A 52,858-nucleotide genomic window follows, 5' to 3' on the forward strand; every position below is an offset into this window, starting at 1 on the left:
CTCCTAGGAATATTGTAGCCAAATTCCAGAGTTCCCAGGTCAAGGAGAAAATATTACAAGCAGCCAGAAAGAAACAATTCAAGTACTGTGGAAACACAATCAGGATAACACAAGATTTAGCTGCTTCTACATTAAGGGACCACAGGACATGGATAATATTCCGGAGGGCAAAGGAGATAGGATTACAACCTAGAATCACCTACCCAGCAAAACTGAGTATAATTCTTCAGGGGAAAAAATGGTCATTCAGTGAAATAGAGGACTTTAAAGCATTCTTGAAGAAAAGACCAGAGTGGAATAGAAAATTTTATTTTCAAATACAAGACTCAAGTGGAACATGAAGAGGTAAACAGGAAAGAGAAATCATAAGAGACTTGTTAAAGTTGAACTGTTTACATTCCTGCATGGAAAGATGATATTTGTAATTCATGAGACCTTTGTCAGTATTAGGGTAGTTGGAGGGAAAAAATTATATGTATGTATGTATATATAGATATAGATATAGATATATATAGATAGATATAGATATAGATATAGATAGATAGATAGAGGGCACAGGGTGAGTTGAAGATGAAGGAGTCATATCTGGAAAATAAAATTAAGGGGTGAGAAAGAATTATACTAGGAGAAAGAGGAAGGGAGAGGTAGAATGGGGTAAATTATCTCACAAAAAAAACAGAAAAGAAAAGGCTCTTACAGTGGAGGGGAAACAGGGGAAGGTGAGAGGCAATGAGTGAATCTTATTCTCATAGGATTTGAAGGAGGGAATAACATACATACTCAATTGGGTACGGAAATCCGTCTTACCCTACAGGAAAATGGGGGAAGGGGAGGGGACAAGGGAGTAAGGGGTTGATAGAGAGGAGGGCAGATTGGGAAAGGGGGTAATCAGAAGCAAATACTTCTGAGGAGGGACAGGGTCAAAAGAAAGAATATAATAAATGGGGGGGGCGGGATAGGAATTAAAGGAAATAGAGTTAGTTTTTCACAGCATGTCTACTATGGAAGTGTTTTGCATAACTGCACATGTATAGCCTATATTGAGTTGTTTGCCTTTTCAATGAAGGGGAGGAAGGGAGAAAATTTGGAACCCAAAGTTTTAAAAACACATGTTTAAAAAAATGTTTTCACATGCAACTGGGAAATAAGAAATACAGGAAATGGGGTACAGAAATCTATCTTGCCCTACAGGAAAATAGAAGGGGAAGGTGATAAGAGAAGTGGAGGAGAGATAGAAGGGAAAGCAGATGAGGGGAAGGAGTATTCAGAATGCATGCCATCTTGGGGTGGGGGGAGGGGTGAGATGGGGTGAAAATTTGGAATTCAAAATCTTGTGGAAGTAAATGTTGAAAACTAAAAATAAATTTATTAATTAAAAAAAAGAAAAGAAATAGTCAATAAATAAAACTACAATGGAAAATAGATAATGTTAAAAAAAAAAAGAAAGAAATCTAATGAAAAACTACAGCAAGTGATTTCTTTCACCGTGCAACTAGACAAAAAGCTACCAGAAGCCCATGGGCTATAGTGAAATGGGCTACTAGCAAAGTCAGAGTTAGCACAGGCAACCAAGCTGGCAGCATCCCAATCTGACCAGTGGCAGGCCAAATATAGCCTTCAACATTCTGTGTCTACCAGCAATAGCACTTCTAGGGCTGTATCCCAAAGAGATCATAAAAATGAGAAAAGGACCCACACATACAAAATATTTATAGCAGCTCTTTCTGTGGTGGCAAAGAATTGGAAATTGAGGGGATGCCCATCAATTAGGGAATGGCTGAACAAGTTGTGGTATATGAACGTAATGGAATAGTATTGTGTTATAAGAAATAAGAAATGATGAACAGGTAGACCAGAAAAACCTGGAAAAACTTGTATGGTCTGATGCTGAATGAAGTGAGCAGAACCAAGAGAACAGAACGTTGTATACAGTAACCGCCACGTTGTGCGATGACTAATATTGATAGACTTAACCCTTCCCAGCAATACAAGGATCTAAGATATCTTCAAAGGTGTCATGATGGAAAATGCTATCCATATCCAAAGAAAGAACTGTGGAGTTTGAATGCAGATCGAAGCATGCTATTTTTTTTCTCTTCTGTTGTGTTATGTTTCCTCTTTCTAGTGGTTCCTCCTATTGGTTCTAATTCTTCCTTGTAACATTACTAATGTGAAAATATATTTAATAGGAATGTACATGCATAGCCTATATCAGATTGTGTGCCATCTTGGGGAGGGAGAGGAAGAAAAATTTAAAATTCAAAAGCTGGAAGTGATTGTTGATAAATCAAAATAAATTAATAAAAAAAGGATTAAAAAAAAGAGAGAGACTCTGTGTCTAGAAGCAGCAAGAGCAGAGGATCCCCTGAGAAAGCCTCATGGAATTTTGAAAGGCCTTGGCTGGGAATCTTGGAAGCTTCAAGAACAGCAGCTGACAATGATCAGGGTGCTACAGCAGCAAAACACTTAGTCTGGGACAGCCTAGGTCCAGGGAATCTAAGGTCCCTAATAATATTCTGTCAGAACCTCAAAGATCAGGGTAGGAGGGGGGTAGCCTTTGGGGGTGGAAGTCAGGGCAAGATCCCATTTTTTAAAGTGCACAGCAGAAATCAGAAGGAAGCACGGACGACAAAGCATCTTTGAAAGTAACTTGTGGAAATGATATGATGCTATATTATATCATAACTTACATTAAAGCCAGTATGAAATAGAGATTTATGGTTTCTTATACTATTTTTTGTAATGCGGTACATATAGGGTTTTGGGAGTGTTTAAGTTTGAAATTCTTCAAAATTATTTTGGAAAGACAATGCATAAGGGGAGGAAACATCATGAGTACCCCCGTAAAGAGAAAGAAAGAACTTCCAGCAATCAGGAGCTATGAATTAACTCTTTGCAACATGTGCTGTCTCTCAACTTGAGCTCACTTTCCTCTGGACTCAGTATGTAGCTGTGGGAGTGGGTGTGACAGACTTTTGGAGGTATGTTTTTTATCAGTTTTTCTTACTATACATCTTAAATTTAGCTGACCAATTGATATCAACAATAATCAAAGGAACAATCACCCCCGTGGGGATACATGAATTATCACATTAGAAAACTACCCCTACTGTCCTTAGGGTTAATTCTAGAATCCTGAAAGGCTGTACATAATAGCTACCCTCTGGGGACCCAGCATGCCAGACGGGACAATTAGAGGTTGAGAGAATAGTGCCATATGCTACACAATTATCTTCTGATAATCTGTTTCATGAAAGGAGGCTCTAACTAATACCTGAAGAGCAGTTGTTGAAACCTAGACCTGAGGCTCAGGTCCCCAGTGCCGCCATTGTTGCAGTCACTCCCCACTACTTTCTTTTTTTTCTTTTTTTCTTTTTTTTGCTTTTTGGTGAGGCAATCAGGGTTAAGTGACTTGCCCAGGATCATACAGCTAGTAAGTATTATGTGTGTGAGGCCGAATTTGAACTCAGGTCCTCCTGACTTCAGAGCCAGTGCTCTACCCACTGTGCCACCCCACTACTTTCTTACAGAATGCTAGGAAAATCAAAAAATTTCTTTCAACAACTCTGCTTTGTCCTGTTGCCGAGATGTTGGATGCCCAGTTTCCCTGATCAAATTTCCATAGCCATGAAAAACCAAATGGATGAAGAATGACTTTTGTTCAGCTTATAACATGTAACTATATAGGTAGTTCATTAAGTTAGTCCATAATTTTATAAAGAGGCATGTTGTTTAGTCGTTTTTCAGTCATGTCCAACCCTTCATTACCCTACTTGGGGTTTTCTTGGCAATGATACTGTAGTGGTTTACCATTTCCTTCTCCTGCTCATTTTACAGATGAGGAAACTGAGGCAAATAGGGGTTAAATGACTTGCCCAGGGTCACACAGCTGGTAAGTGTCTGAGGCCAGATTTGAACTCAGGAAGAGGAGTCAGGAGTCAGGTCCAGCGTTCTATCCACTGCACCCATAGATAGGGATACATTTGGAAAATTGTACCATACTTTCAAAGATTCCAAAGTATTCCATGATGCAAAAGCTCATTTTAAAAAATACCAGTATTCTCAGAATTTTGCTATGTGACTATGAATCACAGAATACTATGATCAAAATTACTAGTGACCCAAAGACCAATCAAACGATGTATGAAACTTGTAAATAGGAAATGGCATATCATCATTAATGATTTGTGCTCAAAACACTTAACAAATGGGAAATAACTAAAGAAATTATGGCATAAAGGTATTACAAATCCCTCAAAGAATTATAAATGTGAAGAACTCAAAGAAATATAAGAAGACTTGTATGACATGAGAAAGCAGAGCAGAAATGATACACACAATGACAACAACTGATGTAAATAAAGTTACCATTGACATTACTAAACTGTGCCTGCCGTTTTCACCAGTGATGCCATTAGTAGGCCTATACTCAAAGATATCAAAGAAAGAGGAAAAGAATCCATACATAGAAAGAATATTTGTAGGAGCTCTTCTTGTAGTAACACAGAACTGGAAGCTAAAGGAGTGTCTGCTAGTCGGGACACGGCTGAACAAATTAAGGTATAGGAATATTATTGTGCTCCAATAAATGAAGAAAGATAGTTTGAGAAAAACCTGGGAAGGCTTGTATGAATTAATACAGAATTCATGCAGTGAGAAGAACCACAACAATTTGTACTGTAACATCAATATTGTAAAAACAAACAATTTTGAAAAACTAAACAACTTTGATCAATGCAATGCTCAACCATGATTCCAGAGGACTGATGGTGAAGAATGCTGCCCACCTCCTGACTGAGAGATTCTGCACTCAAGATGCAGAATTTGACACACATTATTGGACAAGGTCAATTTGGGGTTAACAGTTGAAGTATCAACAAACCAGTCAGGATCACAGAAGAACAACCTCTATGATAAATGAGAAAAGTAAAATATTCCAAAAGCTTACAGCCAAGCATAACTTACGCTTCCTAAAAGGAAGAAAAAATGATCTTTAATGGCCTGGGGTAGCTAGGTGGCAAAATAGATAGAGCCCCAGGTCTGGGTTTGGAAGACTTCTCTTCCTGAATTCAAATCCACCCTCAGACACTTACTAGCTGTGTGACCCTGGGCCAGTCACTTAACCCTGTTTGCCTCAGTTTTCTCATCTGTAAAATGAGAAGGAAATGGCTATGGGGTGGGGAACTTTTGGTCTCGAGGTGCGGCTTTTTAACTGAGTCCAAGTTTTACAGAATAAATCCTTTTATTAAGGGGATTCCTTCTGTGAAGTTTGGATTCTGTCAAAGGGCCACACTTGAGGACCTAGAGGGCCACAGGTTCCCCACCCTTGGAACCATTCCAGTATCCTTGCCAAATGGGGTCAGGAAAAATCAGACAGGACTGAACAAAGAACTTCTTTTAAGCATTTCTGATGAAAAGATCAGAGCTGAGTAGAAACTTTTAAATACAAACACCAGTCCAAAGAAATCTAAAAAGGTAAATTTATTCAAACTATGGGAAGAAGCTGTATGATGTTGTGCTAACATTCTAATTCGGGGGAGGAGATACTAGTGTCCTGGGAGAATCTTATCATCTTTGAAAGGCACTAAAGAGTTAAAAACAAAGGAAAATTCATTCTCTAGGGAGAAGAAGACCTAGAGAGGGAGAGAAAGATAAAAGGAAGAATGCACTAATGTAGAAAGGGAAGAAAGGGGTGGAACTTGCTATTTCTCCTAATTGGGATGCATGAGAAGAAAAAAATACAATGTTGAGCAAGGAGTGATAGGTGGTTGAGGCATCAGATAAACCTCTTCACTCTTATCTTAACGGGGCAAAGGAGTATTGAAGATTTTGAAACACCCTATTAACAATAATTAGCTCACCCCTAGCCGCCCAGAGGCGGAAGGCGTGGCTTCCTAGCAACGGTCTCCATAGGAACCACAGGCTCAGGTCTCTCACCATCCGACTGCGCTCTAGCCTCCAACCCATGTTGTCATAGCAACGGGAGTCCCTAGACTCATCTCGGGGCGCTGGACGTTTCGAGTGCTGATTCTAGAGACAACGGGTCGGGCAGAGTGAGAAGAGAAAAGAGGGGTTGAGACGGGGCCACGATTCCCAAGAGGAACGAGCTGGTGAAGAAGGCGAGGAAGCTGACCAAAGTGCTGAATTAATGGCCCGATGCAATTACTGTACTTTAAGCCAAGAAATACTGAGGCCAGTAGTAGCTTTGTGAACTTGGGAGATTCTGTAACAAATATTCAGTCATTGAGTTTTTATTGGACAAATCCAAGGACAAAGCGCATGGGCAGGCAGCATCTCACATTAAGAGCATCAAGAGTGACAGAGCTAAAGTTCTCAGATAATCCAGCCTGGAGTGGTGATAAAGGAAATACAAAAGGTAATGAATATGATGACCTCCAGCGTGCCCGATTTATGTGCCCTGTTGTACACCTGGAGATGAATGGTCGGTACAGGATTCAGGTTTTGTTTCTTGGGCCGCTATGGTTGTGTATTTTCTGAAGGAGCCATGAAAAAAAATTGAAGCTGAAGTTTGTCATAGGTGCGGTGTCCTTTTCCAAGATGATGTCATTGTGCTTAATGGTAATAAAGAAGATGTGAGGGGCAGTTAGGTGGCACAGTAGATAAAGCTCTGGCCTTGGAGTCAGAAGGACCTGAGTTCAAATCCCACCTCAGATACTTGAAGCTTAGTAGCTGTGTGACCCTGGGCAAGTCACGTTGGTGATTTGGTGATTGCCTCACCAAAACAATAAATAAATAAAGAGGATGTGGATGTATTAAGGCAGCTAGGTGGCACCATGGATAGAATAATGGGCCTGGAGTGTGAAAGACCTGCATTCATATTCTATCTCAGACACTAGCTGTGTGACCCTGGGCAAGTCATTTAACCCTGTTTGCTTCAGTTTCTTCATCTGTAAAAAGAGCTGGAGAAGGAAATGGCAAAGAACTCCATTATGTTTGGCAAGAAAACTCCAAATAGAGTTAGGAAGAGTCAGATGGGGCTGAATAACAACAACAGGATGTTTTAAGGAAGAGAATGGAAGACAGATGACTCAAAATGAAACTGGAAAAGAAATCCAAAGCAGTAGAATCACCTTCCAAGCCAGATGTCACTGAAGAATTCCCAGGGCCTTCAAAGGTTAAGGGTGGAAAATGGGAAGGAACAAGCCTTAATTCTAGAAGGAAGAAACAACCCTACTTAGAAAAGTACAGGAACAGGGGCAGCTAGGTGGCACAGTGGATAGAGCACTGGCCCTGAAGTCAGGAGGACCTGAGTTCAAATGTGGCCTCAGACCAAACACTTGACACTTACTAGCTGTGTGACCCCGGGCAAGTCACTTAACCCCAATTGCCATAAAAAAAAAAGTACAGGAACAAACGGAAGTTCTTCAGGAAAAATCAGTAAAGCTTCTTCTGGAACCACCAAGAAATCCATAGCACACAATGAAGAATCAGAGCTCTACCAATATATTTTTTACAACACAGATCAGCCAAACGCTCTGAGGAGTCCCCCAGCTGGGTTACTCACATATCATATTGTTGCTAAAGTACTATTCTGCATGATTGCAGCTTCTCTTCCCCAAGAAAAAATAATTTTCATGTAGGCTAGTCATTGCAATCTAATATTGATGCTCAGATAATTGAGAAATTCAGTATTTCTAAGAACCTATCTTTGGAGAATATTAAATTGTTAAAATATAACATGCTTAAAGCAAATTTGCATTTCATCTTGACTTTAGAAATTTTTACTATTTTAACCATAAAACCATTAAAATATACCTTTTTCATCTCAAATTTCAGATAGTGTAAGTATAATAAACATAAATTTTAAAAATAAAATAAAAAAGTAAAGTATATTCTAATAATCCCCCCATAAATAGTTCATTTTAAACCTAAGAGATAAGCAGTATAATGCCCCCTTAGATTCCATCAGTTTCCTTTCCTTCAACATTTGGAAGTTTATTTTAGATGAAAAGTGTCAAATCAGACATATTTTCTAATAATTCCCCAAATTCCTAACACCTAGGCAAAGGTTGAGCTCTTTGCCAGACTTTATATTTTTATCTATCTATAGTTAAACATTGGGCTCTGCAGTTCAAACAAAATTCATTTTACTGGAAACATTTGGGTAACAAAACAGCAGATTATATTATAGTGTCAGTGTATAACCAAGCATCAGGAGGATTGGGAAATAATAACTTTTTCTTGGGACTCATCCTACTTGCTCCTCTCCTCCATGCTCATAGACCCAAGGACTTTCCTCCATATTTCCCTTCTCTATCAGAGTTCAGAGTAGACCCTTTGCACCATGCTTGCTCTGATGTGGTTTAGAAGTTTAGGGGTGCTGGGACCCCCAAAACACAACACATGGGTCCTGCCTGAAAGAATTTGATCCAAGCCTTCTTTCAGCCAAAGACAAGGTTTATTAGAACATCCATCGTATCGGGCAGACTCTTAAGGAGTATGAACATTAGTAAACTATTGGCTAGATTATAAGAATCTAAGCAGTGGCTAGATTATAAGAATCCCAGCATCTTAAGGAGACAAGGTGGACCTTATATACAGAAAGACTGTGGGAGGGATCTAGGAGCGGCCAGTAAGCTGGGGTGAACAGAATTCCTGGAACCTAGACCTCATGGCCAAGGGGGAGATTGAGTGTAGCCAGTGTAGCCATAATGAAAGGCCAGTTGATGGGATTATAGCCTCAGGAGTATGCCAGAGATTTGGCCAAGTGGGAAAGTCCAGGGTTTTTCCTTTCTGGGGTCTAGATCTCAACCCCATCAGCTCCAGTCTCTCAAATTCAGAAGGTTAGAATCTCTTCTCCCAATTCTGAAGTAGCTTCTTCCTTTTATATAAAATAGTAGACTGTGACCCCCCCTCCACATATAAACAATTTGTTGTAGAAAGACTTCAAACTCAACATGGATACAAGCAGGGGTAGGCAGGATAAAAGGAAGGATAATACTGGGGAGAGGACAGTCACAAGCAAAACAAATGTCCTCAACCTAAAAGGAGAATTGAAAGGGGAGAAGAAAAGAAAGAACCATGATAAATTTAAGAATTAATTGAGATTGCCTCTTAGGAAATTGAGGAGTGGTTGAAAAAATTGTGGCATATTAACATAATGGAATATTATTATGCTATTAGAAATGACAAAAGCAATAGTGATATCAGGAGGGAAAAGGGCTATTGAAATTTTTTTTTCTTTTTTTAAATTAATTTATTTTGATTTATCAACAATCACTTCCATAAGCTTTTGAATTTTAAATTTTTCTCCCCCTTCCTCCCCACCTCCCTTCCCAAGATGGCTTGCAATCTGATATAGGCTATACATATACATTCCTATTAAACATGTTTTCATATTAGTGATGTTGTAAGTAAGAATTAGAACCAATAGGAGGAACCACCAGAAAGAGGAAACAAAACTCAACAGAAGAAGAAAAATTAGCAAATAGTATGTTTTGATCTGCATTCAAACTCCAAAATTCTTTCTTTGAATATGGATAGCATTTTGCATCAGGAGGCCTTTGGAGGTGTCTTAGATCCTTGTATTGCTGGGAAGGGTTAAGTTTATCAATATTAGTCATCTCACAACATGGCTGTTATTGTGTACAATGTTCTTGGTTCTGCTCATTTCACTCAGCATCAGACCATACAAGTCTTTCCAGGTTTTTCTGAAGTCAGCCTGTTCATCATTTCTTATAGCATAATAGTATTCCATTACATTCATACACCACAACTTGCTCAGCCATTCCCCAATTGATGGGCATCTTCTCAATCTCCTGAAATGTTTTTAAAATGCACGAAAGAGAATAGAAAGAAGTCAGAAAAAGCACAGACAAGTTGGACAATCTTTAATATGTAGAATTTTTTTTTAAGTAAGCAATGTGAAATGGAGATTCACAGTTTGATATGGAATCTTTTTTTGTATGTATTTTGCTGTGTACATAGAAATGCTCCTTTTTTGGGGTGTTTAAGTTCAAAATAAATAAAATTTGTAAATTTAAATAGAATAGGTGTTATCAGGTTGGCTAACATGACAAAACAGGAAAATGATAAATATTGGAGAAGATATGGGAAAATTGGAACATTAATACATTGTTGGTGAAGTTGTGAATTGATACAAACATTTTGGAGAGCAATTTGGAACTATGCCCAAAGGGCTATAAAAATGTGCATACTCTTTAACCCAGCAATAGCACTTCTAGGGTTATATCTCAAAGAGACCATACAAATGGGGAAAGGACCTACATGTACAAAAATATTTATAGCAGTTCTTTCTGTGGTGGCAAAGAATTGGAAATTGAGGGGATGCCCATCAATTGAGGGATGGCTGAACAAGTTGTGGTATAAGAATGTAATGGAATACTATTGTGCTATTAGAAATGATGAACAACACTTGACACTTACTAGCAGTGTGACTCTGGGCAAGTCACTTAACCCCAATTACCTGAAAAACAAAAATGATGAGCAAGAGAACTTTAGAAAAACTTAGAAAGATTTATATGAACTGATGCTGAGTGAAATGAGCAGAACCAGGAGAACACTGTGTACAGTAACAGCTATATTGTGTGATGATTAACTTTGACAGACTTAGCTCTTCTCAGCAATGCAAGGATCTAAGACAACTCCCAAAGGCTCATGACGGAAATGCAATCCACATTCAGAGAAAGAACTATGGAGTCTGAATGCAGATGGAAGCATACTATTTGCTCTCCTTTTCTTTTATTGTTTTGTTTTGTCCCTTCTTTCTTGTGGTTTCTCCCATTAATTCTAATTCTTCTTTACATCATGACTAATGTGAAAATATTCTTAATATGAACATATAAGTAGAGCCTATATCAAATTGGGCACCATCTTGGGGAGGAAGTGAGGAAAAGAAAATTTAAAACTCAAAAGCTTATGGAAGCGAATGTTGAAAACTAAAAATAAATTAATATAAAATAAAAAAAGAAAAGTAAATACAATAGGTGCTAAGGAAAGAAGAACCTTACAAGTAAGGGAAGGAACATGAGCAAAGGGCACAGAGAGGTTAGTGTTGACAAAGACTGAAGATGAAATTAGGTAGATAGTAAGAGGACAGATCCAAGCTCATATATTTGTCTATCATTCTAGGTAAATTGGAAAATTCTGCCCACTTGCATTTGAAGACTTCGCTCTCCTATCAAAAACATTGTCTTTTAATCTAATATATGCCACTGACTTATAAAATAAGTACAATTGGCCATGAAGACCAGAAAGAAAAAGAAAATCTTTGTTTCTTGACTCCTACATTTTATCAGCTTTTTAAACACAACTGTTCTATCCCTTTCTGCAACCAAACTGTTCACATATTCTGCTATCAGTCCCAAGCAGATATTGATGGAGAAGCTCTTTAGGTTGTTCATGTAATATGGACAACAGATACTCTACATGGATTAAACTCCATAAAAATCTTATGTTGACATAGCTTACCTTTGGGATTTGTTTGGCCTAACTACACACATTTTTACAAAGATTTTGTTTCAACTTGGAGGAAAAGTATGGGAGGAAGGATAAGGTAGCCAAAAGGAAGAAAGGAAAAGAAAAAAATAAAAGTCATTGAAGAATTTTGCATGGATATACAGAAGGGAACAGATGACTAGAAAGAATCACAACAGGATAGCTTGTAAATATTTTAGATAGAATGTAAGTATTTTACGTTATCTCTTAAAAGAAAAACTGTACATAATAGAGATTTGCAGTTTTGTGTACATACTCTTTTTCTGTTCCAATGTGTACATAAGGGTGCCCATTTGTTACATTCAGAATAATTTTTTTTAAAAATATAGCTTAGTATAGCTTAGCTCAAGTATAGTTTTTTTTTTCCCAAAGGTGAGTAATGGAGTGTAGATTCCCATTCAGTCATTTAAGGTAAGCAATGCATAAGAGTAGGAAGGATAGCCTTTATTTGCCCCACAAAATTAGCAAAAAGATGCTAAAGACTCCCTAAGAGAAACAAAAAACACAAAAGTCACACCCAGAAGCACCTAAAAAGAATACCCAGATAGAGCACTGAGTCACATTTAGGTTTAGATTCTCCCCAGAAGGCAAATACTTTACTCTTGACAAAATCCCATTCCCAACAAACCAGCATTATCTGAATACTTCAGTGGTTTTTCTCTCCAAGTAGTAAGCGGCTCTGGAAATAAGTGAGCAATTCAAGTCTTTTATCTAAGGAACAAATGGCATTAGACTTCAGTAATTTCATCTAGCTGACTGAAGAAAACAAAAAAATAAGGAACTGCTCCCTCCCCATCCACCATTATCCCTTACAATAATAAGCAAACTATTTAATTAAGATCCTGCTAACTTTTATTTTCAAGGTTATTCTGGAAAATAGTGTGGGAGAAAGAGCTCTGGACTAGGATTTGGGATCGGCCTCGGAAATTTTAAACAAATTGTTCAAGCTCTCAGATTCAGTTTCCACTTCTGACAAATGACATTAACACCAGGCAACTCCTTAATAAAATGTTAAGTTGTTTTGTTTTGTTTTGTTTTGCCTACAGTATATATCTCATGCATCTAAGCACAAGATCTGACACAATAGGTATTTAATAAAAAAATTTTTGAATAAAGATAGAATATTTATTTTTTTTATTTTTTTTTTAAAGGCCACTCAAAGTTTATTAGTTTCCGTTGAGTACAAAGTAAACAAGTTACTGAGGCTGCTGGAAAGCACATAGGTGAGTCAGATAGTAAAAAAAAAAAAACAAAAAACAAACAATAACAGTGTGGTTTCTTTTACTTTTTTTTTTTTGGTGTTTTGCTTTTGTTTTCCTTTAAAAAAAAAACAAACCACACACACACACACACACAACACAACTACTTCTACACTTAAGCAAGCCAGTCTATGCTAAGGGAAGAGGTGGGAGTGGGAAGGGAGGGGAGGGGAGGGGAGGGGAGAAGGGAGGGGGAGATGGGTTCGGATGCCTAGCACACTTCAAGAGCGAGGAAAGCAGCAGGAAGAGTGCTGCTGCTTCTGCAGAAGGCCCAGTGCTGGTCTTGCTGGTCTTGCTGGGCTCGCTGACACGCCGCTTCCTCATGGCCTCCTCAGTCAGGTCACAGGTGATCGTGCCATGAGCAACCTGGAAAGTTCCTGAGTGCTCTGGGCATTCCAATACAGTTGTCAGAAATGGGTGACTCGACTTGCCCACCAGTGACCTGGGTCTGATTTGGGAAGACCAGGATGGTGGGGGATCACTTCCCCAGAATACTCAGCACTTACACAGGAGCTGTTGCTGGAAGTGGAGCCCAGACGCCTTCGGTAGCAGTCATGGGTTGCTACGAGTGAACCGCTGGACGGGATTGTTGCCATGTTGCTCGTTCTTGTTGTGATGATGTAAATCTTAGTGGCGGCTGCCGAGCAGCCCCTGTCAGGCCGTGGTCACGGTGACCTGACTCGGGGGGAGGGGGCTGTAGGCCACAGAGCCCATTTGTAAGGGAGATCACGGGAGGATAGCCCACGGCAACGAAAATGCGAGAGTTCTTTGGGTTTGACCAAGATAGAATTTTTAAAACATCTTTAAAGTTATATGTAAAAATATATAAATTGTTAATGTACTTATAGAGCATAATTTTATGCTTTCAAAGGAGAAAGAGAAGTTTTACAATATAAGAATTTGAAAATAGTGATAGGATTAAAGGAGGCAAGAAAAAAGTATATCTAGCTCTGAGTAGGAACTAGAACAAGCCCCTCAAAAATGGGTGATTTCTCCCACATCTATCTGGGGCACTGGTAGGCTGAGGCCACAGGGGCTATTAACCCTCACCTATTCCTGTTCTTTATCCTTGAGGTTTGCTCTGGGCTTGTCTGTCTCCTAGGCAAGAGAACTAGCATCTTCAGTGCTGTAATTCTAACCCTATCCCAGATTCCTGAGGAACAATTCTGGTTTTTGACTCTAGTCTAGGAAGAAGTAACAACGTACCCAGAATATAAAAATGTATCAGGTATGAAAGTTTTATTTCCACACAGGAAGGGCAATGCTAAGCAATAACAGTGGAATAATTGCAACCAGTTGAGAGGCTAGCTAGTATCTAAGCCTCTACAGCATTGGCAAGTTTTCTTTTCACCTTTGCTGAGGACGACTCGTGGCCAAATAGGCTTTTTTCTCCCCATCCCTCCCTTCTCTGGGCGACTCTCTCTCCCTTTCTGACAGTGCTCTGCCAGTGTTTCTGATGGGGTTGGGATCTGGTCCCAGAAAGGAAAAACCCTGAACTTTCCCACATGGCCAAATCTCTGGCATTTGCCTGAGGCTATAATCCCATCAACTGGCCTTTAAGGATAATCTAGCCCCTGCTTAGATTCTTAAAATCTAGCCACTTCTCAGATTCTTAAAATCTAGCCAATAGCTTATTAATGTTCAGACTCCTTAAGAGTCTGCCCAATGTGATGGATGTTCTAATAAACCCTGTCTTTGACTGAAAGAAGGCTTGGGTCGAATTCTTTAGGGAGGGCCCACGTTTTGTGATGTTGGGGTCCCAGCACCCCTGAACCCCTAAACTGCATCATTTCCACTGCAACTGCTTCAGTAGCTGATACCCACCACTCAGGTGCCCAGAAAGGAGAGAAGATGCCAGTTGCTTTTGAGATCTCACAAGGGCTTGCATCAAAAGTAAACATAAGGGGTAGCTAGGTGGCGCAGTGGATACAGCACAGGCCCTGAAGTCAGGAGTACCTGAGTTCAAATACGACCTCAGACCAACACTTGACACTTTCTAGCTGTGTGACCCTGAGCAAGTCACTTAACCCCAATTGCCTTAAAAAAAAAAAAGTAAACATAAACAGTAGGTGACCCCATCCCAGGCAGAGGCTTGCCTAGAAGGCTATGTGCTTAAAGGGCTGGGGCTGTTAGTGGAGAAATGCCCCCCCCCCCCCACACCCCCCCCCCCCCCCCCCCCCCCCCCCCCCCCGCCCACAACCTTCCTGAGCTGAGAGAGTCCTCATGGCTAGGAGAAAGAAGGGCTGAGGGTCAGGGGTTGTCCTTTTACCATAGCCATGGAGTTCTGGCTCAGTAGCTAATTAAAAGAGTCATTATGACGAAAAGGAAGCAAATCAGAGGATTCGGTACCTACTCTTATGTCGAGTTTATTCATCAAGCATGCCCTGAATATAAATTAAAGGATAAAGGGTAAAAAGTGTAAAAGAAGGGAAAAGGGAGAAAAAGACCTGAATTATAGGAAGAGAAAGAGGAGAAAAAGTGTGAATTAGAGAGAAGAGAGAAAGGGGTGAGTTTGTTTTTAAAAGGGGGAATTTTTTCAAAGGGTATGAATGGTGAGAAAAAAGGACTGGATAAGGGAGAAAAGCTACCAACCAGAGGGAACCCAATAACCCTTCCCTTACTCCTTTCCTAGGCAGAGTACCCAAACCTCTTGACCTATTGTTCAACCTTCATGCCTTTGATATTCTATCCCAGCTATCTTTATTATTTGCCCACAACATTGTAGGCTTTCAAGGGCTTTAGCTCCCTGGTAAAAGGGTGTGGTGGCTCTTAAGTATGTTATGAGGTAATTACAAGAAGCCTGCAGTTTGGGGAAAAAGAAGGATGGATGAGGTCTGGGAAGTCTGTTAGTAAGGGCTATCATTAAGGAAGAGAGAGACCCAACAACCAACAAACCTTTATTAATCAGTCAGCCAGTCAGTCAACGGGCATTTATTAAGCACCTTCTATGTGGCAAATACTGTACTAAGTGAAGGGGATAGAAAGAAAAGTAAAAAACATGGTCCCTGCCCTTAAGGAGCTCACGTTCTAATGGGGTGACAAACATGCAAATAACTGCACAGTATGTACAGCGTAATTTTGCCTCTACTGTGTAGTGTATACAAAGTATTTGATAGCTTAAAAGTGCACTGAGACTTTTGGTATATCCTGTACTATATGGGAGAATATCAAAATATCAAATGGGGGTTAGCTTGGTGGAGTAGAGAGGTGAGGAAGAAAAGATAAGGCAGGAGAAGGGAGGAGAATGAAGGGGAGGAAAAAGGGAAAAAAGGAAAAGAAAAAGTGTTCAGGGAAGAGAGAAGGCAGTGATGGGGCAGTGAGAGGAAGCTTCCTAGAAGCAGTAGTAAAAGACATCTTTAAAAATTTGTGTGACTCGACGCTCACTAGCTGTGTGACTCTGGGCAAGTCACTTAACCCCAATTGCCTAAAAAAAAAAAATTGTGTGTAGGGGCAGGTAGGTGGCTCAGTGGATAGAGCACCGGCCTTGGAGACAGGAGGACCTGAGTTCAAATTTGATCTCAGATCAGGCACTTGACACTTATTAGCTGTGTGACCCTAGGCAAGTCACTTAACCCCACTTGCCTTGCCAAAAAAAAAAAAAGGAAAAGGAAAAAAAATTTGAGTGTAAGTGAATTTTAATTTATTTAATACAAGGTGATCTTCCTATTTAAAGGAAACTTGGAGGGGATCAAATTGTTTTGGAAAGTGAAGGGGTCTCTTCTTCCCCCACTTTGCACTAATTTTTTAAAGGCTGTTACATAGCTAGTCTAAAGCTGAGGGTGAGAAGGAGGGAGGTATTGAGAGGGAAGGGACCTACTAGAAACAGGGGCCCAAAGCAGGTGTGTGTGTGCTCCATCAGTTGTGTATGCAGAAGGGATCTTAAGGCAAAAAAAAGGTTCAAGAAGTTACAGCAGCCTCCATGCTTTAGTGCTCACACTGAAAATTGTGAGGTGCCTCCAGGAGACTCTTTGAGGCTTTTCTTTATAAGTCTCTCTGTCTCTCCAAGTTCAAAAACAAATGATGAAGCATAGGATCTGATGATAATACATACACGCTTTGGGAAATTATAATTATAAATATATAAATATAATACATAAAATGTAAAAATTATAATAATTAACAGTGTTGTGAGAATTTTTAAGGTCTTTGCTAGGTACTGCACAAACAAACCAGCACAGGATACAGACAGGTGAACATGTGTGTCTCATAATTCCATTTGACATTTATAGATATACATATATAGAGGGGGGAGAAGTGTCTATCTATAGCTATGCCTATATCTATTTATCTATATCTGTCTATCTACATTTTTTTGTCTCTCCTCCAGAATGAGTCTGGGTAAGATTAGTTAGAGCACCTGGGTAGGCTTACAAAAAGCATTTTAGGGTAAGAGCCGAGGGGTCACGGGTTTTTTAGGAAAGGATAAAGGATACTTAAACTTTACAAAGATCTTTAGCATAACTATTCACTCCAGGCCAAAGAAACTGTACCTTTTTAATCAGTTAGTTAATTAACATTTGTTATAATAGTTAATTAGCATTTGTTAAACTCCTGCCTGCCTTATTAAACTGGATAAAGAGATGGGAATGAGTTTGTAAGAACTATTCAAAGTCCTCTGGGTGGTTTCTGGTTTGTTTGGTTTTTTTTTGTTGTTGTTTGTTTGTTTTGTTTTGTTTTGTTTTTGTAACTGCAAAGTGGCTGGGGGAAGGGAGATATTGAAGGAGACAATCAGTACATTCTGTTTCATAGAAAAAGAAATAAAACAATCGCATAAGGCACAACAGCAAATATTTTCTTTCCCACCACCTGTTGGGGAAAAAAAATCTCTCCCCATTGGATTAGGCTTCCCTCTTTCAGTACCGTTCCTAACATTCCCAATCAGACAAACTCAGGTTAGAAGGCTGTCTAGTTGTTGTTTTCAATACCATAGAAATGAGAATAAGTTAAAGGCATAAAGCTTCTAAATGCCAGTTGCTTTTCTCTTCCACTCTTCCAACTGAGATAGAAAGGAAACAGTACGTGAGGGTTCCCCACTTTAGGAATGAAGAAAGGCACTATGGACTAGGTGTATGCACCTCATTGAACCGGAGTCCGCTGGTTCCTTGTGCTCTCACTTGTGTTCATGTCCATAGCTGGTCAGCACACCTCACACTGCTCCCAGTCTCTGAACCTCTGCTTCTTCTTGGCTCATAGCTGTCAGCATTTCAGCTCTAGTCCTAGGTTTTTCATCTCCATGATCCTCTACTTCTACCCACCCACTCGACCCAACAAGCAAGAAAGGGGGTCCCGGCCAACATGGATGCTAGCCAAGTCTCCAAGTAACATTCCTTCTCCCTTCTCAGTGTGTCCTTCTGGCTGACCAGGCTTCTCTATGAAAGTCCCTCTAAGGTCAAAAACAACAGAAATTTGGGGAACTGCCAGCAGGAAAACATTTGTGGCCCACCAAGATTTCATGGTAATGACTCTAGAGGAGGTTCAATGAGCATCGAGATAAGCGCTACACAGGTTTGCCTACAGTGGGGTATGTCTGCAATAGGCAGATGGCGTGGGGAAGTTTGGGACCAAGCTGAGAGATAAGAGATGACCTTGTTGGGGAGCTTGCAGTGTCTTGACTCTATTGGGGGTAATCCATTGTTAATGATCAATGGGACTGATTAGATATAGGTGACTTAATGGATAACCTCTCAGAGAAGAGACATCTGTGGGCACTAAACATGAGAGATGATGTAGGGAGGCAGTTTCCACTCCCCACTCTCCTATCACATTGTGTTTTCTATTTCTGCACCCACCCTATCTCAGAGAAACTCTCCTGCCCAGCTTGATCTCTCTTCCTTCAATGTTTTTGTTGGAGAGGCTGACACTAAGAGCAAAACTATGTCTTGCTTGAGGCAGCTGAAAATGAGAGTGGTTAGCCTTCTGACCTCGAGCAAGTCACAGGAGGCCCTCTATGGGCCTCCATTTCCTTCCGAGAAAAATGAGGGGGATTTGAACTAGACAATCTCCAAGGCCCTTCCAGCTCTGACATTCTAGGATTCCAAGCCAACACTTGATAAGGAAAGTGAGTTCAGGGGCATGAGGCACAGAGGGGAGAATGAGATGCTGGCTGTCCATGTTGCCTGGTGAATCTGGGTAAAAGCTAGGCCTTGGACTCCAGCCCAGCCCTCTCCCCTCCCATAGTGCAAGCGTCCTGCCTCGCTGCTCTGGGACATGGGATCTGTGATCACATTGTTCAGGGCTGGATCAGATTCCCAAGGCTCCTCTCTCTGGGGCTGGCAGGCAGCATAGGTAACTGGAGCAGTGTGAGAAAAAAAAAAAGGCCCAATCCATTAGGCCACCCAACCCCACCTAAAGCAGAGGTGAGTCACATCAGTGAAAATATCCCTCCCTCTCTCACCCCAAATCCCAGGGGTGCCAAGCAGGAAGTAATCTTCCCCCTTCAAACTCACAAAGAATCTAGGATTCTCATCTCCCAATTCCCAAGAGTGCCCCCCAAGCTCCATTTTCTTCTTGGAACTTTGTGTGTGGTCCTGACCCTCCAGTTCTCATCTCCTAGATTCTGCTCTGCCTGCTTCATTGTACCCAGCCCCTTCAGAAAGCAGATGTCCTACCTTCTACCTCTAGTAACCAGGTTAGCCCGGCCCTATTCCCCCCCCCCCCCCGCCCACCCCACCCTGCCTCTTTGAGATGCATCTGGCCTTGGGGTGGGGCACCCAAACTCCCCACTGTCTTCCAGCCCCAGGACCTCTCCAATTCCCTGGGATGGGCTAAAGCCAGGGAAGGTGGGGCTGTTCCTCCGGCCAGTTAGGAACTGCCCCAGGCAGTGGTTCTTCAGACTCTAAAAGGGGAGAGGTCTCCTGCTTTTCCCCCAGAGCTCTGATGTCCCCAGATCCAGCAACATGATGTTCTCAATTCAGCTCCTTCTCCTGCTACTGGGTAACTATTGGTATTGGTGGAGGGTGGGGAGCAGTCAGTCACCAGGACTGGAGAAGGATAGTCATGAGCAAATGACCTAAGATCCCAGGAAGTAATAGTTCTCTGGGGGTTAAGAAATTTGCTATGGTTCTAGGAGGGAAATGCGATGCTTACGGGCCAGGATGCCTGTGGAAAGGTATAACTAATAAAACTGGGTAACTGGGAATAGCTAGTAATACTCTTGAAGTCCTGGAAGAGCATTTAAACTTTAGCATGAAGATGAAAATGATATGTAGAAGAGAGGTGTGGGAGAAGGGCTATAGTAGGAAAGAGTTAACCTAGCCAGATTTCTTTCCTATGTCTTCCAGCCCTCCACCCCACCCCAGGAAAAACACAAGATCTAGGTAAGAGAGGGTCTAAAGTCTGAAGAGCATGAGGAGATCAGAGTGGAGAGTTGGAGGCTGGTGGTCTTGGGTGGGGAAAAACCCTCTGTCCTTGGGAAGAGCAGAAGCCAGAGGATAACAGGGTCACTCTGAACTGCAGTAGGAGTTGGAACACCTTTCACTCTTATCTTCCCAGCCTTAGCCCTCTCATATATAAAGGAGAGCCGATAGCCTGGTAACCAGTGGCCTGAGAATGCAGTGGGGTGTGCTTTGCAGATCATTGGCTGGGGCATGTGGTGGTGGTGGTGGAGGGGATGTGAAGTGGGTTGCTGCTGGCCCATAGGGCTACTTGAGGTTACAGAGGGGCTGGACTATGACTGGGGGGGCGGGGGGATGGAGGGATGGAGGGAACAGGGGATTAGGAGACTTTATCCTTTGAGTTCCTTTTCCAGAGTGTGGTCGAAGCCGCCCTGGACCCCGTGTTGTAGGTGGCTCTGATGCCATGCCAGGAGACTGGCCGTGGCAGGTGAGTCTGCACAAATATGACATGCACATCTGCGGTGGCTCTCTCATTACTGAATCCTGGGTGATCTCTGCTGCCCACTGCGTGGTAGAGTAAGTATGTAATCTTTGTACTGTTCTTTCCCCTAGGCTCAGGACTGACTGCACTGACCCTTGGTCCCTTGCCTTAAAAGGTCCCAGTCCTTACCATGCCGGAAATAGCTTGACTCTTACAGGCAACACAAAGCATGAGTACCATGCTTCTCTCTATTTTTCCCCAAGGTTCATGTCCTAGACTTCTTTTTTGGGGGGGGTAGGCAATGGGGTTAAAGGACTTGCCCAGGGTCACACAGCTAATAAGTGTTATGTGTCTGAGGCCAGACCTAGAGTTCTTTGCAGTTAAGACTGAGTCATATCTTGGCCAGGTTTAAATCTGCCCCTCTAAATAGCCCATATTCCTCTTCCCCTTAATGGTTTTTTTTTTTCAAATCTATCGGTCAAACATCTATATAGCACAAAGTGTTCCTTCAGTTTCCTCCTGAGTAATCAGTTCTACAGAGGGTTCTTGATTGTGCCAAACAGTTGCAAGTGACAGGATTATTCTACGACAGCCTCTCTGGGTAAAAAAATCATTTGCACTGCCTATCAGACTTATTGTGAGGAAAAATTTGTAAATCTTAAAACACCAGACTTAGAAATCTTAACTATGGATTATATAGTCACCCAGGTTGTAAGTTGTAAATCATTACTCACAAACCCTGTTTCTTCGCCTCCAAATCCATTATTTTTTACATTTTCTTACTTAATGGGCTCAATGTGTAGAACAGTAGACCTGCTCTCCTAGGCAGGTCCAACCTTTCTTCTTATCATCCACCTTCCTCTTTCCAGGAATGACACTCTGAGTTCACCAGAGGAATTTATGGTGGTCTTGGGCTTGTATTCTCTGGATCTGATACTGTACCACGGGCAATACAGGAACGTAACAGAAATTCTGATTCCGAGTAATTACACCATGCCACACCTAGGGAGTGACATTGCCCTGTTACGTCTGTCTGAACCTGCCAACCTCACAGAGTCCGTGCAGACCATCTGCCTGCCCCAGGCCAATCACCACTTCCCCCACGGAGCCTCCTGCTGGTCAACAGGCTGGGGAGACATACAGGAAAAGGGTGAGTCTTTAAAAAGGGTGGCAAATTCAATTCTCCTGCCTCAGCTCTTCAGGACTACCTAAAAATTGCCCCCTTCCTTTCATTCCTTTTCATTTCCTCTCTTGTCTCCCCTGGCCCCATCCTTCATAAACCCCTTCCCCTTTGCTCTATTCCCATTCTTCAACTAAACTAGACAGACATCTCTCCCTTCTGTCTACCCTGACTTTCTATCTCCAGTATAGCTATTAAGAGCAAAAGATCTGGGCTTTAAGTCTTGACTCTGATACTGGCTGTCTGTGGGCTACTTCATTACTCTGGCCTTCAGTTTCCTCATTGTTGAATGAGGTAAAAAATAACCCTCAGGGTTATTGAGAAGAAAATAGTTTGCAAATTACTGCTATTGTCTACGAGTACCATTTTGTTTACATGAATGCCATCATGCTTTCCTCTCATTCCCTTCCCAGACCCCCCTCCCATTTCCCATGCTATCCCCTCTTTCCAAGGCTCACTGGGATTCTTACTGGGGAGATGGGTCAAAAAAATGGTGACCTTGCTCTAGACAATCAAGGCTCCTGGTGATTTTTTGGTTAGGGATTGTTAGGGGAAACATTGGAATTCAGAAAGGACAAGAGCGTGAATTTAGGCTATTGTTGGAAGTGGTAGTGAATGAATACATTGTCAGAATAAAACTTGCAGGTGTCCAATTTGAGTGACTGAAAGAATATTATACAGAGACAGGAAAGACTGAAAGGCATAGAGCCAGTTGTCTGGGAAGCTAATCCTGAAATAGCATTTTAAGGTTTACTAAGTGCTTTAAAAAACCCTGTAAGGCAAGATGGTACAAGTATTGTCATTCTAAGATGAGCAAACAGAAGATAAGTGATTATCTTTTTAGGACAGGTAGCTAGTGAATGTCCAAACTGATTTGAACTCTGGTCTTTCAAGATCAGCAATCTAATTATACTGCAGTGTACTTGTACAGGTTTGAGTTTAAAACGGAGGTGGGACCTATCGATGGAGATTATAGAGATTTGAATAGAGGGGTTGGGGGTGGTTATATATAGATTTTAAGAATGACCTACCTAGAAGGGCATAATTGAAGCTGTGAATGTAGGGAGAGAAGAGAGCAGGAGATGAACACATCTTTTTCCTTCGTTTCTACCTCTTAATCCAGCCCCCAAATTCCCTCACCTCCTAGTCCTCATCTTGGAAATTCCCCTTCCCCCTCAGAATGGCTGCCCTCCCCACAGCTGCTGCAGGAAGTGGAACTAAAGATTATTGGAGAGTCAGCCTGTCAGTGTCTCTTAAACTCCAACGGCCCCTACAATGAAACAGTGCAGCTGCTCCCAGGGATGATGTGTGCTGGCTTTAAGGAAGGCAAGAAGGACACATGCCAGGTAGGAGGGGGGACATCTCCCTTGCTGTGCCACAATTCATTATCAAATGCCAGAGGATATTTTTTTAAAGGTAGTTGGGGTTAAGTGACTTGCCCAGGGTCACACAGCTAGTGTCAAGTGTTTGGTCTGAGGCCGGATTTGAGCTCAAGTCCTCCTGACTTCAGGGCCAGTGCTCTATCCACTGTGCCACCTAGCTGCCCGTCATAGGATATTTCAATCCATACACTTGGGATATTTTCTGATTGTCCAGTCCGGGTTAAGTGACTTTCCCAGGGTCACACAGCTAGTGTCTTTGAGGCCTGATTTGAGCTCAGTTCCTCCTGACGCTGGGGCTGGTACTGCATCCTCTACCCTGCCTAGCTGTCTGCATGCCTTGAGTTTCTGGGTAAACTGAAGCTACGCTTATATCTCAGGCTCAGTGCTCAAGTTTCCTCATCAGCAAAATGGGAATAATACTTGTGCTGCTTATCTCACCAGGTTGGTGGCAAATCTTAAGCAGTATGGAATGTGACTACCCTTATCAAAAATAGTGAAACCTAAGGGTTCTCTTTGTATGCTTTACTTTTCTGGAGGTGTATTTGCAGATGCAATACTCCCCCATGTTTTACCCCAAACTGAGTCCAGTACTTAAGATGGAATCTGACCTAGGGTGCTCTTAATATACCTCTTACTACAATTTAGGATAGTATTTTGTTTTCCTATGGAAATCAACACCTTGAACCTGCATTCTAAAATCTCTAGATCTTTCAGCAAAAGTATACTTTTTCTTTCTCCACCCCCCCCCACCAGAATCTTCTTGCAAACATAGCCAAGTAAAACAAACTTTCGAAATTAGCACTCTGCTGAGCCTTCTACTTCTATTAGGAGGTGGGGAACATTTTCATCATTAGTTCTCTTGTATCCTGACAGATCATCTGTTGATCATAGATTGGTAGCTAGAACAGATCTTGGAAGTTATCAAGGATAATCCTCTCATTTTACAGATAAGGAAACAGGCTTGCCCCTGGGGGTCAACAAAGTTATCCCTCTCAGCTTTGTGTTGGATATCTGCAATATATACAAGTTATTGACTAAAATAATAAGACAAGTGAGACCAACTAGGTAGAATCAGTGCCCTTTCTAAGATCGGGTCCCCTCTAACCCTAAAGTTAATATCCACAGGGAGACTCTGGAGGTCCACTGGTCTGTGAGGAGGCAGGCCAATGGTTCCTGGCTGGAATCACCAGCTTTGGCCATGGCTGTGCAAGGAGGAACCGGCCAGGCATCTTCACAGCTGTGGCAGCTTATGAAGACTGGATCCAGGAGCGAGTGCCTGGCGCTTCCTTCCCAGAGCAACCCAAGCCTGTAGCACCAGATATGCCAGAGGAGCCCCCTAACAACTGCACCCTTGCCTTGCCACGTAAGCAATGAAATTGGGATGAGGATAGGGTGACCGGATTTCTGAGCTGGGGGAATAAGAAAGTTTGAGACTAATAGTCTCCTACACCTTCTTCTGACCATAGAATGTGGGAGTGCCCCCCGACCTGGTTATTGGCCCTGGAAGGCTGTTATAGTTACCCCAAGATCCAATCCCTGCCATGGGGTGATGGTATCAGAGAACTGGGTCCTAGCACCAGCCAGCTGCTTTCTGGGGTGAGTAATGTTGCAGGTATCCTCCTGAGGGATTGTCAACAAGACCTCTCAGAGAATCCCAGAAGACAATCTGTAACAAGAATTCTTTGAGTTGAGGGTCCAGGCCATAGAAAATGGAATTGATGGGCATCAACTTGGGCAACACAATGGGACAAGCAATCCTGCGTCTGAACTGAGACATGGAGATGGGATGCCTTGGTTTGAACAAATGGCTTTTTTTGTCCCCTGAACAGCCGCCAGGACCTAGACATTAGCGACTGGGAAGTGATCCTCCCCAACTCAAAAAGTGTACCTGTTATCCAAGTCACGTTAAATCGAAACCACACACTGCATTATGGGTATGACCTGGCCCTTTTGGAGCTTAAAGTGTCTGTAAATTTGACAGAAGAGACAAGACCTGTGTGCTTGCCCCAGTCATATCACTACTTTGTGCCTGGAGGCCATTGCCATCTGGCCCAGTGGGGTCCTGGAGGTGAGTCCTGACCAATACAATTCCCCTGTCTCTCCAGACCCATCATCAGCCTCAGCTCTGCTTTCTCCTTTGCTCTTCCTAGAGCCGCTGTCGGTCAATTCCTTGTTGGAGGCTGAAATGATGACAGCTTGGTGGTGTTATTGTCTCCATGGCGAGGAGTTGGAGGAAGTGCCTATTCCTGGGATGAACCCTAGAATCCTGTGTGCTGACTACCAGGAGGAGGAGATGAGCAGCTGTTGGGTGAGGGAGGGTTCTGCCTCTGTGATACCTAGCTTAGGGGAGCAGACAATCAGTTGGGATCTGGGGATACATATTCCAGTGTTCCTGGGAGATGAAAATATTTGAAGAAACTGAAGGGTGGACCACGTGGGACTAGAAGAGATGTTTGTGGTCTCAGAGATACACCCTTGGACTTGGAACTTGGAACTTCCATCTCCTAATAACCTCTACCCATTTCACAGTTTGGGAGCCGTTGGAGCCTCCTATGCCAGGAATCTGGGACCTGGTTTCTGGCAGGTGTTTCTGCGCCCACGGAGAGCTGTCTTCGGCCTCGGGTCTTCTCCCCAGTGCAACTTCATGGAAGCTGGATCAGACATGTCGCCCTTACGGCCTACCTAGAGGATCAACTGGCCTGGAACTGGGGAAATGTAGTAGATGAAAGGATCTGTCCCCCCAAAGCCAATTATGGAGGTTAGACCCAGACTCCACCTTCAAATACTCCAGGGCTATAGGAAGTTTAGCCCTCCAGTCCTTGAGTGATGGGATGGGGTGGGGCATGGTTCTTACCTAGTGGTGCAGTGAAGGAATTCCCTGGTTCCATGAGATTCTTGTGAGTGGGGAGGCTCAGTCAAGTGGTGAGGGGGATATCCAACTATTTCATAGTAAAGAACTGAGTATTTCCTCATAGATTCATTGGTTTCATGGGTGGGGTAGGATTTAAGGAAAGCAGTGGGTTCCACTGTGGTGAAAGGACGGACTTAAAAGGATTTTAGGGGTGGAATTCAGTAAAGGTTAGGAGGAGACTTAACTGGTGAAAGACACTAATTGGAAGGAGTAACCTAACAATTCCATAGGTTGGAAGAAATTAGTGGTTCCATAGGGGAGGGTGAGCTGTGTGGACTTAGGGATTCTATTGGAAAGAGAAAGTCAGCTGTTCAATATAAACTCAGCTTCATGGGGAGGTAAGAATGGAGATTTCATTGGTTACATGGAGGGAGGTTCCATGATTGGCACATTGGAGAAAGACAGGGGTTGGAGTGGGATTCAGGGTTTCCACAGTGGAGGGAAGGAGGGACCCATGCTCTTAAGAGAAGGAGGGAAATTTGAGTGCTGTATCTGCACAGCTGCTTAATGAGGAAGTGGGAATTAAATGGTTTTAGTGGTTCCAGGAAGAGAAATCAATCTTCCAACTTTGAGGACTAAATGGCTGCCTATGGAATCTGCTTTTTTCTTAGCTTGTGGCCTTCGACCAGCAATATGGGAAAAGAGTAATCCATGGCCCTGGATGGCAGAGGTGCAAGGGACCAGGGGTGGAGTTTGCATAGGCAGCCTGGTGAGCCCTGGTTGGGTCTTGGCAGCTACTCATTGTGTCACCAGGTGGGTCACCATAAGTAGAATTCCAAAGCAGGGAATTCTTGGGAGTTCCAGCTCTTACTAGAGAGGGGTACATTAGGAGTTCTATTAGGACTGCAGAGATGCAGTGATTTCATGGGGAAGAGAAATTCAGACAGCCCTGGACAAACAGGACAGAAAGCAGAAATCTCAAAGAGCAGTGAGACTTTTAATGCCCCAAGATTGAAAGAGGGGGAAATCCTTTTGTAAAATACTTTGAAGCTAGAGGGGAGATGCCCAGAAAGGGAATAGTGCAGGGGCTAGTAAATTGACCCTGACTGGATAAGTGGAAATAAGAATGCCCAGTTCCAGAAGGGGTGGGGGAAGGATTTTAACAATAGATAACAATAGGTAACAACCAACAACTCAAGTAGGGAAACTCTGGACTCATCCACAACAGGCAGGCCTCCACAGCATCTGGTCTTCAGGTTTACCTGGGTACAACAGGGTCCAGACCCCTTGCCCAGGGCCGCCAGGTGTCAAGGTCAGTCATCAGCATTCGCTCGCCCAACAGTATGGGATCCAACCATTCCAACACATCTCTAGTCCTCTTGAAGCTAGAGACCAAGGTGGAGTCCTCCCCCTCTGCCCTGCCTGTCTGCCTCCATTCTGGACCTGCCCCAACAGAGACAAGCTGCTGGGTGCTGGGCTGGAAAGACATCTCAAACAGAGGTGAGCAAAGCCAAAGTAGTACTTTTAGGGCCTAGGGCCATATATCCTTGTATCTTGGGAGGACAGACAGCTCTCATTACATAGCTAAGTGCTGGTGGGACTGAAGAAGTACTCAGGACATTTGTTTGGGGAAGGAAGGAGGATGGGGTTGGGTGACCCGAGGGGCTGGAACATGCAACACCATGAATAAGGATTTATGGGAGAGATTATTCCCTTGTCTCAAATCTCCCCTGTTGGAGAGATGACCTTGAGTTGAGTCCCTTGCCAATTCTGATGCTCTGGTTTTTATCACCCCAAGTGCCCTTGGCTGTTCCAGTCAGCATCTTGTCACCTGAACGATGCTACTGCCTTTGTAAAAAGAATGTACTGCCCTATGGAACCATCTGCGTCCAGTATTCCAAGGAAACAGAGGGCAGACCTGAGGTACGATTGAAAGGTTAAGAGAAGGGAGTGAATCATAGAGAAACTAGTATTGGGGAGGTATATATAGCAACAGAATGCTTTGGGTTCGAAAGAGGGCAGAGCCTGAGGCCTGGAGGAACAGGACTTGTACAGCACTATGTCGGAAACCCTAGGCTCAAAAGTCTACCCTTCTGTGACTTGGAGGACTTCACCTCAGTTCTGAAAAATGGGGCTAGTACTGTTTGTCTCCTGTCTCCATCAAGGCGTCTTGTAAGGAAAAATGATCTTAAAATTGCTTTTATAAATACAAGTTATCCAAATTCTCTTCTAGATGGACTCAGGATCATCTCTCCTGTGCCAAGAAGAAACTGGCATCTGGGTCCTGGTTGGCCTATCCCTGAAGGGAAGCCAGCAGCTTTTTGCCCCAGTGGGAACCCAGTACTCCTGGATCTCCCAGATTGTGGAGGAGGCATCCTTTCTGACACAGTTCAGGTTCAGTCCAGTCTTGGAGGAGACCAGTGGCCTTTGCCCTCCAGACCTGAGCAGCTCAGCAACACTTCCAGGAGCTGCCCTTCTACTGTTCTTACCTCTGTTTCTACTACTCTGACTCTGAGGGCAAGGGGAGAAGATGCAAATGTCCCTGTTTCTCTTCCCCTTCCGTCTGTCTCTGCTGGAATGTGCCCAGACAGGTTCTTGGGAACCTCGAAAGCTTCCCCACACACACACACACACATCTCCAAGGAGGGTGACTTAACTGAGATGATGACGGAACTGTTCAACCCTGGGTGTCTAATTGGACTTGCGTTCCAACCACTGCTATTTTGAGCCAAAGAATTCTGGGGGTGGAATGAATACCTGGGTAATAAACACAATGCCAACATTGCCAGGGGCTGCTTCATGCCTGATGTCTGTGGGAGAGTGGGGGAAGCACCCAAGGGCTAAGAACATTGGATTCAAGGGAGAGGGGTGAACCTTAGTGGTGCTTGAAGTACTTGAAGATGGGAAGAAGTAAGCTTGCAGGGGACTTAGGGACATGCTTAGGAGGAGGGGACTCTTAAGCATGTCCCTAGGAGGTCAGAGCTTAGAGCAATGGAAGAAACAAACAATCTGGCATCTTGAGTGGGCCATAAGTAGAGAAGGCTGGATAGAGAGTCCAGTGATGGATCATTTTGAGAGTGGAGCCCAGGACTGGCTATTTCCGAGGCCCTGGGGATGTTTGGGTCCAGAGCTGGCCACACACACACACAGGTGCCAGAGGTTTGAGTCAGGAGCAGGGCTGGAAGAGAAATTTGTAGCTGATAACGTGGCAGCTGCCACTCATTCCTGCCTGCCTGGGCAGGGTGTGCCCAAGGTCAGCTGGGTGTTTGTCACCAGCAGCAATGGAACACCAGTCTCCCTGTCCTAGGTGTTGGTGTTCCTATCTCCATCAAATCCTCAGATTTGATCTTACTAAATGTCCCTGTGCCCTTGCAAAAAAAAAAAAAAAAGACCCAGCCCTGAAACTTCTGTTGGGAGTAGGAAACAGGATAACGCACTTGGACCTGAACCTAGCACTTCCTGGTTCAGAACTGCTCAGATACCTCCAACTATATTTTCCCATATCCTGAGATAAATTGCAGAATTATCAATGTCAGCACAGCAACATTACTTACTAACACTTCTTCCCAGTCATCTTCATGGGTCAGGACTTTCCAGGAATGCAGCTGTACTTAAAAGCCCAAATCCTGGCTCCCCTGGGGAATTCCTTAGAAGTAGCTGGGCACTGACTGGTTGGATAGGACTCACTCTGAAATCTTTCACAGAAGGGAAGGAATTTAGATAGGTATAGCATGTGTGCTGTATAGACAGACCCTCATGCCCCAATCAAGCTTTTCAGACACACCTGGTCAGGGTTGGGTTTTTATGAAATCTGTTCCCCGCTGTTCTCCCTGACCATTGGACCTTATGTCCATGTTTAATTCCTGCGTTTCTGCGACAAAGATCTTGTAAAGGCAGTGGTGAGGTTACAGAAGCCCAGCTGTTGGACAGTCTGGTTTTGTAGGGAAAGAGGCTTAAGTAGTTTACACCAACTACTCTGCAATAAATGTTTTCTTGGGTACCAAGTATGGGGAAAAGTAAACAAGCACTTCACAGAGCCTTTTCCCTTGATGCTTGAGAGAAGGAAGATTTAGATTTGATGATGTGCCAGTTAAAAGGAGATTCAAATGCAAAACAAAAGGCCTTATTCTGAGAAACAGCGACTTGGGGCCATAAAGCACTGACCCCAGCCCAACCTCCACCCCTTTCATGTAAAAGAAAGGAGGCGGACCTTGGGGTAGGCGTTGCTGCTCAGGGAGAGGAAATCCCCATTGGGCTAACCTGGCCAGTGAACAAGGGGTTGGCAGGTAGGGGCGGGGCAGGGCGGGAACAGGTGACACCGGTTACCAGCTCAGCCATTCCAGACCCCTCCCTGAGATACTCCCCAGCTGCTCAACCCCATTCCTACTCCTGGGGTTGCCAAGAGAAGTTCTCTTACAACGGACAGTCTTACCTGCCCCCTAGGACGGACCTGTTGGGTCAGGGGAAGGCAGGTGCGTCCCAGACTGGGGCCATGAGCTGGAGGATGGGCCTGGGGCCTCAGTGGCCCCTAGCGTTGATGACAATGCTAAGCTTATTGAATCTGCTACCGCTGGGAAGGGGTGAGTGAAGGCAGCAAGGCTGAGACCAGGGACAGTAGGTGACCAGTTTTTCCCCTTCCTCAATCCCTTTCTGTTTCCTAGTCCCTTGGTTTGCCTTTTCCCTAGTCTCCCCTTCCCCCTGCCTCCCACCATGGCTGACCTACCCCTTCTTCCAGTCCCTCAGTCTTCCAAATTGTCTACCTTCACCCCACCCAAATATCCCAGACCCCAGCTCTAACCACTTCCCCTTTCCCGCCCTACTCATTTTCTCCTTTCTTTGCTTTCAGGGGCTGATGGGAAAGAAGGTGAGAACTTGGGGGAAGAGAAGGGAGGAAAAGGGTGGGGCAAGAAGAGGAAGGGGAGGAGAAAACAAAATGGGGGAAAGAAGGACTTTTCTGTTGGAAATGAAGGGGAAAGAGTGAGAAGAGGAAGAGGGAAATAGAAAAGGTGACGAGAGATGGGGGAAGGGAAGAAGAGGGAGTTGGAGGAACCGGGAGGAGATATGAAGGAAAATAGAGAAGGGGATCAGAAAGGTAGAAGGGGGAAGGGGAAAGGAGAATGGGGAAGGAGGAAAGGAAGCATACAGAGTTGAGAGAGGAAGGGGAGTTTAATTAAGAGTGATAGGGGGAGGGAATACTGAGCAGAGTCGAAGAAAGAGAAGATAAATGATTACCCAGATGGGTTAGGAAAGGAGTCCAGACCCCGGCCCCACTGGCCACAGTGTCCCTAAACAGCCCCCCCCCTTTTGCTCTCTTTCAGAAGTTCCCTGTGGCATGGCCTCACAGGCGCGAATCGTGGGAGGTACCAATGCCTCCCCAGGTCAGTGGCCATGGCAGGTCAGCATCACCTACAATGGCATCCACGTATGCGGTGGCTCTCTTGTATCCAAAGAGTGGGTGCTCACAGCTGCCCACTGCTTCCCAAGGTTAGACAAGAGTTGGGAGGGATAAGTATGGGGAGGCATGGAACTGGGAACTCTTGGGGAGGATTTTTGGGAGAGAAACAGAAGGGAGAAAAGATGCTGATTGGATTCAGAAACGGAGGGAAGCAGTGAAAGGGATGAGGGACACCTCGATTCCAGCTGTCTTCTTCACTTCCCCTCTATTCAGGGAGCACAGGCTGGATGACTACGAGGTGAAGCTGGGTGCCCATCAACTCAGCACCTATAGCCCTGATGCAGTGGCTACAACTGTAGCCAAGGTCTTCACCCATCCTAACTATGTAGAAGAGGGCTCCCAGGGCGACATTGCTCTCCTCCAACTGAAGTTTCCTGTGAACTTCTCGAGGTACATTCGTCCAGTTTGTCTACCAGCAGCCAATGCCTCCTTCCCCAATGGACTCCACTGCACTGTCACAGGCTGGGGTAATACACACAGCTCAGGTAAGTTTGCTGTGGGTGTATGGGTTGCCAGAGCCAGTCCTATTCATCAAAGAGATGGAGAGTTTGGGAGGATGGAGGATTTAATATGTACCCCTATTATCTCCTTTCGCTGCAGTGAGTCTCGCTAACCCCAAGACCTTGCAGCAGCTGGAGGTGCCTCTGATTAGCAGAGAGACGTGCAACTGTCTTTACAACATAAAGCCGGATCCTGAGGAGCCACACGTCATCCAGCCAGACATGGTGTGTGCTGGCTTTGTACAAGGTGGCAAAGATGCCTGCCAGGTAAGGGCCTGATCTTGGGCAGGGAGATACAAGGGTCATGAGAAAGGAAGGGAATAGGATACCAGAGTCCTAAGAAGGAGCAGGGGCTGAGATACTGGATTCCACCTGGCTCCTGATGGGGTGAGCTGCCTGAGACTTTTAGGGGCTTGATGGCCTTAAAAGGAACTGAAAACTCTGCTGTCCAGGCTTCTCAAATCTACTCGTTGTGTCACCGTAGCGAAGTCACTTCCTTTCTCCTTGCCACAGTTCCCTCAACTATAAAATGATGGGGTTGGACTAGATCTTCAAGATCCTTCCTGTTCTAACCTTTTTTTTTTTTTTATTTTGGCAAGGCAATTGGGGTTAAGTGACTTGCGCAGGGTCACACAGCTAGTACTTGTCAAGTGTCTGGTCTGAGACTAGATTTGAACTCAGGTCCTCTGCTCTAGGCCGGTGCTCTATACACTGCGCTACCTTGCTGCCCCCCTGTTCTAACCTTTTGTGGTTTGTCTATCTCCAGGGAGATTCTGGAGGGCCCCTCTCTTGCCCCATGGGAGGCCGCTGGTTCCTGGCTGGTGTTGTGAGTTGGGGAGATGCCTGTGGGGCTCCCAACAGGCCTGGAGTCTATACTCTCACCTCCAGCTATGCTTCATGGATTCACCAGAAGGTCTCAGAGATCCAGTCCCACTATGTGCCCCTGACCAAAGAATCCCATTTGGATATGGATCTGTGCAAAAAGGATCTCAGCAAGCTCATCTCAGCTTCAGCCCTCCTGACACCAAGCCTGCTACTGTCCCTCAGCGTGTCAGTCTTTTGTCACCTCCTGCTCTAGAACAGAGCACAATTTCTACAGACTTTGCCTGGTTTGGCTGGAGGGCTTAGTCCCTTATCCACTCACTGCCTCCTGGACAACTGACACTTTACTGAGCCCCCCTACCCCAACCCTAGAGGGACTGAGACATTCCCTTCTCACTGGGACCTGAAGCTTCAGATTGTGAATTGTGGTCCACCTCTAAAACCAACTGTCAATGGCCTCGAACACTTATTACCTGTGTAACTTGGGGATCAATAACCTCAGACTCAGTTTCCTCATCTGTAAAATGAGAAGATTGGATTAGCTGGCCTCCAAAGTCCCTTCCAGGAGCGCTGAGGAGGGACTGATGGGACTTTCTGACCTTTGAGCCAGCTCCTTCCACGCCAGGACAGCCGTGGTTCTTGGTGTGTGGTTTGGGGCCTGAGCCTTTCCTTACTTTCAGGATTTATGGCTGTTTGTTGTCAAGAGGTCTCTCAGCAGCAACCCTAGTGAATAATCTGGGACTCTCCTGTCTGAGGGGCTGGGCCAGGTGATTCTCTGGCTACCACTGGGAAACTCTGCCGCCATTCTTCTGGAGGACTTGGCCCCTTCACCTGCACCCGTGTCAGCCCCCAGAGTTAGTGGAGACCGGGCATCTCCATGAAAGCCAACCTCAAAGTACTGGTTCTTGCATTCCAAAGACAAGTGCCCCCTCCAGCAAAGAGCAGCTGCATGCCCATAACATGGCTCTTCATGAAGGACCGACCTCCTCCACAACTGGCTGATCCCCCCCTTCCCACACAGGACCCTACCCTGTAGCCACCTGTTATTGGACTCACTCCCTCCTCCTCTACTGCACCCTGGAGGACTGAGCCACCCCTGGGAAGGGGCTGAGGAGTGAGGGTGTGTGTATGTATGTACATATGTGTGTGTGTGTATGTGTGTGTGTTTGTACACAGGTGCATGCACGGCAAGGGAAGGCATCACATCAGTCCTATTGAGCATAATAAACCATTTGAATAAGCAACAGGTGGCCTGTGAAGTCTCCATTAGTTTGTTGATCCCTACCATTCTTCCCCTTTCTCCCTCCCCAAACAGCCAATTTTGCAATTGTACAGTGACAAGCTTTATTAAAAAAATATTTTAGGGCTTGAAGGTGGGCAGACAAGTCTATACATATTTACAAACTGGGAAAAGTGCACCCCTCACAGGTCTAAGGCTGCCAGTGGGGAGGGATGCAGGGAGGTGCAGGGGCACTGGTTTGAGCACCATTCACTTCTTGGACAACTTTACTTGCTTGTGCTTGGGTGGTGCCCACTTGAGACAAACTGAGTCCACTGTAGGGGGAAAAGAGAAAAAAATCAAAGATGGGGTCAGCCGGAACATGGGGTGACGGGTTGGGAAAGCAAGCAATGATATCCACCTTTTGACAGAAAAGTGATGGACTGGTACAGAATGAGGTCTATGTGTATATATTTTTAACGTGGCCAATGGGAGTTTGTTTTGCTTGACTATGCATATCCGTAAAAGGAATTTTTTTTTCCCCAATGGGGTAGAGGGGTAGGAGGAAGAGAAAATAGATTTCTGGTCATTTAAAAACTAAAACTTTTTTTAAAAGGAAAGAAAGCCATCTGAATGTACAGCAGGAAGAACTCTGGACTTCGAGTCAAGAGACTGGGGTTCTAGTTCGAGGTGCCTGCCAGTTCTGACATTCTGAGTTTCCATGAGAGGGAGCCCACGTTTGTACTAGGCCCTGGGCCAAGTTTCAATGAGCCTAAGTGAGAACAAAAGGGCATATTGAGCGAGGCCTTGAGGGGGAGGGAGAACCAGCCTCCTCCAGAGAGCCGGGTACTGCTTGCCTCTGGTAGACAGGAGCAGGTAGGACCGGTTTTGCGATCATGAGACAGGGGCTGGCCCAGCTGCAAAGGACATAGGAAGTGGCCACCAGATGGGAGCCTGGAATCCCCCAGTAAACATGGGCATGTCTAGTTCCACACTCTCCTTGTGACCCACACTCCCACCCCATGGTTTGGGTACCTCCCCACTACCTGTGATGGGCGGCTTCTTGTACTGGGCACTCTTAAGGTGCTCTTCCACTAGCTTGGGGGTGACACAGATGACATGCTGCCCCTTCCAGTACTTGACCATGTTGAGTGACTGCAGAGTGCTGATGATGTCATTTTGTGTGATGCTGGTCATCTGGCTGTGGTAGTGAGGGTGAAGAGAAGCAATGAGAGCTTAGGGGTTTCCTCTCCACTAGCCCCAGGCACTTTCCCGTGCCCTTGAAAGAGCAATGGGGGACTGGGGGGTGGGGAGACGGAGAGGAAAGGACATGGCCTTGCTCCAGTCCATTTGGGGAGCTAGGGAGACACCATGACACTCACCCTACCTGTCTCCCTCACCCTCTCCTCTGCCCCCCGGTGGTGCTGGGGTGGTAGGAAAGAACAAGAACGTGGCCATCCTCACCTGAGGTCTTTGATGGACAGTGTGCCCCGGAAGTCCCTCAAGATCTCCAGCAGGACCCAGGACCAGTAACTACGATAGCTCAGTTTGCCCAGGTCTGACAGTGGCTTCTCTGGAGAACCCACTGTACTCTCCAACTTCGACAATTCGTAACCTTAGAGATGGGTGGGGTTGAGGATCCTGGCACTCCCATCCCACCCCAGATACACACCCCCTCCCCTCCCTTTCCTATCAAAAGAGGCTCAACTTACTGAAAGCAATGAGGAACTTGCCATAACCTCTGCGCTGATATGGGGGGAGGGTCAGGATACAGGCCACATTATTCCCGTCTGGGGACTCCTTCTCCTTCAGGGGCAGGCAGGTAGAGAACTAGTCAGGAAATAGATACTGGACCATCCCAACCTAACACCCATCCCTCCTGTGCCCCATTTGGCACCTTAGAGAAGTAGCCCACGATGTGGGCCCCCTGTCTGTCCACTTCGGTCAAGATGTAAAAGACAAATGGCTCCACATCAAAGTACAAGGTCTTGTGGTCCAGGAAGAGCTTGGCCAATAGACACAGGTTCTGGCAATAAATCTTAACGGTGGGAGGAAAGAAAGGAATGGGATTAGTGGTTTCCCCCAAGAAACCTCCCTTTTTATAGAGTAACTTCAATCCTCCTGGAATTACAATGAGAGTGGGAAATGTCCTCTGAACCCCTAAACAACCCCCGCCACAAACAGAAGCCCTCAGAGAAAGGAAACCAGTCTCATTAGTGGATGGTCTCTTGGATGATGCTAATAAAAATAACAGCCACTTAGAGTTGGAGCCCTAGTAGAATTTAAGTAAGCTTCCTGAAGGTGAAATGTTTAATTTTTTTCTGGTCTCTGCAGTCTTAAATGTCTATTAAATTGAATCTGCCTAATTTTGAGGGAAAACCTCCCATGGGGCCTTCCCCACCAAAAACAATTTCTTGAGTACCATGAGATCTCATCAAGGAGAAAACTGGGGAAAAACTGCCTCCCATTATGAAGTAAAGTACTCCTATTCCATCCCAAGGCTCTGGGGCACACCTTATGGTCTTTGCCATCCACCTCATATACTGATATGTTGTTCTTTCGGTAGATTTCCTTGCCAGGTGGCTGTCTCCACTGGCACTGCCCCTGGGGTGGAAGAACAGATGAGTTTTGAGTCTCTCTCATCATGAGATTAGCTCCAAAAGTAGTGAGGCAGTCCAGCATGCAAGTGGGAGAGCTTGACAACCAAAACTCCCACAGCAGACTATAGTTGCAAGAATCCTGAAACAGAGTCAGAAGAACTTGGGTAACTCAGTTTGGGCTTTGCTACTAATTCAATGTGTGACTTTAGGCAAGTTGTCTCCTTCTCTGGGACTCAAGTTGTCCATCTATCAAATGAGGAACATAGTCTGGACCAGGAGTTCTTAACTTGAGGTCCACGGAAAGGGGAGGAAAAGGGAGAGGGGGAGCAAGATTTTATTTTTATTTTCACTAATTCAAATTTAGCATTTCCTTTGTTATTTAAAAACATTATTCTGAGAAGGGGTCCATGAGCTTCACCACATTAAGAATGCCCGATGAGTCCATGACTCACAAAAAAGTGAAGAACCTTTGGTCAAGACGCTTTCCAGGTTGCATTCCAACTAGTGTAGGTTCCTTTTCTATCAACTACTGACCTTCACTAGCCCTGATGCTTCATCTGCCATGTTACAGGGAGAAAGTCTGTCAAAAGATTTGGGTTCTGGTCCCTGCTATCACTAACCCTGAGGTGCCTTCCCAGACTTGACATCTTATCTTACCCACTTCCCCAATAGCTCTCCTGTCTATCCCAACCCAAAAGGTATTGCCCAAAATACTGGTTAAGTGGGCCTTAGTGAGGTCTCACCAAATGGAAACGATAGCTCTTCTCAAACTTCATGTACTTCAGGCAGTATTCGCAGAGCCAAAGTTTGGGCTGTTTCCCATAATCTTCTGGGAATGGGGAGAAGTACCAGGCATCAATCTCATAGTTTCCAATATGAATCTTGTCCACATACTTCACCTTAGTAATCTGTGGGCAGAGACAGTAAAAAGCTAAAGGGAGACAAGTGAGTGGTGGCTTTTCATGATAACCCTAGGAGAGGGGATACATTCAAATGGTAGGGGACTGAGAAGAGACCAGACTGACTGCAAGGGGATCCAAGAGTAAGGGTAGTGAGAGGCCTGGTCTCCCCCCTCTGCCTGCTTACCGCCTCATGTTCCTTTTCTAGTGCTGCTGTTGTGGGATCCATTTCTGCATAGGTCTGGTGGGGAGAGGAAGCGGAGAGAGGGAATAAAAAACATTTTCATCCTATCATACTTCCATCAAATCATGGCTTCCCTTTAAAATTCACCACAATTTCCAAACTATCTTCTACTACTAATGATCTCCATAATCCAACATGGACCATTCCTATCTCTCTCTGCCCAAGGTGTGCCTTTTCCCCTCCTCTTTGTCCTTTTATCCTAATCCTGATTGAGCTTCAAGATTAAGACCCTCTCCTACTTTCCCTTTTCTGACATCCTCTTGCAGAACCAGTCTTGCACCTGTTTATGCATTCTCTCTCACCAACATTATTTGTGCTTGATTATCATTGACCATTTGTCATTTACTACACAGTACTGTTAATTTTATTTTTCTTGTGTCTTATCTTGTTCTCCCCAACTAGGCTGAGTTCTTCCAAGGCAGAAGGCCTACTTTAAGCCTCTTTGTCTGCCATACAGAGATGGTTTACACATAGCAGACAACTGAGACAAACTTGCTCATGGACTAAGAATTTAGGATTGGAGCAGAACAGGAAGGGATAAAACTGGGCCGTTCTCTCCAGCAGGCTCTGGGAAATGTGAGCCCCTTGAAAGGATGCCTCAGGGGGAGCATTAGTACAGGACATCCTTCACCCACTACACCCCTTCCAAACTAGACTACTCATAATTCCATGATCTCATCCTACCCTCTATGAAATTGGCAAATGCTATTTCCTTACCCTCCTCCCACTCCTTTATCTCTTGTCTGTTGAAATCTGTCTGTTCCTTCAAATGCAAATACAGGTCAGGTGCTACCTCCTCAATGAAACTTCCTGATTCCTTCTAGCTGGAAGTGGTCCCACCTGCCTTAAATCTCTCAAGTGTCCAACTTTTCTCATTCTCTTACTCAATTGACGTAAACTATGTAGAGGTCTTATTGACCTACACTGTAAACACTTGGTGGGAACTCGTTTTTCATTTCCATATCTTAAGCACATAGTACAGGGCCAAGTGCTAACAAACAACTGTTGAAGTTATGTGTTTAATTAAACTTTAGAACAAAAAGGGGCTTGAGAAGGCTAACTTGGTCACCTCCTTCATGTTACAGAAGAAGTAGAAAGTTTAAGTGGTTTTTCAAGGGTGACCCAGTTAATCAATTAGTGGCAAACAAAGAGCTCCTATTTCCTGGCTCCCCCTCAGGCCTCCAAAGGTGGCTGCAGACCTTCTGCACATGGTTAATCTCATCATGTTTGCGTTTCTGGTTGCGGGTGATCTTGCGCTCAGGCTGCTCTGCCAGCTCACTTAGGTACTTCTCAGAGTTTTTCTGAACAGCTTCTTTCACCGTCTTGGTCAAGGCCAGTCGATTCTTGTCCACCCATTCATCCAGCCGACGGTTAACTGAGAGAGGTGAGAAGTTAACAGAAGAAACGCAAGTGTCCCACCCGCCTCCCCATTCCAGGTCCTGTTCTCCAAGGTGCCCAGTTGGTTCTTCCTGTCTAGGGAAATAATGTCATGTCTCCAGAAAATAGAGGTACTCACAGCCCACATAATGTACGTAGAATTCCTCTCGTCCTTCTTGGTCATTCACACGGGACTGAATCACCTCTGCTGAGTCTATAGAACAAGAAACCTTGAAGTTGCCAGGAGGATGAGGCAGGGATCAGGGGGTAAGGGCCCTTGGAGAGTAAGGACCCTCCCTTCCAGTGAGGACAGTTTCTAACCTCTCTGGCCCACTTGTGATAATCACCAGACCACTCCTCCCACCTTTCCCTGAGGCATACTCTTCTATTTTTTAAGAGCTCTGTCAGGAAGCTATGGATGCATAAAACTGAAATTTTCTTCCTAACCTGCCCAATGCTCCAAATTCTACCCCCTTAGACCAAACAGAGTAAGTTTAATCCTTCTTCCACATAATTGCCCTTCAAATACTGGAAGAGAGCCATCATTCAGTCTTCTCTCCTCCAAGCTTAATACCATCAGCTCCTCTACCCATCTTCTTATGGCCCAGTCTGCAGTCCTCATTTTCTTGATCGTCTTACTCTGAAAAAACTCCACTTTGTCAAAGTCGCTCATAAAACAAGGGCTCTAAAACTGATCATTGTACTATAAATGTGGTCTAAGACAAGTATAGCAGAATTATCAATTCCCTCACTGTTTACAAAGTACCAAAAAATATGCAAGGCATTGTGTAAGTAAGGGGAAGGAATACTTGTATACAAAAAAAGTATGATATGAGGTAAAGTATTGAAAACCAGCACAGGAGAGATCCAGACAAAGCGCTTTAGAAAAATGTGAAGAAGGAGAAAATACTCTTAGTTGAAGGTGGGAAAGAAGGGAGATAAGATTAAGGAAAGCTTAATGAAGGCAATGGCACTTAAACTGAGCTTTGATGTTATTGTACTGATACACTGATATTAAGAGCAAAAGAATATATTCTAGGCATGAGATGAACAGTGAAAATGAACAAGCACAATACACAATGAGAACCCAGAAAGGTTACATGTGTTAAGGAATGTTTGGTTAACACGTGACTTGTCCGAAGTCATACATGTAATAAGTAGCAAGTCCCAGAATCAAACCTAGGTCTTTCAACTCCAAATCTCACTGGAAAGGAGCTACATTGCCACTTGTGTTAGGAAAAAGCTCAGCTGGTTCAGTCTGGATGGAACATAAAAGTATGTGAAAAGTAATATAATAAAATAAGGTTGAAAAGGTAGATGGGAATAAAATTACAGAAGGCTTTGAATGAAAGGATAAAGAGTTTGTGTTCAGACAGGGACCACAGGTCACCATTAAAAAGGTTTTTGTTGTTTTTAAAGCAGGGGAATGACATACCTGTGGATTAGTAAGCTTATTTTGGCAGTTCTTTGACAGATAAAAGGAGAGGCAGTATGGCATAACAGAGAGCTGGCTGGCCTTAGAGCTTCGAACAAGTCACTTAAGTCTCAGTACTCAAGGGCTATTTTCAAGAATAAAAATGAAAATGTGTGGAAACTCTCAGGGCAGCATAGATTAAATGACAGGTCTAGAAGAACCTCTCTTCCTCCCCCAACCCCCCCCCACCCCAGTCCAAAATGTGAAAAAGAAAGGGAAAGACTGCAGACAAATGAGATCAGTTAGGAGACAATTGCAATAATTGCTGGACCTGAAGTCAGGAAGATCTGAACTCAACTCTGGCCTCAGACCCTGTATGACCATAGGCAAGTTGCTTAATCTCTGCCTCAGCTTCTTCATACATAAAATGGGGATAATAACAGCATTTATTTCCCCCCCCACCCCGGTTATTGTGAGGACCAAATGAAATCATATCTGCACTATGTACATAGCAGCTATTATCGTCCAGCTAGTTGGTCTTCCTGACTAAAGGGTCTTCCCACACCAGTTCACCCTTCACTTGGCTGCCAAGGTGATCTTCCTCAAGTGCAGGTCTGACCAAGTTAGACACCCACACTTGAACTCCAGTGGCAACTAATAACCTCCAGGATCAAATATAAGATCTCATTTGGCTTTTAAAACACTTCACAACTTGGCCCCTTTCTAACTTTCCAGTTGTCTCATACTTAAAAAAACAATTCAGAAACATCAGGGTTCTTGCTACTCTTCCCACAGGACAGCCCATCCTTGACTACATTCCTTTTCACTGATTGCCCCCTATGGCTAGAATGCTCTCCCTCTTTCTTTCTGCCTCCTGGCTTTAAGACGCAACTCATAAACCACTTTCTGCAAAAGGCCTTTTTCAGTAACCCTCCTCCCTACCACTATCTTCCCGCTGAGACTGTCTCCTTTTTATATTGTACATCTCTTGTACATAGACATGTACACAGTAGTTTGCATGTCGTCTCCTCTAACAGAATGTGAATTCCATGAGAACAGGGACATCCTCTGCATTAACACAGTGCCTGGTACAAATGAAGCACCTAATAAATGGTGCTTCTTTACAAAAAGGAGGTTATTACAACAGTCCCTGGGAAATGTGACAGATCTGAAATAACCCTGGGAAATGTGACAGACCTGAAATAAAGTGTTTGCAAATGAATGAAAAGGAGAAAAGATGATGATGCCAAATGATTAGAAGGAGAAAGAAGTCAAAGATAAATCTGTGATTTAGATCTTGGAAAAGCTGTAGTACATCTTCAAATACTGTTTAAGATTGCTTTAATTCTTTCAACGATGAGGAAACTGAAGGCCCAAGGAAATGAAGTGATTCATCCAAGGCCATACAGATAGCCAGGTCTTCTGACTCCAAATTCAACACTTTTCCGACTGTATAGCAATGCCTCCAACATTCATTCATTTCTCAATAAAGTCAGCTTGGCATAGTGGAAAGACTGCTAGACAAGGAGTCAGGAATGAACTGGGTACAAATGCTGCCTAAAACACGAGCTATTTGACCCTGAGTAAGTCACTTAAACTAAGCCTGTCTCTTCACCTGGAAAACGGGATTAACGGTAGTAATACCTCGGACTTTCGAGGATAAATTAGGTGACCTGAATAAAAATGCTTTTGCAAACCTTAAAGCAACATGGAAACGTCGACTGCTTCTCCCTTTCTCTGGAAAGTTTTGGCTCCAGGTACCTTCTACCTCTCTTACCTTTTCAAGCTCAAGCCAGGCCATCAAACCCCCGGCCCCCCCCCCCCCCGGTGCTTTCATCTCTCAGGATGCCCCAGACATCCAGGCCCTCCAGGAGCCAAGGTCACAGAGGGAGGGCAGCCCGGCCCCGATTCCCCCGACTCCCCCCCACCCAGCGCTACTCCGTATCCCCCGCCCTTACGCCAAGTACTATCAGGCCGTCGGCAGAGGTAGGTTTCTCCGATCTCCACCGTGACCTCGGGCTCGCCGCGGGCCGGGGCCGGAGGGGAGGAGCGGCCTGGGGGCGGGGAGGTACCTTCAGCCAATGCTCTCTCCCCGCCCCCGGCCTCGCCCTCCCCCGGGGCTCCGACCGTGGCCACTGTCGCGGAGCTTGCAGTCGCCATCGAACCGGTCGGAAGTGACGCAAAAATCAGGCGCCTCTACAACCCCAAACTTCCGGTTCCCGTACGGCAGAATGGAGTCCTCTAGAAGCACGGGGAGGAGCTACGTGACGTGGCGCCCCGCGATTGAGTCCCGGAGAGCACGCACCGCCTACAAAAGGGCGCGACCTCTCACCGATTGGTAGCCACGGCCCGGGAGGCCTCGTTCCTCTCCCCCGCCCCCCTTCTTCCGTACGACATGGAAGTACCCGGAGTTAGCAAGCAGGGACGCCCCCTTTGCTACGTCATAAAGATGTCTCAGCTTCGTCTAGGCTCCGCCTGTAGGTGTGCCTGGAGTTCCGAGCGTTAGGGTGGAGAAGTGATTACATCCTGCTTTTTAACCGGAAACGCTGGAAATGAAGAATGGGTGGGTCGAGTTGCATTCCCCGTTGCTGGGCAACGGCAAATGATGGCGGTAGCAATAACTTACTGTGCGCACTGGCCTTTTCCCCTTTTTCCGCTTCAAGAATGGAACCGACCCCCAGGCCCTGACCTTTACTCCTATTTTCAAGGTTTACAAAATGCGTTGCTCTCTACCACCTGGGAGAACGATTGTCCCCATTTTACAGATGCAGAGGCCGAGGCTCAAGAGAGGTGAAGCAACTGATCCAAGGCCCCACAGCTAAACAAGAGGCAGACCTGGTATTTGAGAATACTCTGAATGAAAGCCCAGACCTCTTTCCAGGACACCACACTGCCTGTGGGAGAATGGGGTGGTGCCAGCGCAGCTCCCAAAGATCTTAAGAGGTTGTGAAAAGTAGAGTTCAGGCATTGCTGTCTGTGGACAGCTGAAAGAAAGGGAGGCTTGAATGAGGAGGCCTTAGAACCTAGGGACCCCTCCTCAGAATGTTCTTAAATGTTTAAAACAAATTACATAGGGCTAAAGAAGAAATTAAAGTTGTAGTTTTTTTTTCCTGCCCAAGTTCATTGTCACATTCCCGGCCCACAAATTCATCTGTGGACCCCAGTTTAAGAACCCCTGGTCTGTAAACCTCCACCCCTGAACTCCCAAGAAGCCCCCTCAACTTGACAGTATTTCCAGTATCTGGAACAAGCCTGAGGAGGGCTAATCTCAAGGAATAGGTCTGTGTGGTCCTGGGTAACTCTTTTCTAGGCTGGTTTTCTTCTAAGAACAAGGGAGTTAGACCATATAGCTCAAATACATACTATGTACTTTGACAGTTCAAAGCAAGACACTTTAGTCTCTTCTCCCCACTCCCTAAAGTTCTCAAGGCCTCCTCATGGGAAGCCTCAGTAATGAGCTGAATTCATAGGGGGAGGGGAAGGGAGAAGGGAGAAGGTCAAAGAAAGATAGATTTAATGAATGACTTTCTGGAGTTCAGGTCATCTGAGCTATGGGTCAGGATTCCCTCTGAACATCCTCCTGAGAGAAAGAAAGACACGTCACAGTTATGAGAGGGTTGGGCTGTGTGTCTATGTGTTTAGACTCAGGGTGGCTAGGGACTGAATTAGCTGTCATTAATGAGACAATAAAATCTAGAGATAGGAAGCAGGGAATTCCACCTGTCTAGACTTGACACATCAAGGGATTTTTCAAGGGAGAGAATAACACTACATCACCACATATCTTTCTGACTTATGAGTGTCTCATGTGCTTCATTTAAAATCCAGCCTCCTTGCCACTTCTATCCTAATTTTCCCCTATCCCCTACATCTTCCTCCTTCCTATCTTCTGGTCCAAGTTCCTAAGTACCCTGCAGCCAGAAGCCTGCTGGCCAGGACTCATAAGGACAGGCAGGAGGCCAACCAGGGTGTCACAATCCAGCTGAGGACGAGTATTTTTAACAGCCACCTGGGATCAGAATGTCAGGTGGCCCCCCCATGACCTCATTAACTTTGAACAGTGGAAAGGAAATAGAAATAAAGGGCCTTGGGGAGAATAAGAGGAACCTGAGGATGTCATAATTGACAATTATTCCCATTTTAGAAGAGCTAAACTGAATATCTCACCAGACATTCCTTCTCATTTCCAATAGGTCTCTGGCCCCACAAAGGAACTAGCAAAAAGACCAAAGACCCCAGAATTAGGGTTAGAAACTCAGGGAGGATTTCCCAGTTATGACAGGAGAAAAGCCCAGGAGAGAGGATGTTGTACAAAGAACAAGATTTCAAATTAGAGAAGAGTACAAATCCCTCAGCTACTTGTTACCCCAAGTGGCCTTGGACAAGTCACTCTATTTTCTGGGCTTCAGTCTTGTCATTTGTAAAATGAGGAGGTTTGGTCTAGGTGATCTCTAAGGTTTTTCCTAGTTCTAAATCCTATGAAATGGACAGTTGCTATCCCCATAGATCTCTCAAAAGGGAAAGTGTGCCCCACCCCCAGCCAGGCCTACCTGTCTGTGGACAAGGGGGAAGAGCCAAGGTGACCCCCAGCTTTGTCCTGGGAAAAGGTAGGCAGGAAAGTCTGGCTGTCCCCCAGCCAGCCAGGACACATACACCGTGCCCTGGGGGAGGGGCTTTCAAAATGTGCACTTTAATATTACAAACACAGCAGTAGAGGGGGAGGGAAAGGGGGTTCACGGACCCCCAAACCCACTTTCCCAAAAACATGTACGATGAAAGAGGCCTCTGGGGCCCCCAAATGCACCCCCCAATCATCCCCAGCTCTGGGCCAAAAAGCCAGAGGCAGAGAAGATAGGAAAAAGGAGGAAGGATATGAAAGGAAGGACTGCAGTAACTGGTGGGTGGAAATTGAGTTACCAACCCTGGTCTAGTGGGCTTGGGGGAGCTGGGAGTCTAAGTCCTGATTGCCCAGAAACCAAGGTGCAACAGCAAGAGAAAAAGGTTCAGAGATCTGAAGCAGAGCCATTAGCAAAGGTTGTGGGGAGCTCCTGGCTCACAATACTTCAGACCAAGCTTCAAGAACTGGAAGGAAGGGGTGGGGTGGGTGGTGGAGAAGGACAGTATTATGTTGAGAGAGGGAAAGAGGCATGGGGTTTCCCCTGGCAAGTCCCAGAGGGAGGGCCCAGGCAAAGCCAGGCTAATGGGTCAGATCCGAAAGCTCTCTTCTTTGCCATCAATGTGCCGAAGTCGTAGGTAGACGTCTGTGCCAATTCCTTGCAAGGACTGGAGCCGAAGGGAACCACCTAGGTATTCTGCATATGCCCGGGATGTAGGCAGACCAAAACCAAACCTGGAGGGATGGAAACAATAAGGGTGATATCTTAAACATCCTAGCCCTTTGTTTCCCCCTTCCTCCATGAAGACCACCAAAATTTGGGAAGGGGGAAGCCTCACCCATGCATAGGTCCTGACTGGCCATTGCTGTTTGTATCCAGGTGACCAAAAAGTGGACTGATTCGGGGGTCCTGAGTGCTGGCCTCAGCCGTGGTGAAGTGGTAGTCCATCACTTTGTCCAGGTGGTGGTGAGCGATGCCCCCACCCCGATCTGAAATTCTAACAGAAGCCAGCCACACCAGGCTAAGGCTATCTGCAGGGATCACTTCTACCAGAAGACCTTCCCTTATTAAACCACCCACCTCACACTTCTCCTGTCCTCTGGATTTCCTGGGCTTGCAGCCATGTTTCCTTGGCATACAAATAAGACTTATCTCTTCTAGGGCAGGCCATTCCCTCTCTGATCTATGTTCCCTATAATCTCCCCTTCCCTAGACTCCAGGGCTTGGGATCCTGGCCTTTCCCACTTCTGCCCTCAGCCTCCCATCACCCATACCCCAGTCTACTTGCACTACTCAGTGGGCCCCTAGAGCCCATCCCCATCCAAACCTGATTATGAGGTCGATATCATTATTGGCAATAGTGATGACAATATCTGGGACATTGTATGGAGTGTCTAGATGGCTTTCCATTGTGGCCCTGGGATAGGAGGAGCAAAGCCAGGTGGGATTATGGTTAGCAATCCTCCCTTCCCACAAGCCCTTCCCCAGGACCCTGACCCCACCTCATGGCATTCTTCAGCAGTTCAGGAAGAATGTAGTCCAGGGGCATCGGGATGAAGGGGAACCGGGCAGCCACATGGCCATTGATTCGAACTCGAGGGGCATTCCCATACTTGTGTTCACACAGCCTCCTGGGGAGCAGGACGAGGGGATGGGGGACCTCAGCCTGCGCAGTCTCCTCAGGGGGTCCCCCTTCCATTTCCCCTCCCCTTGTCCTCCCCTCACCTGGCAAAATCCACCCACTTTTCAATGATCTTCTTTGGGGAGAGTCGAGTACAGATGATCCCCACAAAGTCGGGCTGGAGGCAGGATGAGGTACATGGAGGTTGAGGCAGCTCCCTCCTAGCCAAGAAACCCTCCCCCGGCAGACTCAGCCGTCTCCAGCTCAATCTCAAGCCTGAAGCTCTGACCTAAGAGATTGTTACCTGATCCCTGTCTCCCTCCTAGGACATCATGAGCTACCCTGCCCACCCCTCCAGGCATCGGCACCTTATCCTCATGCAGGGCCAAGTGATGGGTGGCCAACATACGGATCCCCAGCCGTGATGTCAGTGTCTTATCCAAGAAATATCGGACCAGCTTCTCATCCTGAGAGGGAAGGAGAAGATGCCCAGAGATATGGACCTCTTTCCTTCTTTCTCTTCAACCCAGTCCTGGGCTCTCTGGATGTACCCCTTCATCCCTCTTAAGATGGCTATGGGGCCCTACCTGGATATGCTTCCGGCACTCTCGAAGTCCCTCAGCTAGAAGAGTTACCACATCTTTGTGATCATCCAGGAGCTGTCGGACCAACTGGCAATACTGGGCCTCAGATGCCTGGTCCTTTATCTGGGGACCACCAAGGTTATCACACAGTCCTGAGTATACAAGGTGCCTCTCTTCAACAAGGTCCCTTCTCTGAAGTCGTTACGCTTCTAATATGCCCTCCAAACCCCACAGACTGTTCCCTTCCAGAAGTCCCCACCTCCCCAGGATTCCCCCAGCTCACCAGGGCAAATTCGCTCAGTTTCTGGAAGGCTCGGATATAGAGTTCATGCTGAAAGGAAGAGAGACAGTAAAGGGAGAAGAGAGGAGGATTATGGGGGGTACTAATGATTCCTGGGCCCCCTCGTCCAGCTGCCTTCTAGCCTCTCTGAGCCACTCAGTGCCCCACAGGTACACATCAACTCCTACCCCAGACCTACAGCAGTTAAAGAGGCAGGGTGCTACAAAACCAACTCATACCTCTATGCTTTTAGTGGGAAAAGACCCAAGATGGGAATTAGAACCAAGTTCTACTCCTGGCTCTCCCTCTGACTGGCCACATGACCTTGGGTCAGGGCCAACCTCTTTGGACTTTGGTGTTCTAGAAAACAAGGCGCTGGGGACTAGACATCGCTGAAGTCCCTTCCAGTTGTGATATTTTTATGGCGCTATGTCTACCTCTTCACCTCCTCTCCCAACCCTCCCAGCTAAGTCAGTCTCTCCCAGCCGGCCCTTTCCCCATGGCTGGTCATGTTTAGTTTCTACTTTGCCAGAAGCTGGAGTTTCCCTTTCCCCTGGGCAGGATGAGCCTGTTTTTACCACATGTAGGATGGTAGGATTGCAGCCAATGATGAAAGGTAGACTTCGGAAGCCCTTGATCCGGTGAGCTATACGAACAGGGAGCTCCTGATGTAGGTAACGGGCACTTTTCTGGAAGGCAAGGATGTACATGTGTGATGTGTGGAAAGCTCAGAATCCTGCAGGATATAAAATAGGAATAGCGGTGGAGTGGTGAATGATTGAGGGCCTCAAGGACAGGAACCAAAGGACCCTTACCAGCAGATGGCTGCCATCCTGGGAACGGCCTGAGTACAACATCATGGTTGGAGTGAGACGGACAGAAGGCTGAAAATATGGACAGATGGCTGATAGTTCCCCAACCTAAACCTTGCTACTTCCTCCAAACTCTTTCTGCCCTGGCACACCCTCTTCCTCTACCACAGCCCACCTTCTCAGCTGCCGCATCAATGGCTGACTGGTTGTAGAAAGAGGTGACGGTCTTGGATCGCTCTCTGGCCAGTTCCATGTGATGGGTGTCAGTGGCCGAAGTAGACCAGAATCGGAGAGCCAGGGATGCGAGTGGCCAGAGTGGGGAGCCCCCACGGTGGCCACTCCCCAGCACTGATGCTAAGAGCATCGTCCTGTCCCCACCTGTTTATCCTTCTTGTTGGGCCTCCAAGTGAACCCAGAAGTGGGACAGAACAGGCTGGGTATGTAGGTGAGGTGGGGGGGAAAGGGCTTACCTCAGACTTAGGGGGGAGGACAGGAAACAGAGGGCAGGCTTGGTAAACCCACTCCCATCTGATGGAAGAAGATAGAGAAGAGTGTGACAATGAGGACAGAACCATCCCAGCTCCACCTCCAGGGATTGTCCTGAAACTGTTCTGGGGGTATCCTCACCCTGGGGCCCCAAATTAGAGACAGAGTTCCCTACTAGAGGTACCTCTTGGTTCCAGCCCCAAGGAGGAGAGCAATCTCTGATATTGGGGGAGGTGGGGGAGGAGGGCAGGGGCTGACCCTTTTTCCCCTTCTGCGGGAAACAAACTTCAGCAGCCTGGGAACAGGCAGCCTCCTGAGGACAGCTTGGTTGGACCGTGGTAGAAAAGCACCAAGCACGCCGACAGCCTCAAAGAAGATCTCTGCACAAAAGAGCAGGCACAAAGATGACCCACCCGAGGTGGTGGGGGAGCCTGGTCATCCATGAACAACCAAACCTGGGGGATCGGGGGGAGGGGGCTCCCCGAGTTCCTCCACCCTGGGGACACCTCCTACGCTCCTCTCCCCCTTCCCTTCTCCTCCACACTACCCCCAAACATATGGTAGCGCCCTGGTAACCTCCAATGCTCTCCCTTTCCTCCACCCTCCCACTCCCCACGTCGGCGCAGTGGTAGATCCCTCCTCAGGGTCTGCAATGTAAGACCCCATAATGGTAGGGTCCGCGTGGGGGGGGGGTGCCATGTGAGGCCCGCACTTACCGCCTGGGCCAGGAAGGGAGCGGGGCGAGGAGCTGAGCGGATCGGACCCGGGTGCCAGAGAGAGACGACAAGCCGAACCCAGCAGCCTGCGCCCTCTGCTGCTGCCTCCCCCAGTTCTCCCCCAGTTCTCCCTCCAACCCTACTCCTCCTCCCAAGTCCTCCTCCCTCCTCCCGTCTCCGGTTCCTGCGTGATGACGTAGGAGAAAAGCAGCCTACTCCGAGGGGCTAGGACCTCCGGGAATTGTAGTTTCTTTGGCACGACCTCTCTGAGGACTCCGCAGCCAGGTTGCGAGGTTTTAGAGGAGGCGGTGACGTCGCGTGGGGTGGGGGCAGAACGAGGGAACTGACCTCTGAGCTTCTGCTCACGATGCTCCCTCATGCCCCGAGTGCTCTCTTTTTCCGGCAGAGTGACTGCCCACCCTTCAAAACCCGATTGAACTCTGTGTAATTGTAATGACTTCGGCTAGCCTCGGGTAACAGAATGCACCTCCTTTGCTTCTTTGTGGAGGTGGGGAGGTGCGAGGTTGCTCGTGGAGCATTGCATTTTTGGTCGGATTCGGTGATGAGTGGCTTAATTGTGCTGAATTGCTTTTTTCCACTTTTTTATTCTCTGTTGGAAAGGACAACTCATTAGGTGCTGGAGAGACATATTTGGAAATTAATTTGGGGGGGGGGGGGAGAAATCTGCCATTTAGACTTTGCCCAACCAATCAATACCATGTTAGAGGAGGAAGAGCATTGTTGCTGGCCCCGGACGACCTGGGTTGAAAAGCTAGCTCTGCTACTTACTATCTGGGTTATCTTGGCAAGTCTCTTAACCTCTCTGGGCCTCAGTTTCCTTGTTTGTAAAATGGAGTTGGATTAGATGTTTGGACTAAGGCCTCTTCCAGCTCTACATTAATGATACTAAGAATGTGTGGGACAGCGATGACCCTTACCCAAATTAATTCAGAGGCTTCTTCAGGTAGAAAGTAGAAAGGATTTTATTGCGATCTCTAGAAAGGGCGACTCACACGGAAAGGCAGTTCGATGCAAGACCCCAGGGGGTGTCAGCCAAGCAAGCATTTTTATAGATTCTAACTGCAACCCCTCCCTAGCCCCCTACCTCTCATCCCATTGGCAGGGCTTCAGAGGGCACAATCTAAACATGAAAAAACTACCCCAGCAACAGCTGTGGAAATTACAGAATCGTTACATAGTTTGCACCTGCCTTTCCCTCCTTCAAGTATCCTCTTCGTACATCTTGTTTTTGTTCATTTCAGATCCTATTATTAGGGGTCTTTATCTTATTTTACTAATTTAGGTTTAAATTTTATGAGGGGTCTTCACCAATCTCACTCAATCCTTCCTCTTACGTGTTCATTGAAGACCTCTCACACCAGTTTTGGTATATTCCTTCCACTATTTCATCTCTTACTTCTGATCCTTCTGGCCCAGTCCTATCTTCCTGCTCTACTGGGGTCCATCCCTGCTTCCTTAGGATCATTAGTTGAACTGACACTTCAGCTTTCTTTTCTAATCTAATCATCTTAGACAATGCATCCTGTACTAATTTAGTGATTAACTGCATCATACATGGGAAACATATGGAAAGGAGAATACCTAATATCTTTAGTAATTCCATTTACCACTGCCCCATTATCATCAGTTTTTACACAGCATGTGGATAGATTTAATTTTCCACATACTCCACCTTCCTCATCCAATAGGTAATCTAAAACTAATCTGTGTTGGAGGACCACTTCTCTGGTTTGGGTAGCCTGATCTGCTAACAGACCCAGAGCTTTTGCAGTCTGGTTAGTAATGATTTCTACCACTGCCTGGAACCTAATTAGTAACAAGCTCCAGCCCAGTCGAAAGGGAGGTGAGTGTAGGCAGTGGGGCCGCAAATCCAATAGTGGATTTGAATTGAATTGAAGCTGGCAGTTTAGGTGTCAACTCCTCCGACCACCCCCAATGTATTTTGGAATGATTCCCTCCTGCTGGGTAGTAGTACATATTATAGGGCCCTAGAGGTCCACCTCCTAAGTTCTTATCCTTATGCTGACATTTCCACAGGGCTACATTCTCCTCCCATTCACAGCTTGTGATGAGATCTCCTGTCCAGTTCACTTTATCCCAATAATATGAGAGGTAGTCCCTTTCCCCAGTTTCATTGGTCCATCCCCAGTTTATATATGGGACCTCTAGAATTCCTTCTACCCCCTGGCATCGGGTTGCTTTTTCCCAAAGTTCAGTCTTTTTATGATCTTTTAGGAGGACTGCCACATCCTTTGTGCCCTTGCACAAACAACAGAATACTGTTCTTGTCGGACCTCAGTACAATTATATGTTTCTGTTCCCGTAATTCCTGTAAGGGTCCATTTGCAATGACTTTCCCCTAATACATTTTCCCTTCTGTTTGTTTCAGACAGAATACTCCTTTCCTTTCCTCAGTAAGCCACCAGGAATGTTCCTCCCAAAAGCCTGTCTCACTATTTACTACAGATTTATTGCTAAGGAGCCATTCTGGTTTCAGAGGAACAGGGACCCATGGCCATTGGGATAGTCTCTGGGGTCCACCACAAATCCAACAGTTAGTCAAATTAAAATCCTGAGCTACAGTTTCCATCAATTGTTCAAACATATTTTTCTCTGCTGACCAGGATACAGGAGCAAGTTGTGCGAGGGGGTGGGGGTGGGGGCTTAAAGAACAGATCAGAAATAGTATTAAGGAAATCCCCGTGGTGTCACACTCTGATTACAAGTAAAATGACTATGTAAAGAAGTAGAAATACAAGCAAAAATTCCAATCAACAATATGGTTACAAGTAGAAGAGGAATTAACACACTTAAGAGGATAAGAATTCTAATTGATAAGGGTAGGTGTTTAGGGCTCATGAATCCAACCAGTGTGCGGCTTTCGCCAGAGGAGTGACTTCAATTCCCCTGGGTCTGTGGAATCCACTGTCAATTCAGCAGCAAGAGTTACCAGTCCCTTTACTCGTGTGTGGTACGTCCAGCTGAGTTCTTTAGTCCGAACCGCTGTGTCCAAGGTCAGCAGGACTTGTAAAGGTCCTTCCCAAGATGGGGTGAGCTTTTCTTCCTTCCAAGTCCGGATCAGCACCCAATCACCTGGCTGGAATCTGTGAACTGGGAACCCCAAAGGTGGCACCTGGGCGATCAGCCCTTTATGCTGTAACACATTTAAATGCTTCACCAGAGAATGTACATAATTCCTTAAAAATCTATCCTTTCAGGGCAGCTAG

The 52,858-nt window shown here is 45.5% G+C and overlaps 4 protein-coding genes and 1 pseudogene across 5 annotated transcripts; 3 read left to right on the plus strand and 2 right to left on the minus strand.

The window, feature by feature from the left end:
- Window positions 1–2,809: 2,809 nt before the first annotated feature.
- LOC114052157 lies at window positions 2,810–7,199 on the plus strand (annotated as a pseudogene).
- Window positions 7,200–12,944: 5,745 nt separating this feature from the next.
- Window positions 12,945–28,737, plus strand: PRSS36 (serine protease 36). The gene is made up of 15 exons (XM_027874644.1): window positions 12,945–13,083; window positions 17,870–18,055; window positions 20,018–20,053; window positions 20,485–20,647; window positions 21,422–21,702; window positions 22,912–23,078; window positions 24,240–24,477; window positions 24,581–24,710; window positions 24,944–25,182; window positions 25,265–25,422; window positions 25,644–25,872; window positions 26,637–26,778; window positions 27,194–27,465; window positions 27,764–27,888; window positions 28,199–28,737. The coding sequence occupies exons 1-15, from the start codon at window positions 12,945–12,947 to the stop codon at window positions 28,472–28,474; spliced, it is 2,781 nt and encodes a 926-aa protein (XP_027730445.1). The 3' UTR covers window positions 28,475–28,737.
- A 1,560-nt stretch (window positions 28,738–30,297) lies between these two features.
- PRSS8 (serine protease 8) lies at window positions 30,298–33,986 on the plus strand. The gene is made up of 6 exons (XM_027875094.1): window positions 30,298–30,545; window positions 30,812–30,829; window positions 31,284–31,449; window positions 31,634–31,905; window positions 32,021–32,187; window positions 32,687–33,986. The coding sequence occupies exons 1-6, from the start codon at window positions 30,458–30,460 to the stop codon at window positions 32,996–32,998; spliced, it is 1,023 nt and encodes a 340-aa protein (XP_027730895.1). The 5' UTR covers window positions 30,298–30,457; the 3' UTR covers window positions 32,999–33,986.
- An 86-nt stretch (window positions 33,987–34,072) lies between these two features.
- On the minus strand, window positions 34,073–45,027 carry KAT8 (lysine acetyltransferase 8). The gene is made up of 12 exons (XM_027875091.1): window positions 42,901–45,027; window positions 42,454–42,736; window positions 39,221–39,295; window positions 38,904–39,079; window positions 37,648–37,701; window positions 37,305–37,469; window positions 36,476–36,565; window positions 35,859–35,999; window positions 35,674–35,767; window positions 35,426–35,576; window positions 35,008–35,162; window positions 34,073–34,296 (listed from the first exon to the last, which is right to left on the minus strand). Exons 2-12 carry the CDS (start codon window positions 42,653–42,655, stop codon window positions 34,232–34,234), a joined length of 1,368 nt encoding a protein of 455 aa, XP_027730892.1. The 5' UTR covers window positions 42,656–42,736; window positions 42,901–45,027; the 3' UTR covers window positions 34,073–34,231.
- Window positions 45,028–45,115: 88 nt separating this feature from the next.
- Window positions 45,116–49,750, minus strand: BCKDK (branched chain ketoacid dehydrogenase kinase). 2 transcript variants are annotated; one of them, XM_027875092.1, is made up of 13 exons: window positions 49,611–49,750; window positions 49,153–49,274; window positions 48,584–48,936; window positions 48,412–48,480; window positions 48,175–48,285; window positions 47,600–47,647; window positions 47,320–47,439; window positions 47,101–47,199; window positions 46,837–46,910; window positions 46,614–46,742; window positions 46,439–46,528; window positions 45,950–46,108; window positions 45,116–45,845 (listed from the first exon to the last, which is right to left on the minus strand). In XM_027875092.1, exons 3-13 carry the CDS (start codon window positions 48,770–48,772, stop codon window positions 45,701–45,703), a joined length of 1,233 nt encoding a protein of 410 aa, XP_027730893.1. In that variant the 5' UTR covers window positions 48,773–48,936; window positions 49,153–49,274; window positions 49,611–49,750; the 3' UTR covers window positions 45,116–45,700. The 2 variants fall into 2 exon arrangements, with proteins under 2 accessions (XP_027730893.1, XP_027730894.1); XM_027875093.1 differs by having other exon boundaries at window positions 49,079–49,274.
- Between the last annotated feature and the right edge of the window lie 3,108 nt (window positions 49,751–52,858).

Source organism: Vombatus ursinus, unplaced genomic scaffold (genome assembly GCF_900497805.2).
Source record: "Vombatus ursinus unplaced genomic scaffold, bare-nosed wombat genome assembly UNPS02014807.1, whole genome shotgun sequence".
Lineage (NCBI taxonomy): Eukaryota > Metazoa > Chordata > Mammalia > Diprotodontia > Vombatidae > Vombatus > Vombatus ursinus.

Excerpts from the sequence above, each read along its gene's own strand:
- PRSS36 (XM_027874644.1), top strand. The coding sequence starts at position 12,945 with ATGCCTAGCACACTTCAAGAGCGAGGAAAGCAGCAGGAAGAGTGCTGC. Across the intron at positions 18,056-20,017 it reads GATGCTAGCCAAGTCTCCAA|CCCTCCACCCCACCCCAGGA; the intron begins GTAACATTCCTT and ends TATGTCTTCCAG. Across the intron at positions 26,779-27,193 it reads GCTACTCATTGTGTCACCAG|GCAGGCCTCCACAGCATCTG; the intron begins GTGGGTCACCAT and ends CATCCACAACAG.
- PRSS8 (XM_027875094.1), top strand. The coding sequence starts at position 30,458 with ATGAGCTGGAGGATGGGCCTGGGGCCTCAGTGGCCCCTAGCGTTGATG. Across the intron at positions 31,906-32,020 it reads GGGTAATACACACAGCTCAG|TGAGTCTCGCTAACCCCAAG; the intron begins GTAAGTTTGCTG and ends CTTTCGCTGCAG. Across the intron at positions 32,188-32,686 it reads GTGGCAAAGATGCCTGCCAG|GGAGATTCTGGAGGGCCCCT; the intron begins GTAAGGGCCTGA and ends GTCTATCTCCAG.
- KAT8 (XM_027875091.1), bottom strand. The coding sequence starts at position 42,655 with ATGGCGACTGCAAGCTCCGCGACAGTGGCCACGGTCGGAGCCCCGGGG. Across the intron at positions 39,080-39,220 it reads CTACGTACATTATGTGGGCT|TTAACCGTCGGCTGGATGAA; the intron begins GTGAGTACCTCT and ends CACCTCTCTCAG. Across the intron at positions 37,470-37,647 it reads TAGAAAAGGAACATGAGGCG|ATTACTAAGGTGAAGTATGT; the intron begins GTAAGCAGGCAG and ends CTCTGCCCACAG.
- BCKDK (XM_027875092.1), bottom strand. The coding sequence starts at position 48,772 with ATGCTCTTAGCATCAGTGCTGGGGAGTGGCCACCGTGGGGGCTCCCCA. Across the intron at positions 47,440-47,599 it reads AACTGAGCGAATTTGCCCTG|ATAAAGGACCAGGCATCTGA; the intron begins GTGAGCTGGGGG and ends GGTGGTCCCCAG. Across the intron at positions 45,846-45,949 it reads CAGTCAGGACCTATGCATGG|GTTTGGTTTTGGTCTGCCTA; the intron begins GTGAGGCTTCCC and ends CCATCCCTCCAG.